Source organism: Toxorhynchites rutilus, chromosome 2, assembly GCF_029784135.1.
Source record: "Toxorhynchites rutilus septentrionalis strain SRP chromosome 2, ASM2978413v1, whole genome shotgun sequence".
NCBI classification, from domain to species: Eukaryota; Metazoa; Arthropoda; class Insecta; order Diptera; family Culicidae; genus Toxorhynchites; species Toxorhynchites rutilus.
Genome location: NC_073745.1, coordinates 142,675,399 through 142,747,487, shown reverse-complemented (window position 1 = coordinate 142,747,487; position 72,089 = coordinate 142,675,399). Strand labels below are relative to the sequence as shown.

Below are 72,089 nucleotides of genomic sequence, written 5' to 3'. Positions count from 1 at the left end.
GTTCAATATGAATTTTTAGAATAATATTAATAATGACACATTGAAAATCACTAACTTTGAAGTTTTTCATCTCCAAAACGTTATTTAAATCCACTGATTCAGATGTTTCACAACTATATCCTGTACTAAATTTTCTCATCTATCTACAAAGCAACAAAATCGTCTTCTGAGGCGTACTTTTTAATGTAGCGCCAGTTTGAGGCAACAGAGTCCGAAGCAAACAAAAAGTGCTAAACTCCGTCATTGTTGAAATTCGAACATATGCAAAAAAGGATTTTTTTCATCAAATATGATCATCTATCACCTCCCGAATGAATTCCTTTTTTTTATATGAGAAAGAAATTTTATGGCTTTAGAGGGATAAACCAAAAATTAAATTTTTCTTTGATATTCGAAAAAAAATATGCATAAAAAACGATAAAAAATTGTTTTTTGACACGATTATATACAAGATTCGATTATATACAGTGAAAATAAATTCGAAAATGTATATAATCGAGTCCGCATACTACAACCAATATTCGGTCAAATTCAGGATTTGCGTAGTAACATGCAGGATTGACTTTACCTCCAAATTGCATTTTCCATTTAATAGTTCGTCGCCCAACGCGACGTTTCTGTGTTTCTTGCGGGGCCCAACCTGCGCATAAATTATCAAATGAAGGTCAATTGATTTGATTTGTAGACAATTTTTACATGATCTAGCAATTTTTTTTTTTTAATTTGAAGACGAATTGACAACAATAACATATGCCATATTTCATATTATATATATATCGCAAAAAACTTCAGTACTAACCATCAGTACTATAAATTAATAGAAAGTATAGTATAAATATTATTATAATATGGTTATGGTTTCACATATCCTATAGTTACATTTAGGTGCCTTTTCTGTCGGTTTTAATCCCTATTCAATTTGAACGAGGAAATTTTCACCCATATCTGGGTGACGGAGCGACAAAAGTGTTAAATTGATTTTTTCGAACCAAACTATTGTATTATTGTAAAATGTGAAGCATTATCTAATGGCATCAAATTCCACGTTATTACACGTTCTACACCAAAATTGTACATCCCAAGTTGTGCCGTCTGAAGAAGCAACTATTTACTGTTTGAATTGACATAGACATTTCTCCATCGCCGACAATAAAAATGTCAGCAATTTATCGTTTTCGTTAATTAAGAAAGTTAAAATTAAATAAAATGATGAAGGTCACATCTCCCCATAGGTGGACGAATTCAGATTTTTCTTAGAGACTTTCATTCTCTTGTGCCTCGAAATGTAAAATGAATTATGAATGCCATTTTTTCATATAAATGATTGATTAAATGATTTATTTTTCGTAGTATATTTGTAAAAAAAAGTGCAGGTTTTGGCCAATATTGGACACGCCTTGCAGCAATGCAGTGTTTTGAAAAAAAGAGGAAAGGCTGAAAATATTTTATCCAAAATAGGATTTTGCATTCGATAAACTTGTTCAATACAATTTTGAACACAATACCATGTCACCATTACCACAATATATGAACTAATCAGGATTACGATGAGAGGGGAAGTGGCGACCTGAAATTGCACAAAAGACAATGCCAATGCAAAAATCCTGTTCCGAATCCATAATCGACAATCAATACTTGCAACTCGAACTGATGCAACCCGTTTTTTTGCACCCGATGCCAACCGATGCGAGAAAGTGGTCTGACTGGAAGTTGGCCGGTCAACGTGCGATTGAAAGTGACAGTGCTCTTACCTTGCGAATCCACACATGTACCAGCGAACTCCGGTATCGTTTGATAATATCGATATTCCAGTTCATGGCTCGAACACACCTTTTTCAGGATCGTCTCATCGTATTATGAAATTTTTATGTCATAGCGATACTGTTGCACAGAATCACGTTTTTTCGCGTTCATGTTGACGAGTGATTAGTTTGTATCTTGCCGACAGCAGCAGCATCCGATATGCGTTCACATACGGAACCATCTTCAATATTGGTACCATTAACCAGGTGTTAAATGTAGCCAAGTGTAGATCAAGGATGCGCCGTTCTGCGCCGGATGATCGGATGTGGATTTCATTTTTGAGAATATTTTATTCGGCTGTGCAGAAAAATTGTTAGGTGCGGCTGAAGTGATGTAATTACAGCCGAGTGTTCTAATTTTCAACGAATGGTAGAACGGATGCTCGGTTATTGTGTTCCACCTGCAATTACATAGCAATATCACTTACAAGACGGGTGATTGATGTTTCGCAATCAAAAAAAATATTAACAAGAGAGGAAGTCGTAATTACGGTCTTGCGGCGGTATGGCTATCATTTTACTAGATTTCCGCGTGAATCCTCAATTACATACCCAGTTCTGAGATATGACCCTTGTTTAAATTCACAGTTTGTCCGAATAAGTTTATGATAGCTCATGTTCTTGAGCTGATAAAATATGAGGAGCCAAAACGAAATTAAATTTTTAGTATGTGGGACAAATTCAAAATGTTTGCCCGCAATTTTTAAAAATCAACACATTAAAACCTGTTGAAAATTGGGAGAAAATAATCTTTGTAAGAAATTATGTGGCGTAAATGTCAAAAACTGTTTCATGTTAGAAGTTCTATCTATCCATAATAATACTTAAACTTAACACTATAAACTTTTGACATATTTTTTTTCTTAAAACACATTGGACTTTATCAATTTCACCATAGACATTCATTTTTTAAATTTATATTTCATAACTATTTTTAATGATGTTAATGGAGATCTTCACTTTTTTATGATTTATGCGACCGAAGTCCTTCCAACAGTGATAAGTCTAGATTTGGTGGAGTTCTCATCGCTGCAGCTAGTCGCTTCACTGCTGTAGCAGTATATACGAGTAACGGATGTTTATGTCGCTACTACAATACGTGGAAAAAGGTTGTTACTTTGCGTAGTATACATTCCACCGAAGTCGCGACGTGGTGGTTCATGATTTTCATCTGGCTTCCGTGCGAGAGCTGCGTGACCGAGCGCCCTCTGATGACACAGTTTTAGTATGTGGTGATTTTAATCAGCCCCATATTGCGTGGGAACCGCAATCCGATTCAGTTGTTAATCTGAACCCCTCTTTGACTTCTACAGCGAGTGCTGTTCTAGTTCTCGGTCTGCAGCAGCATAACTTCATTCGCAATTCTCGGGGCCGTACACTTGATCTGGTTTTTTGCGCAGCCGACATCAACATAACTATCTCCGAATCCGTTTCGCCGCTGCTAGCAGTGGATCTGCACCATCCTCCGTTAGTGCTGTCTTTATCGGCTAAAGGTGGATCTCTGTCGACTGCTGAAGATCTAAGCAAAAGCGAACGACCGCTAGATTACGCTAAAATTGATTTGGATACGTTTAATGAGTTTTTGAGTAGCTACAGTTGGAGTGACCTTGGCCAGGACGTTAATGGCATGGCGACACGTTTTTGCGAAATCGTTTGCAGCTGGCTCGTAACGAATACACCAAGGAAAAAACATAAGATGTCACCAGCATGGGGCACTCCACTTCTTCGCGTCTTACGGCGCAATAAAAATTCTTGTCAACGCAAACTGCGACGTCGACGAACTGTTGAAACTAAGCATAACTTTTAACTTGCGAGCAATGTATACCGCAGCCTTAACGCTTCTCTTTATAAATCATACGTGCTTCGTGTGCAGACAAACTTACGTAGGAATCCAAGGAGTTTCTGGAATTTTGTCAATTCGAAGCGTAAAACCAAGATGGCGGAGTTAACAGGTGGCTCGTAGTTCACACTATTTAGAAAAGACGTATGAGTAATGACTTACGTTGGTATGGTTACATTTGATTTCGTCGAAGGTATTTGAAGCAGTATAATACATATACAGTTGTCGTTGAAAATAGTAACCTAGTAACCTTTGTGCATATGCTTCCGCCAGCTGGCTCGGCTAATGTGATTCAGGGAATGCTTTGATCGTGGTACCGCCACTGGCGCATAATTTGCAGATTTGTTTTTTGTGCTGGTTCATAACGGCAATCAACCGTGCCGGCGAAACTGTAGTCAATGTCCAGTGTTGTTTGGATACCATCTATGTAAATAAGTTCAAACTAACGGGATACGTCCGAACGGCAATTCTGACATTACGTTTTACCTTCCTTCACTTTCCTTGCGTAAAACTACAGACATCCCATCTAAGATGTTTTTGGGTGATTCGGAGTCGTCGTCTGTCCCGGAAACGTGTGATTTGTTTTCTAAACATTTTGCTTCAGTGTTCGTCGCTGATGCAGCCACCTCATCTGAAGCCGAGAGGGCTGCTGCTAACGTTCCAGAATATCCAATAGACTTGCGGTCATTCGTTGTTACTCCACAGATGGTAGAGAAGTCCGTAGAAAAGTTGAAACGTTCAACGGTTCCTGGCCCAGATGGAATACCAGCAATAGTTTTCTGCCGCTGTACTTCAGCTTTGGCGTCACCACTCTTCCGCATATACACAGCTTCGCTGGATCACGGAATATTTCCGGATGTGTGGAAGCACTCATTTGTGTTTCCTGTGTTCAGAAAAGGAGACAAGTGTAACGTGAGCAACTATCGCGGGATAACCAGCTTATCTGCCCCCTCTAAGCTATTTGAGATGATTGTGAACGATGTTGTCTTTTTCGAAGTTAAGAGCTATATCTCATTGGTGCACCCGTGGTGCACCCGTGGCCGAGTGGTTAGCGTCATAACTAACATGCCGGGTGTTCGGGTTCGATTCCCGTTCTGGTCGGGGGAATTTTTCGTCAAAGAAATTTCCTCCGACTTGCACTGTGATCACGCGTATTCTAGAGCTTGCCACTCAGAATGCATTCAAGGCGTGTTATTTGGCATAGAAATCTTAACTAAGTACTAATAAAAATGACGCAAGTAATACTACGTTGAGACGGCGAAGTTCCTCTAGGAACGTTAGTGCCATTGAAGAAGAAGAAGAAGCTATATCTCACCAGTACAACATGGTTTTATGCCAGGACGCTCGGTAAGCACCAATCTTCTCGAGTTCTCATCGTTCTGTGTCAACCGCCTAGAAGAACGTGCTCAGGTTGATGCTATTTACACCGACATAAAAGCCGCTTCCGACCGAATTGACCACCGCATACTGCTGAGGAAGCTATCCCGTCTTGGTGCTTCTGATGAATTCATCAACTGGATGAGGTCATACCTTTCTGGAAGATCGCTTCGTGTTAAGCTCCAATATCACACTTCGTCTCCATTTGCTTTTCGTTTGGGAGTTCCACAAGGCAGTAATCTAGGGCTACTGTTGTTCGCAATATTCTACAATGATGTGTCCCTCATTCTACCCTCATTCTGGCTGTGTGTCGATCTACGCAGACGACTTGAAGACTTATTTGACTATCAGAACCCTTGAGGGTTGTCGTCGACTACAGAGCATGCTTGACCAGTTCGTCAGTTGGTGCCATTTGAATAAACTAACTATAAGCATCGCCAAGTGTGTGATCATGAGCTTTCACCGAAAAAACAGCCAATTATATTCAACTACACAATCGACGATTTGATTTTAGAGAGAGTCAGTGAGGTTAACGACTTGTGCGTTGTTCTCGATCATAAGCTCACTTTCGATTACTTTCGATGCACACCAATCTGCATTGTTCACTAAGGCTAATCGTCAGCTCGGATTCATATCGAGAATCTCTAGGGACTTCACTGATCCTGAAATCGCTGTACTGTTCTCTTGTTCGGCCGATTCTCAAGACACCGTGTTATGTCACACTGCAGGATGCGTGTCGGTCCATATCTGCGCGGTATATAACTCATATATTCTCTTGTATGCGAACATCCGGTGAAACAAACAATGCCTGCATATTGATCGCATTTTCGTCTATGCTACAGCTGTAACCTGCGCGTTACAGGTTTGTCACAAGAGCGGTCGATCATTTACGAAGATATGCGGAGGGACTGACAGGCGGCGTGTGCATCGCATATTGACACGGGAACTGAATTTTCAATTTGTATCCAACATAAAATTGTAAATAAAAAGGTTTTTGCTATTCGTAATCGTATGTTTAGCACGAAAATCGAAACAAAAGATCTTCAAGGGCGCTCGAAATCAACAGACCTCGAACTTCGTTTGCTGGGATCGAGGTACCTGACTGACATTTGAGCAGAAAACTCGATCATCTATCAATCTGCATATGCGACCATTAATCAAGCGATGCGTGTTCGTCCGAGTTACATCGTAGTTGGCTCAGACTATGCAACTCATTCATCACGTAATTCCGATAGGCTGTGAACCGCGACGATAAGCAACCGTGGAAATCGATATGACCGACAACCATTTGGCAGAATAAGTTAGCAGTAAAAGTGTATTTTTTTTTCTTCATCGTCTGCACCTTTGCATTCATCCAAACCCGTAAGATATGCAAGGAAATGCAGCATAGCGAAACTTGCGCGATCGTCAACGACGCTGACAGAATACTTAAATACGTCTTTGAAGATGTTCATTGAATTCGTCTTCCCATTTGATCCGTGGATAATTTTGCTTTGGAGACGACGACATGTGGATAATTTGTTATTTGTAAAACATGTAGCATTGAGTCAAATGAGCTATTATAAGTCTAGTCGCTGTCAACAGGATAAACAAGAGAATTGACAATGCAATTGTTAACTGTTTCCCCATTTCGATTGATTTTTTTTGGACACGGTTGAAAATAATGTTTTCGTCGTTGAAGACCTCTGGTTTACATAAACCGAAACAGAAGATTGGGTCACACCGTCCAAGAATCGAAATTTCCAACGGTGCTTCCAATGAAGCGACAAATTTTCTCGAAGACCCCTCATATCCTCATTTATGTCACATTGCACATTGCGACTTGAAGCGACATAATAATGCGCAGTATTTTACCGGCGAAATGCTTTCAACTGTTTATGCCCAGGGCCTAGCTACATATATCTTCTGCCGTCGCGCAAATCTATTAACGGCAAACGAGCGCTGATCGGACCATTAAACGGACCTCTTGACCACGTTCCATGGAGTGAATTTGCAATAGGAAGAGTGACGAACAAATCAAATCAATAAAAGTGTACATTCGTTTGCAATGATGGCACTCGAAATATTATGTCACATATGCTCATGTGCGAGACTTGAATGGGGAATTTGTCATTTCTGTGAATTGCGTGAGATAATTGGCGTTTATTCAATTCGAAAAAAACGTTTAGCGAATTGGTTTGAATTAAGTATTCGAGGGGAATAATACATCTGATGGTTTTTTTTGCTCCAACTTCCTCCTATTCAATCGGAGATCTCGGCCGAAAGAAATTCAACCGAATGATACAAGCGAAACAATATAATTTACGTCTGTGTATGCAAATTTGTTCCGCGCTAAACCGTCGATTGGGGGAAAATAAAATCTCGCTACTGTTACCATTCCGATGCCATAATGTCTCACTTCATTATGCCAGTGCCAGTGTGAGACCAACAAAAACAAGTAGCTTTATTTTGATTAAATAATTTCCATAGTGTCGATCCACGGAATGTAGGTGAAATGGAGGCTTCGAGGGCATGTTTGTAAATCGCGAAAACTAACGCTTTGTTTCGCAGGAGGAAATGAAATAGTTAATCTATATAAAACAAAGTCTCAATCTCAGCGAAACAAATTGAAAGTGACGAGGGCCTCAAGACTAAAAGACCTGGAAGGAATGATATGTAGAAAAAATATGAAATACGCGAAGAGACTAGAAAAAATACACAATCCAAACAATGACCTTTATGATTGGACAGATTTTTGTGGAAATTATTACTTCATTTGAAATGATTGTAGAAAATGTGTCACTAGAAGTATCAAGTTTTGGAATATTTTTCGAACACTTTTCTATCTGGGTGTGTATAGACGTTGTAAACAAAGATATTGGAAAGAAATTTCTGTTTATCCAAACTTTTTGTAGACTAACAATTTTTGTTTGCTAACCAACTCAATAGCAAACCCAATTAACCATATCAAACGGCTTTCATTTAATTGCTAAAACTTTTCTGTAGAATGTTCCCATATATATAGGGTTTCTAATACTCCAATAAATTCTGTATCAAGCTAATTCGTTCTTCTTCTTCTTCTTCAATGGCACTAACGTTCCTAGAGGAACTTCGCCGTCTCAACGTAGTATTACTTGCGTCATTTTTATTAGTACTAAGTTGAGATTTCTATGCCAAATAACACGCCTTGAATGCATTCTGAGTGGCAAGCTCTAGAATACGCGTGATCACAGTGCAAGTCGGAGGAAATTTCTTTGACGAAAAATTCCCCCGACCAGAACGGGAATCGAACCCGAACACCCGGCATGTTAGTTATGACGCTAACCACTCGGCCAAGGGAGCACCGATTCGTTGCTTCGACCAAAAAAAAAAAATAATGAGATTTTCGATTCAATTTTAAAAAAATTACAAAAACACGTTTTTATAGTGTTTAAGAAAATCATCTGTAATTTCAGAAATATTACTGTACCAGTAACAGTAAATTATACAAAGAATTATTAGAGAAACAGTTCCATTGAAGGCCCGACGTTCTACGAACCTTTTCAAATGACAATGAACTCCTTAGCATCGAAATCTTCATCATCAGCTGTGGTAAGAAAAAAAAAATATGTTCACAACAAAAACTCCTCGCAACTGCATGAGACTAAAGAAAAATATAGAAACTTGTAGTTTGAAAGATTCCGTGAGAATACGAATACTCTTCAAAGCACGTGCAAGAGAAGTCTGTCCTTCCTCTGTAGTTTCATAAGGAACTGAAAGAAATTGATACGGATACCGGATAAAATCATTTATATCCAACTGGCCATTTTCTTATGTTAATCTCACCAGACCACAGTGCACAATGGCTCAGGAGATTCATTTAAGTGGAAATTAACATTTAGAGCTCGACAGTTATGCTCTAGACAAACACTGTCTTCGACAATGTTGTTACATATGATAGAGCGCACATTTTTATGTTGCCAAAAATAGAGTGACCAACATTTTCGATGAAGTAAAAAATCTAACTTTCTTTTCTCTACAGATAGAGGTAAACATAGTTCGACAATGTTGTATTTCCAGTTATATAAAACATCTTTGTAGAACAAAGTTTTTTTTATCTCTTGAAATAACCGCTATATCGCATTTTTCCTAATTTGCTTTGGGGTCACCATTAAAAAACAGTTTCTTTGCTCTAACTGTTATATTTGAAATTTTACATACAAACTGTCTTCAAAAGACTTTTAGAACATACTGAACATTTTGCGATGCAGAACTTGTCAAAATCTCAACTTCACTCAAAGTTATTGTAATTTCATCCCAAAAAATACATTCTCTGCGATTGTGTGTCTTTCTTTCTGGGGCAAACATAAACAAAGTTTATTGGCGGCATTGGAAAGAACATAGTTTACTCTACATAATGTGTGATTTTCGAAATTATGTTATTTTTGGTATTTGAGTGATTTAAAATTGAAATCATGAGTTTTTTTTTGGTGAAAAACCATCAATAACTTTGAGTAGGATTAAGATATTGATAAGTTCTGCATCGCAAAATGTTGATCTTGATAAGCTCTAAAAGTCGTACGAAGACAGCTTCGATGTAGAATTCGAAATTCGAAAAGTTAGAGCAAGAAAAAACGTCTTTTCATGATCAACCTAATGCCACTTAGGAAAAAAGCGCTAAATCGATTATATTAAAAGATAGAAACGAGCTTATCAATACCAACATTTTGCGATGCAGAATTTGTCAATATCTTAATCCTGCTCAAAGTTATTGATGGGTTTTCACTCAAAAACTCATGATTTCAATTTTAATTTACTCAAATACAAAAAAATAACATATTTTTGAAAATCACATATTATATAGAGTGAAATTTGTTCTTTCAAATTCCGTCAACAAATATTGTTTATGTTTGTCCCAGAAAAAAGGGCAAGTTATTGAAGAGAGTGTATTTTTTGGGAAGAAATATCAATAACTTTGAGTGAAATTGAAATATTGATAAGTTCTGCATCGCAAAATGTTTATATCAGTTTGTGTTAAAATTCTATCTAAGACAGTTTGTATGTTGAATTTGAAATATAAAAGTGAGAGCAAAAAAACAGTTTTTTTTTAATGGTGACCCCAACGTAAATTAGGAAAAAGGTGCTATATCGGTTATTTCAAGAGATAGGAAAAAACTTTGCTCTACAAAGATGTTTTAAATAACTGGAACTACAACATTGTCGAGCTATGTTTACCTCTATCTATAGAGATAAGAAAGCTAGATTTTTTATTTCATCGAAAATATTGGTCACCCTATTTTTGGTAACATGAAAATGAGCGCTCTATCATATGTAAAAACTTTTTCGAAGACAGTTTTTGTCTAGAGAATAACTGTCGAGCTCTGAATGCTAATTTCCACTTAAATTCATCTCCTGGACCATTGTGCAGTGTTCCGGAAGCCCCCAAATCGGGGGGAAAATAATAGCTCCTATGAGATGCTTTCTAGAAGCATGGTGTCTTCAGCGAAGTTGATCTTAGGATTCCTGGCCATCGTGGGGAGACAATGGTTTAGTTCACAATATCGCTGCTAGGGCGCGCAGTGATAAGAAAAAATCATAACGGGGAAATATTTATAACTCCTCGGGAATGCTTTCTAGAGACATTTTGTCTTCATCAAAGTTGATCCTATGATTTCTGACTATAACGGAATGACAATATTAAGTTCATAATATCACCGCTAGGGCGCACAGTGGTCAAGGAAAATCAAAATGGAAAAAAAAACTTCTCATAAATACTTTTTGAGACATCGTTTCTTATCCATAGTTGATCCTATGTCTTAATGGGGTGACAATAGTTTAATTCACAATTTTACCGCTAGGGTACACACCGGTAAAAAATCAAATCGAGTTAAAATTGATAATTCCTCAGAAATACTTTTTCGAAACATGGTGTCTTCTGAAAAGTTGGTCTTATGATCCCTGGCCAAAGCATATTATTTATCTCATTTGGTCATCCAATAAATACTTCCGGTTTACAAATTTCAAACACCACGACCTGCACTAAACGTAAACAAAGCAAATAATACAGCTGTTTGACTTGAGTCTGGCGCCTCGGTGCGCGTGGTGCTTTGACTTGAACGGTGCAGCAGGATGTGAAAAAAGGACGGTGCGGTTGAGTCATTTTTTCTACTTTTTGATCATATAATCGTTTAGGCGGAAATAGGCCAGAATTTTTTCCAGATCCGCTCAATATAAATACTAAAGAATATCTTGAACGTTAAAATGTCGGTCAATTTAACGTTATGCATTTTACCTCTCCCTATCTCAATGTATTTCACCCTAAATGCGTAATCATACTATAATATTGGTAAAGTACATTCATTCGAATAATTTGACACGTTGTTTGTCTGTTTTAATCGCATTTGAGTGCGTATCATAACACTTGGAAAAACGGTGTTAATGATGCAACTCTTTTGAATATTTCAAGGTAACTTTTTGAATAACGAATTTAGTATGAAAATATTCGTAAAGTTAATTTCCCGATGGGTTTTTATGATGATAAAGTACTATAAAAGTAGTTCCTAGTGAGAGCATTTGTGATACATTTGAAAAGGGACTTTTTTTCCGACTTTTCTGAGTTTCGTACCCAGTCTTCAGAATGCAACTCGGTGCTCGGTGCGCAACAAGATTTTTGTACCCAGTTGAGCTCCCACTCCTTGTGAACACATGCGTTCTAGCGAGTGAGCACGTTCCGAAACACAGATGAAATGTTTGGTTGTCAACGCTGTTCTATCGCAAAGATTTGCGCCCAGTGTTATGCTGAGTTTTACGCTGAAATTTGCGCCCTGCTTGCGTCGTATTTCTATACTGCGCGCTTGAATCTGGATTGCTCTCTCTGTTGAGATATTTTTCTTCACACAAGCGTATACGGTTCAAATGGGGGCGCGCTGTTGTTTTTATGCTTTGCTTAGAACGAACGAAGACAAAGCGAGCGCTAGAATTTGATGTGTATGTATGTGTGTGTATAGAATGAGACGCGCATCACACAAATGAGAAGAAATGTTTAGTATCTGAGTTCTGCGCCGGGTACATTTTGCGCTGTCGTGCTTTAAATTTTGTGCTCTTCGCACCAAGATAGAATACGAGTTTTCTTCGAGCGCGCGCTGATGAAAATTAAACTCAAGCGCAGCGCTTCGTTTGTTTTCTGAAGACTGTTCGTACCACTGAGCAGACTTGGATTCTTTACCAAATGGCAGGGTAATCGCATGAAAAATCTCTAAAATCAGTCCATTTTTTATGCATACGTTTCGTCATTAGGTTCGAAGTTGTCGCACCGTTTTGAAATTTCAAAATCATAGGCTGTACAATCGGATACAGTGCACTATGAATTAAACTTTAGCTGGGCAGCTGCGAATACATCCATTCCATGCCAAACCGATATAGTGGTTCTCAGATTTCCATGATAATTGGTAGTTTTGTTCCTTTTCGCAAAATATTAGACCAGTATTTTTTATTTTTTCGATAGGGTCCGGTAGGAACAAGAAGGAGAGGAGCCCAGCGAGCGAGGTGGTTGGACCAGGTGGAGCAGGACTTGGCAACAATCGGTGCAGCCGGAAGTTGGAGAACGGCAGCCAGCGATCGGGTTTATTGGAGAAAAGTAGATCTAATATCAATGGGATGTAGAGTCATAGTAAATAAATAAATGAACGTGACACGTGACTACTCAGTGAATTACGATCGCAGCGATACATCATGTAGTTACTTGATGATTCAGCACTTGAATCTTCAGATGAAACCACGTTTCTGTAAGGACCATTACATATCTCTCACTTGCGAGGAGTGTGAGAAGTAGATCGTTTGTTTTAGTACCTAATCCGTAAACATTTTATTATTACAAGTCAGCTGTGTATTATTCACGCTAGATGAAAGTGGAATTTAACTCTAATTTACTTGGGGTGTCCATATTTGGCATCTAAGTAAAAAATGTCATGAAAGAATAAACTTTCTCTGTACAATTACTGGAACCTGGGCTCCCCCAACCAGAAGATCTTATAATGTTGTATCGAACAACTGTTATCTCAATTATGAATTATGGCAGTTTCCGTTTTCAATCAGCTGTCAAAACACACCTCATTAAACTCGAGCGAATTCAGTATCTTTGTCTCCGTATTACGGTGGGATATATGCCCTCAACGCATACCATGAGTCTCGGTTATTCGTCCGGTGTAAGGTCATGAACCCATTGGTGATCGGAAATTTTGAATTCATCTCCATGCAGGTAGGGGAAGTGGGGGCATAGTGGTCACCCTAAGGAATACGCCCATTTCCATCGCCCACATACCGATTCAATTCCCGTTTCCCGCAGAATGTTATAGTTCAACTCATTGTTCTTCAAGATAGCAAACGGCTTTCACTATAAAAATTCAAAATAGTACATTTTTCATCATTAGAAAAAAAAAAAGGAGAAAAATCGAACTTTTTTTTACTTGGAGGTAAAGTGGTCACCTAGTGGGGGTAAAGTGGTCACTCGTACATAACAAACTAAATGGGATAGATTTATGCGTTTTTTTTCGTCCAAATTTGTTCACATCATGTTTGAGATACTAGGTAGATGTATGAAACAAGCTTGGCGTATTCACCTATAGTCTCAATTTGAAATTTCTCATGCATACAAAACGTAGTAAGAAACACATAACGTTCCGCATAATGAGGCTTGGTTTCGTTGGAATGGCATATTCATCCAGGGTCAAAGCCACAAAAGGATCTTCTTCAAGAGCAGAATGTGATAAGGTATAGCAGCTTTAGTAAACAGAACATTGTAAGTTGTTATTCAGCTATGACCACTTTGCTCCCAAACATCAAAATAGTTTCTATGCTAATTAATCGCTGAGATTGAACAAAATATCTGTTCACCTCTCCTAGAATATGTGAACAGTTGTCCAAACTGATGATTTGTCCAATATATCAGATTGAATAAACTCTGAGATGAACCAGCCCAGGAGGCTGAAAGTCTCAAAAAAAAAGAAAAAAAAAGATTGAATAAACTAAATTTCACGAGAAATTCCTTAGGTACCATGCGCACAAAACTACGGCCGAATGACTATCGAGAGAGTAATTTCTGTTTTTATTTGTATTTTGACATGCGACAGCTCTACCGAAGTACAGAGTGACTCGAAAGTCATTAAATTCTTCAAACATAAGGTGACTATCAATACGGCATCTATAGTCAACTGTTTTACTACCAAACAAGCAGGTGACCACTTTGCCCCCACTACCCCTAGATCCTTCTTCGTATATTCCCAACCGTGTTTGTTTGTTTTCCTGTTTACATCAATTCCTCTGTGCATTTGATCTATCCATGAAGCAGGAATATCAGATTATCTCCATTCGAGGATCGTTCCAACGATTTTCAATGCAAAGTATAGGGATACCAATTGTGATGATATGTACTTTACCGATGGGTTCGCTATGAATGAGTCCACAGGATTTGGAGGGCTCAACGAATTTTTAGCACCTCACACAGTCTTCAGTATCCTTGCTCAGTGTATATTGCTGAATTGGCAGCGATTCACTGGGCGCTGGACAGCGTCGTCTCACGACCTGTTGAACACTATTACATTGTAACGGATAGTCTTAGCTCTTTCGGAGCTATCCGTTCAGTTAGGCTGGAAAAGCACTCGCCGTACTTCCTTGAGAGAATACGAGAAATTTTGAGTGCTTTATCCAGACGCTGTTATGTCATCTCCTTTGTCTGGGTCCCTTCACATTGCTCAATTCCGGGTAATGAGAGGGCTGACTTAATAGCAAAAAGTACCATCGATAACTGGCAACGCAAATGGAATGAAGTTGAATTGGACCGGTGGCTTCACTCAATTTACCCTGAGGTTCCGTGGTTTAAAAGTCTGGACTTGAGTCGGTCCTTTATTCGCTTCTTCTTCCGACTCATGCATAATCACTGTTCGTTAGATGCGCTACTCTTTCGTTTCAATCTCGTCAGCAGCAATCTCTGTGTTTGTGGCCAAGGTTACCACGACATCGAGCACGTTGTTTGGTCGTGTTAGATGTGTCTTGTTGCCAGATCGAATTTAGAAAACTCCCTTCGGGCCCGAGGAAGTCAACCCAATGTGCCGATGAGAGATGTGTTGGCTCGGTTAGACCCTGATTATATGTCCCAAATATATTTTTTCCTTAAGGCAGTATTCTAGTCTAGAAATTTGGAAAAAAATTAAAAAATGTTTCCTTCATATTTCTGTACTTTAGGCACTCAAGAATATACTCTAGACTTATCGAAAATCCTATCACTTACCGAGTTAGAGCCATTTTAGGGACGCGATATCTAACCTAGTACGGCCATAACAATGAACTTCAAACGCGTTTTTCTCGAAACTTGTTTTTTCAAACTGGCGTACACGATATTTCAAGTTCTACTGAACCGATTCATGTCGAAATGATATTTGTTTTTTGTTTTTCAAACGGCCGCCATTTCGTCAAAAAACATGTTTTTGACATGTCCGAGGTTCATGCGATAGCGGCATCTTTACTGATTCACAATCTGTTCGATTTTTTTGTTTCAGATAACTAGGGCTGGAATCGTGTACGCCATGGAACAACTTTTTTTTGAACCCCCTCACTTCATTAGCTCTTAACTATTCTAGTTATGTACATTTTTTCTCCGTTCAATTTTTGTTTTATTGTTATAAGATAGTTGAACAAATAATGATATAATGGATAGTAAAAATATTATTCGTTTTATTTTTGCGGAGCTCGAAAAATCGCCCGAAATACGTGTCTCTACACTAGAATACCCCCTTAAAGCAATCGATCTTCGTGTGTGATTGTCCTTATATCCTTATCCCCTCCTTTTCTTCCTTCTCGAGCAATCGGTTCTCTTCTTACTAACGAGAGGATAGGTTGAAATTTTTATTATATTATAATATTTATTGAATTAAGGAAAATTGTTTATATATGTATAGATATAGTTAATATGTATAGTTAAGAATTCGGCTCCTTTAAACTTATGTAACTAAGCCTGTAAATATAAACGAATTAATAAAAAAAAATCACGAATGACTTTTATACTCTCGCCCAGTACAATTATTGTGAGCCTTAGTTAAAAATGATACTCTCCTGCTTTGTTTTTTAGCTTATGCTCGATTTGGTGCGACCGAATGATACGGTAGAAAAATCCGATTCGATTGATTCAAAATTCATTTGTAGAAAAAAAAAAAGAGTTATTAATGACAAAACTATTTTACAAAAACGCAGTATAACTTTCGTCTTTTTTATCAATACAGTAGAACCCCGATTATCCGCGAAATAGTCGGGCCAGGTCATCGCGTATAACGAAAATCGCGGATAACGCAATATATTACTAAAAAAGAGATACAAACACGAAAAAAAAAGATATTTTAGCATGATAACTATATTTCTACAATACAGAAATTCTTGAACTATCATTCTGTTAGGTCGTGTACATCAGTGATCAGATAATGTGAAAGCCTTGACCAAAAGAAAAAGCAATACTCTACCACTCACTGACAATTTCGGGAAGGTTTATAGAATTACTAGGGAACTCACATTCGCGGATAATCCGCACCGCGGATCAACCGCTCGCGGATAAAATGTATTCTCGGGAATATGCGTGAGCAATTCGCTCCATTTCAAAAAATATCTTTTTTCCAAATTCGTTTCTACCATTGCCGAAATTGCTTCATTAATGATAAATAACTTGCTAGTCGGTTTTTTGCTGATAGGTACGGATATAATATTCGGGCTCAGTTGCTTCGAGCTGGACTGGCACTCAGATGATGAACTCACTGACTCAGATTTACGGGGTCGTTTGATAGTACATATCGACTCACTAGCGGCCATCTTTTGTGCTTTGGTAGCTGTATACTACATTCAAGATAAGAAGAACACTAACAGCGTACTCGACAAAGAATAATAAATTGTAAGGCCTGATGAAATTGCGATATAGCGTTAGACAATTTTTGAAATAACTCTTTTGTAGAAAGTTTTGGTGGGCATGTAAAGGGTGGTTTGGCGTGATTTTGTAGAGGCAGCCAACTATGGTTGATGTATGATTCATTCTTTTTCTCGCTAGAACATCATTCGAGCTGACTATATGTCGCAGGTGATTCTATTAGGTTGGGGATAAAGTAATCCATTGTTTTTGGGTGAAATTCGAAATATTTTTTAATATGTTTCGGATTGTTCGATTTGGGTCAAATATACTCCATTTTGTTGAAAAATTTGTTGACAATCTGAAAGTAGCTTTATAATGCCTCTCTAATCGAAGTCTTGGTTCTTATCGTCGATAAACTGTAGCAATAGATTTTTACAATCTTCTCTTGATCCCAATTTCTTATCACCCTGAAAATTTAGCAATGCGAGAAAAAGGTGGTAGTCATTTGGTTCGTACTATATGGTGGATGCATTGAAACATCCCAATTAATCTCCTGGAGTTGTGTGGCCTTGCGTTATCCTGATGGAACAAAACACCTCCTTTGTTTTTCGATTCTGGACGTTTCTGGTCAATCGCTAGCTTCAAACAGTCAATTTTTTGACTGCAGAGATCTGAATTTAATGTATTGAACTAAAAAAAATTATTTTTTTAAATTAATAAAAAACATTAAAAATTAACAAATAATAAAAATGCATGTATTTTACTGTTACATTATCGATACCATTAACACCATTCACAATTTCAGCAGTCTACCTTGTATTTCCGCCTTTATAAAAGAAAAACTGTAAAATGTACTGAATTTTCTCTTTGTTGACCTTCAATGTTAACCCCCCTGTAACTCACAACTAAATGGAACATACCAAAAACAGCAGAAGAATGTTTTTTAGTATGAAATTTTTATAACAAGCCTAAACTTGAAATTGTATGATCGATATTACGCGAGATATTGATTACTAATGCCAACTATTGAGAAAAACATGGATTACTTTTTCCTCAACCTAATATATTCTATTTTTGGTGGAGTTGTACCATTATTTACCTTTGACAACGCATTAAAATCAAAAATGCTTAAGAGTGATTCAATCATACACAACCTCTCTCCAACCAACGATACCGACACGGTTCGTACTTTCATCGGGCTTATTTGCTTCAGCGCGTCAGTGCATGCGCTGCACTATTTTTGCTATTGAAAATTTGGGTTTTCTGAAAACCAAAAAATCACATAAAACATGGAATGGGGGTTTTCAAAAAAAATGTTTTTGATGCCAAATGTCTTCAAATTGCACGAAACGTCGAAATTTACTCTTTACACAAAATTTTGTGGAATTTTGTGATTCATAACTTTCATGAATGCCTTCTTATTCTATAAGAACGGTAATTTTTCATGCAATGATATGTCATGATTTTTTAGTACTTGAAGCTTCTGGATTTCGATGCATTACGATGTATTGTAAATAAACTCACTTCTCGCTTGAATGATATATCAGTATGGGTGGATAACATATTTTATGAAACTTTTAACCTGATTTAATGTAATATACGAGGATGTCAAAGAATGTGTTAAATATTTAGTTTTGGGTGTTCAGAAGATACATGGTCACGTAATTCGCAAATACTGATGAATGGCTGATTAGCTTAAGGATTTGTGCGGCTTAAGTTAGGTCCCAATAATTGTTCCAGACGTTCTCACTGCGACTGGAACAGATTCTATTCCGATTTTATTCCGTCATGTATCATCAAGTGTATATCGTGCCTTCAGGAACCGATCGAAAGAAACGATGCGAATATTAATTTCTAGATTGATTAAGACTAGTTCAGAAATGTTGAAATGAGAAGAGTGTAATCATCGATAAACATAGAAGACATCGTAAAATAACTACAGTTATACATCGATATAAGGCATCTTTATTTTTTTTCTCGTTACGTTATATCGAAGCAAACAACTTTTTGTTTTTTATTGATGCAAAACTGTTCATGATTACTCAAAAATGCGCAAAAACAAGTAGAGAAAAGGTCTGAAGAAATCGAAGTGAAATTTGCATCAATTTGTGATGAAACGGATAGCAGTTTGGCCGGATACCGGATACCGGATACCGTATACCGGATACCGAATACCCGGCAGCCGGATATTTGGCTTTTTATTCGCGAATACGAAACTGAAAGACACTGTATGTGTGCATGAAGCGAATGAAGGATTACATTTTAGAAGAAATAAACACATTTTTACATAAAATTAATGAACTATGAATAAATTTTCCGTTTCAAATGGATATCTTTTAACACTCCTATACTCGCGCATTGGTCTGTCAGACCGAGAAATCAATAATTCGTTCATTTCTCAGAAAATATCAACACTACGACTTTGCGATTCTCTCTAGCTTCGTTATTCGTCGTTCGTCATCGTTTAGCGTATCGCATGTGTTGGTACAAAGGGGACGTGTGCCACTCTTTTCACACTTTCGGTCTGACACACCGACGCGAGTATAGGAGTAACTTTTTTGGACAAGAGCCTTTTTTCATACTCTACCGGACTATTCTTATTTGATTTCAATCCCTTCTGTAACTGGATTGAACGGATCCATTTATTAACTATTCGTCGATATATTCGTCGTTGGATTCACACGTTCAAAAGCAAAATATAAATGTTTGACTTTCACTTATTCATTAAATATAATGGTCATACATATACACACTTGTGAAAAAAAAATTCACTTGTGGAAGAATTGTAAACAGTAAACTATTAACTAATCGGTTACTTAAGGTAAATTTAACAGTTACCGTCTCGGGGATGTTTTTTATAATGGACAATATCGACAAGAAAACAAGAAAAAGGAAAAGAAGTTTCTAGAAATCCTTTTATATCATCTTTTTATACCCCATCTAAAAAAAGGCATTATATCTTAGTTTCCCAAGAATACGGAGACAAGGAATATTAGGAATATGCAAACTTTACATTCCAGAACCTTTATCATCTGGTAATTATCTAGAAGGTCGTTATACATTCTTCTCTTCGATAAAAGACCCGAAAAACACGCAACAACTGCATTAAATGTAAAAAATATGTTTGTTTCGAGTATGCAGTTATGTTATGTTCTGATTCTTACTCCAATGAAACCGCAATCGATGAATACGTTTCCATGTTGTTTTATAGCTCTTTATACTTCCATGAATTATATACAGTTGCTTACTTTCAATTGATAACAGAGAAAAATTCGAATTTCGTTATTTGTGTTGGAGTATCAAAAATTACTCTGTTTTGAGGAGGCTGAATTAGATGACTATTAAAACATAAAAAAGAAGGAGAAAAAATGTTTTTTATAGATTTTTCATTCAATCATACCCTCTTCTTCAAATAAATGCCAATAAAGCCTGAAAAATACACAATGGCAACATTACAGAGAAGTTCAATTTCGGTCTGTGACACCGTGCGCGAGTATAAGTGAGTATAAGAGTATTAAGTATTAAGAAATGGACAGTCACATCCATAATCACATCCAATGCATGATGGAAAGTGAAGGGATGAATATTGAACTCTTTTTTATATTGCTTTCTCATTTCGTTCTATTTCAGTTACTGGACGCACAAACACTAGGAGAGAGTGAAATTATTCCTCTCGCGAGCGATAAACCTCTACGATTCGTTATTATGAACCTGTCTATATCCACCCCCCCCTCCCCCCACAACATGTCCATTATACCCGCCCCGATTAAAATTATGTACTTTTCGGCTTGTTTTAATTTCAGTAAAAAACATGGAAAAACACATTTTTATAAAACATTTGGCCAGTTATTTCAAAAACCAGTATATTGAACTGTAAGAAACTACTTTTAAATTTTTGAAAACATGAGTTTCCAAAGATACAATTGAAGTTTTCCTTAACATGTCCGTCTTACCCCCATCTCCCCTAATAGTTAACGTCGCGTTCAGGAAAAAAAATACGTTGCTAACGAAAGAGACGAAATGTGAAAACATTTAGAATCGATCACAATCGCGATCCTAAGCAGTCAATCGAGGGCAAGGATTGCTAGAGTTTATCTTTCAGCAGTAGTTGCAGTATTATTGCAACTAAGAGTGTTTTCTGAAGTTGGCCTGGTATACGGAGCAAAGCGTCATCGGTTGTCATCATTAACTTCTGGAAATTTATTATTTATTCATCATAATTAACCACTGAGGAATTTTGAGTACAGTTCATAAATGGATGTTATGAGTAAGTATGAATTTGATTTAAAAAAAAAATCTGGCATTTCAGTAATAAAACCTTATTTTTAATTATGGATAAATGATTTTGCTATGCTTTGTTAGCTAGCTAATGAGCTATTTTGTTATGGTTTATGTTGTTTTTTTTTATTAAATCGTTTATTTTTACAGGCTCAGTTACATAAGTTTAAAGGAGCCAAACTCCTATTTGCATAGTTACAAGTATATATAAACATTTTTTATTAATTCTAATGTTAATGAAGTAGAGAACCGATTACTCGCGGCTTGCTCGAGTTTAGAAGGGTGACATTTTGTTTCAGGAAAAGGATGGGATATAAGGATATGTTGACAATGTTCACACTCACATTCGCACTCACATTCATCATACTCAATTCTTAAGCCTATCTTAAATCTAACATGTATTTACAATTCACCTTATTCTACTGTTAGTAAGAAGGGATTTGATTTCTCGCGAAGGAAAAGGAAAAGGAGAATATAAGGATATAAGGACAATCACACACGAAGATCGATAGCTTTTAGGAAGACATATATTTGGAACATGTAATCAAGGTCTAACCGAGCCAACACATCTCTCACCGGCACAATGGGCTGCCTTCCTCTAGCCCGAAGAGAGTTTTCTAAATTCGATCTGGCAACAAGATACTCCTCGCACGACCAAACAACGTGTTCGATGTCGTGGTAACCTTGGCCACAAGCACAGATATTGCCATCGGCAGAAAGAATAAAATTCATTGAAAGCGATTTGACGCTGATAAATATCGCCTTCAATTGCACCTACCTTTGCCAATGAGTCAGCCCTCTCGTTACCCGGAATTGAGCAATGTGAAGGGACCCAGACAAAGGTAATGACATAACAGCGTTTGGTTAAAGCACTCAAATTTTCTCGTATTCTCTCAAGGAAGTACGGCGAGTGCTTTTCCGGCCTCACTGAACGGATAGCTTCGACAGAGCTAAGACTATCCGTTACAATGTAATAGTGTTCAACAGGTCGTGAGGCGACGCTGTCCAGCGCCCAATGTATTGCTGCCAATTCAGCAATACACACAGAACAAGGATTCTGAAGACTGTGGGAGGTGCTAAAAATTTCGTTGAACACTCCAAATCCTGTGGACTCATTCATAGAGGACCCATCAGTAAAGTACATATTATCACAATTGACACGCCCATACTTTGCATTGAAGATCGTAGGAATGATCCCCGAACGATAATAATTTGGAATTCCATGGATTTTCTCCTTCATGAACAGATCAAAATGTACAGAGGAATTGATGTAGTCAGGAAAACAAACACGGTTGGGAGTATACGAAGAAGGATCAACCTGCATGGAGATGAATTCATGATATGAGCTCATGAATCCTGAATGAAAATTTAGCTCGATAAGCTGCTCAAAATTTCCGATCACCAATGGGTTCATAACCTTACACCGGATAAGGAACCGAAGAGATAATAAATTGAAGCGATCTTTTAGTGGGAGTACGCCTGCCAAAACCTCGAGACTCATGGTATGCGTTGAGGGCATACATCCCAACGCAATACGGAGACAAAGATACTGAATTCGCTCGAGTTTAATGAGATGTATTTTGGCAGCTGATTGAAAACAGAAACTGCCATACTCCATCACTGAGAGAATAGTTGTTCGATACAACATTATAAGATCTTCGGGATGGGCTCCCCACCATGTGCCGGTAATTGTACGGAGAAAGTTTATTCTTTGTTGGCATTTTTTACTCAGATACCTAATATGGGCCCCCCAAGTACATTTGGAGTCGAACCAGACCCCAAGATACTTGAATGACATAGCATGAGTGATCGGTTTACCAAAAAGTTGAAGCTTTGGTTTTGCTGGTCTATGCTTCCTAGAAAAAACCACCATCTCTGTTTTCTCCGTGGAGAATTCGATCCCTAGCCCAATGGCCCAGGATGAAAAATTGTTCAAAGTATCTTGTAAGGGTCCTTGCAGGTCGGATTCGTTTGACCCTACGACAGACACCACTCCATCATCTGCAAGTTGTCTTAGGCTGCAATTTTGTGTAAGACAATTGTCGATGTCGCTTACATAGAAGTTGTACAAAAAGGGGGCTTAAACATGAGCCCTGGGGGAGGCCCATGTAGGAGACCCGATTTACTGTCGAATCCCCGTGAGAACTGAAAACTATTGAAACAGAATCAAAGGCCCCCTTTATGTCCAAGAATACTGAAGCCATTTGTTTTTTTTCGGCGTAAGCCATTTGAATTTCTGAAGAAAGCAACGCAAGACAATCATTCGTCCCTTTGCCCCTGCGGAACCCATATTGTGTATCTGAGAGTAAGCCATTCGTTTCAACCCAACGATCAAGGCGAAACAAGATCATTTTCTCCAACAATTTCCGTATACAAGACAGCATTGCTATTGGGCGGTACGAATTGAAGTCGGACGCGGGTTTTCCGGGTTTTTGAATAGCTATAATTCGCACTTGTCTCCAATCATCGGGAACAATATTATGCTCCAGAAACCGATTGAATAAATTCAACAAGCGATGTTTCGCCACATCAGGGAGGTTTTTTAACAAGTTGAACTTAATTCTATCCGTTCCTGGAGCAGAATTGTTACAAGAAAGGAGAGCAAGAGAGAATTCTACCATCGAAAACTCGGAATCAAGATCGCACCTATCTTGTGGTATATCTCGAGCAATTTTTTGCACAGGAGCGGAATCGGGACAAACCTTCCGTGCAAAATTAAAAATCCATCGATGTGAATATTCTTCGCTTTCATTCGTTGAAGAGCGATTTCTCATGTTTCGAGCCACTTTCCATAATTTTTTCATTGACGTTTCTCGTGACAAACCTCCCACGAAATTTCGCCAATAAGCACGTTTTTTCCCTTTGATCAAGTTTTTAAATTGATTTTCAAGGTCCAAATACGTTTGAAAATTCTCAATGGTTCCACGTTTCCGAAAAGCTTTAAATGCGTTCGATTTATCCTGATAAAGCTTGGAACATTGGCTATCCCACCATTGATTGGGAGGCCTTTGACGAAAAGTGGAGCCTGGGATGGGTTTCGTTTGAGCGCGAACCGCGCTGTCATATATCAAACGAGAAAGGAAGTTATACTCCTCCAATGGAGGCAAACCATCTCTGGAATTGATGGCTAGAGCAATTGCGTCCGCATATTTTTTCCAGTCAATGTGTCTTGTGAGGTCATATGTCATGTTTATAGATTCAGAAGAATTCGAACCAATGGTGATGGAAATTTTGATTGGCAAGTGATCACTACCGTTGGGGTCCTGGATTACATTCCACTTGCAATTTAACGATAGTGAATTCGAGTAAAGCGAGAGGTCAAGAGCACTTGGGTTAGCAGGAGGTTTAGGTACACGTGTTGTTTCCCCAGTGTTCAAAAGTGTCATATTGAAGCTGTTACAAAGATCATATATCAACAGTGAACGATTATCGTCGTACGGTTCCCCCCAGGCAGTTCCGTGAGAGTTGAAGTCTCCCAAGATCAATCGTGGCTCAGGAAGGAGTGAGCACATGTCAACAAGTTGATTGCGGCTAACCGCAGCTCTCGGAGGCCAATACAAGCTGACAATACAGAGGTCTTTGCCTCTGATGTTTGCATGTCAAGCAACAGCTTCGATCCCTCCAATAGGTGGAAGGTCAATTCGAAAAAATGAGTGGCACTTATTGATACCCAATAGCACCCCTCCGTATCTATCATCACGGTCCAAGCGTATGATATTAAAATCGTGGAAAGAGAGATCATCTCGCGAAGAAAGCCAAGTTTCGGACAGAGCAAAAACATCACAATTGAACTTATGAATAAAAAATTTGAATGTATCCAATTTAGGGATAAGACTACGACAATTCCACTGTAAAACAGTGATATCTCCGACCTCTCTATTTAAATTAGACATCAAGAGAGATAATCATTGCAAGGAGGGGCCATGTTTGCATCAATTGTTGCAAAATTGTCTTTAATACTGGAAGCATTGAGATGACAATGGTTCTGATGGAGTCGGAAACATTAAAATACTTGAAGATTTGATCCAAAAGGTCAGACAACTTTATAAATCCCGATTGGGAAGTTGAACTGGACGGAAAAATAGGGACAGTTGGGGTTTTTGATGTCCCCTCGAGTGCTGGGCCATTCGAAGGTGAACTATTCCCACGGAAGCCAGGAGGAACCTGATTTTGCTTGTCCGCTGCACTCGATTTTTTAGGCATGCTAACAGGGGGTATCACCGGAGGGGCTTGTCCTTGAACTTTGGGAGTGGTCACATTTTTGCGCCGGGGATTCCCTTGGAAAATGAACGGTGTGCCCCCGTTAGCTGTGTCCGCTTCTATTTCGTCAACGGGCAACGTGGCGAAGACATTTTGTGTGTTGATTGGTTGTTGTTGTTGGGCCAGTGGAGAAGCGCCCTTTAAAATATCCGCAAAAGTGCGTTTCGAGCGTTCCTTCAAAGAGCGCTTCTGTTTCTCCCAGCGACTCTTGTAAGTTTCACAAGCTGAGAGCTCATGTGGGGATCCCCCGCAATATGGACATTTATGCTCAGTCGCACTGCAGGATTTCCCCTCATGTTGCTCTCCGCAAGTGGCACAGCGCTCCTTGTTGGCACAATAATCTGAAGTGTGACCAACTGACTTGCATTTTTGGCAAGTCATGGGCTTTGGCACGAAGAGTCGCACAGGCAATCTCAATTTGCCCACCATGACGTAGTCAGGTAGAGCGGAACCAGCAAAAGTTACTCGAAACGAGTCTGACGGCGTGAATTTAGTTTTTCCCTCTTCCTGGGATACTTTTCCTAGTTGGCGGCTGTCCAAAATTTTAACACCCACCAACGGGAGTCTTTTAAATTTACCAACTCCTTCTTTTATCATTTCGCACGTCAGACCAGTTTCAGTTACCACCCCCGAGATTTCTACGTCATGGGAGGGCACGTAGACGCGATACTCTAGGGAGAATCTCTCGTCGATCACAATTGCATTCGCGTGTTTCCGATCACTCACGACAACACGCAGTTTGTTCGGTCTAACCTTAGAGATTTCGACCACGGAGGAATATAATCTTGCCAGATCTTTCGAAACCTGAATGACATTAATTGACTTTCCTTTTGGTTTAGGCCGGAAAAAAACAACCCATGGACCAGCTCCAAGTGCATCGTCTGGATAGACCTTGACACGAGGAGAGGAAACAACTGAGGGGGAGGACGAGGTCGATTGTTGAACGGGAGCGGGATCAGTAGGGCTGGGAGGCAAGTTCGGTAGTAGAGCGGAAGCTGGAGCGGGAGATTGAGGGGGCGAAGAGGAAAAGTTTGCCAATTTTCTTGAGGGGGGCTTGTTAAGGTAGATTACCTCTTTCTCTGAAGAGACATCTTCTGAGGGGGGAACGCGTTTAAGCGACTTCCCAGCCCCCGTTGTAGCTAGTGAGGAGGAAACAGTAGTTTCAATCTCCATGTCAACATGACCTTCTGCCATTACGGCAGATATAAAATAATATAATTTTTATTTTTTTTGTATTTCTAAACCTAATATATATTATACCTAAATCGCACACCAATGCGAATGAAATGAAACGGTGTCCCAATCGAACCGCGTGGCAATCGCTCGGCACAGATGCAACGGTATATCGCACCACAACACGATGATGGAATCGATGACGATGCTAAAGCACACACAGCGATGATACGGCACACGCACCGCGTCCGCCGTGGAGGACTTCTTCCTCACGCTGGTAGTGATTACTGCTCTCCTCACTCGCGCAATAAAGAGAACCCCGTTAGGGCGAAATAACTTCACCAGCCACGAACTGATAACGGTATAATCTCCACTCTATAATAGACGCGCGACTTCGGACTGCGCGAGCTGGATCATTCAAATGTGGTTTATGTTGTGTTAATGATAAATTGTAGATTTTCTCCATATTTCTCTATATTTCAGATTTTCTCCAATATATGGCCGGAAATGCCGCATATCAGTTTCATCACTAGTATCCATGTTTATTTTACAGTTTCTATGTTTGACTTACTTTATCTCCAAATGGAAATTCCTCTGATTTATTTCTATCTTTTATTTCTATACTATACTGGGGTGTAAGATCAAAGTTTCGAAAACGAAAGCGTTACGCCGGAGAACGAGATTTTGAGCGTTAATAGCTACTAAATAACTGAACGAAATGGTATGATAAACACTTCATTCGAAAGATAAAATGTCTACGTGTTCTATGCTTGTTACTTTTTGATCCACAAACTTGTTTCAATAGCCTTGAAATTGCTTTCAAAACAGGCTATTGAAATCACACCAATCGGTGTATAAGCGAGTACCGCTCGGAAATCCACTTATAAATGCGCAACGATTGAGGTACGATCGCTGGAATGGATGGATGTTTCCCTAACACAGACTTCTAAACCATGGAGCCAGGGGAAATCGGCATTGCAAAATAGATACAAGCAGCGAGTACTTTTGTACTCGTTTGCGTTTCTGCGAATTGAAATGTTTCCCCAACACAGACTTCAAAACCAAGGAGCCAGGGAAACCTGACATTGCAAATTAGATACAATCAGCGGATACTTTTGTACTCGTTTGCGCTTTCGCAAATCGGAATGTTTCCCTTACACAGACTTCAAAATCATGGAGCCTGAGGAAATCGGCCTTGCAAAATAGATACAAGCAGCGGGTACTTTTGTACTCTCTTGCGTTTCTGCAAATCGGAATGTTTCCCTAACACAGACAGAGGAAACTTGTATTGCAAATTAGATGCAAGAAGCGGGTACTTTTGTACTCGCTTGCGTTTCTGCAAATCGGAATGTATCCTTAACACGGATTTCAAAACCATGGAGCGTGGGGAAATTGGCATTGAAAATGAAATGCAAGCTGGGGGTACTTTTGTACTCGTTTTGAACCGGGATGTGTTTTCCCAACACAGATTCCGAAACCAATAAGTTGGGAAAATCGGCATTTGCAAGACTGCATATCAATTCATGTCTCCAGCTCACTGAACCTCTACGCATCCCGTTTGATGATTGGGAAAAATATTGTCAACTATTTGCTGCGATAACCACTACCATTATTGGAATTGGAATTTGTTTGCAAGTGAATTCGTAAATTGTTTCATTCATTCACTGGTTTAATCAATACATACAAAAGATAGCTCTGCGCAGCGGCGATATCGTACCCAATGAGGAACATCCGAGGTGCGATTATTGCTAATTGAAAAAACACAAATGACTACTAAGCCAACGACAGTCCTACGTCAACCTTGCGGTTATATCATAGGTATAACCCATCCATAATTTTTTATTTTGAAACATGTTCAAAGTTATGCTAAAAGTTCAAAAAATGCCATAATAATACCAAGTGGAAAGACCGCCTAAAATATCAGGCATGCGTATTTCATAAGGGAAATTATTGTGAACTGTAATACAAACCGTACATTGTTTTTCCGCAAATTTATTTTTATTAAAAAATAATGAAATAAATTCAGGTAAATCGTAATTCAGGTAAATCGATAAACAAATTTCCTGAAATGTTTCAATCAGCTAAATGTACCGATCGGCGTCATTGTTTAGGTTTGGGAAATGTCCATTCAGTACAAATTCAACTATGTATCGATATGCGTCGGAAGTCTCCAGAAATAAATAAAACCAACTTTATTGAATAATTCCGTTATCCAGATTGAGTTAAAAAAGAAACATGAACGTGAAAAATTTGTTTTGAAACATAATATTATTGGGTTTAGATAGGACATATTCACAAAACATTGAGAAAAGGACCAATGCTACCCCATTTTACGGTATTTATTGTTTGAAAACTTACTAGAAACATTTATTCGATATAATTTATGCTCCAAAAACTATTTCTGCATTGTTTATTTTCAATTCATCTTAAAAAGTTACGTTATATCGAGGTTGCCTTATATCGAGGTATGACTGTATCTACACAACGGCTCTGTTCCGATTATGGTGTGACTTCCGTAGTATTTGGGTTCAATCTCCAACGTTTGTAAATAAGTAGCCGGTCCGGTTTATTGCAGAGGAGTCTACTCAAGTTCCCATTGATATATTCCTATTCAAGCTGACCCCTCTGCCCGCGAATACCATGCTAATATTCCACTCTTTCCCTTGGTAACTGTAAGGACTTGGTCATCATCATTTTTGACCTAATTAAAATTCGAATCATCGAATCTAGCTCGATAAGAATGGTTTGCTACTCCCATGCGCTATTCTTTGTTCAATTTCACAGGTTCAGGTAAATCAGTGACTACGAAGTGGACAATCCTGCCACGCTTAAGCTTATTTGAAATCAATTGCCAACGATCAAAAGAAAAACTTCCCATCATGACAATCCACTTGGTACAGCGTTGAAATTCATGGTGAGTAGTGCTGATAGCATCCTATTCAAACTCCGATAATCAAAACAATTTGAATTCCGGCAATTGATTCCATCATATGACATAATCTTATTTCCATGCAAATTAAAAAAGCGAGAAACGTCTATCCGAAGCTCCTCGCTTCGATTTATGTCCTCCTATTTAGGCCATCTCTTCAGCAATGCAAACGATTTGAGACAATACTGTTGTCCCCCAGAGTGATATGCTTTCACTTTGTTACTAAGTCCGCGACAATTACCTTTTCATTAGTATGCCACCCGCCACCAATCGATTCCGACAGATCGATGTGATGATTGTTTCCACCGTTGGCAAGTCAGAGAAGAACAAACTGTAGCAAAAAATATCAACAAATCGACTATTGAAACATAACATCCGATTGCGCCAACCCGGGGGAGAGATGAGGAGAGTTGTCTGCTGTATGGTTAACATTTCTGTTGAAAGAAAGGTTACCTGTCCCTGGCCGTATCGATTGGTCTGCGATACATCCTGAGAATAATGGTCGTGGAAATGATTGAAAGAGCTGGGAATGTTCAAAACAGTTCGCTTTGGCTATCGTTGTGGTGATGGGAACCATCTCCGAGCATCTCTATAGCGTAAAACAAAATATAAACATCACACACAAAATATGCATTTCCCGCGCCCAAGTCTCTTACCTCCATTCTTTCTCTCTCTTTCGCACAATCATCCTTGCTCTGTTCCACGCACATTTTCCATTACCTTCCGCAAAAGTACGTCACAGCGGCGACGCACATATGCACCACCCCTTTCGCGATTTGCCACATTTGGTTTGGCGCGAAAACCTCACCCCCTTCGAGCGGAGCACATGCTGCAGTGGTCTTCAGCAAGAAGAAGCACCTTGGAAGCTTTTTCCCGCGATGGATTTTATAGTAAACATTTCTTTCTTTTAAATTCAGTATCGGTTGGATCGTAACCGTGTACAGTCGCGTTTTGGTGTTTTCGGTTAAATTATCGGGGCGCGTGATAGTGAGCCAAAGAGATCGTTATTAAATCCTCCTCAACAGAAGCGGAAATTGTGCGGTTAAGGTTGGGCTCCTGCTTGCAAGTGCTGTTCTCTTGTGGGGTGGGGCAGTTCATCCGGACAAAGGACCTATACTATCCGGTGCGGAGAGTGTGAAGTTCTAGTGTTGGCTTGGACACAGATCCAAACGGTTCTTGTTGACGATTGAAGCAAGTGTGAAGTAACAACAAGTGATTTTTTCCGGCATCGATAAGGATAAACCAACAGGATACACACGGAGGTGTTCACAACCTGCTAGCTGTGATTGAAACCAACCAGTTTGGGAGATAATCTCCTCGAGTGTTACATCGCAGCAAGATGAGGAAGTGCTATGTAAGTGAAGTGGGATTAAACTCGTCCGGATTCAGGGAGAAGCAAACGAAATAATCAACTTGTTCAGTGGAAGCCACAAGAGACGATGAATGGAGAAAATAAATAAGTAAACTGTGGCAGGAAGGGAACCAAATGGGTTTGATAATGATTTGTAGATAGTGGAGCTTTGTGAGATGAAATGGTACAAAAGATCCATCTAATCGCTAAGTGGTCTGAGCATTGTTTCGACTGTTATGAGTGTTCGTCATGCTAACGTGCAGGGTTGCCAGACCGGGTAATTTATTGAAACTCATGTTCGTGGTATCAGAAAATTTCCTAATTTCGTGATTGCACTTCGTGTTTAAAATATCGTGTCGAATCGTGTGTTGTAAATTTATTTAAATTATTATATGCAAAATCGGTCAAAAAATGGTCGATCCTGTCCCAATTCTTTCCGATTTTTAAAGTTCAATTTTATTTTTTGTTATAAATCCACACAGAATCCATTTTCCCGACTTTTGGGACTATGTAGAAATGGAATTTCTAGTTTCCATGTAACCTATTTTAGCTGAGATTGTTTATTTCATTTATTCCATATATGCCATGCTCCATAGAAAAGGACTCATGGCTTCGAAAAATCTGGTCCAATCGGAAAAAAGATATTCGACTGATTGCAATTTCAATGCACTGGAAGGAAACAACTAAAATATTCAGTTAGAAAAAAAAATGTTTCAAATCATAATCAAGATTCAGGAACATTTTTAAAAATACTGACTTTATTTTCAAAATTATATCGTTTAGTGGTACCGTGCTGGTTTCATACAATAGAAAATTTCATTACATAAACTTAAAAGTTCCCTGTATTGAAAATATAGCGTAACATTGCTAGAAATTCATGATCATTCAATTTCAACATTTCTCATCATCAATCTGCGTTTGATAATAAACTGGCGCTGATTCTATCTTGCTTAAGGGGTAGTGCACATGAACATCATAGAAAGTACGTGATTTTTGCGATTTTTTTTAACCAGAAAATAAATTGCTATGATTAATCTGATATCACAGTTTTATTAGATATATATTACTTAACAACAAACATTGGTGGCAATTGAACTGTCCCCCGAAAAGCCGCAACCGGTTTGTTGAACCCTTGCAGCCAAAACCTTGTAAACTGGTGAGAGCTCTACAAGTTTTTGTAGTGGACTGATTTCAACCGATGATTTTTTTAAGTAATCTTGGATATATTTCCTGTCATCGTACGTAGGATTTTTTTTTCAAAATATTGATTTTTGACGAAATGGCAACATTTTTTGTAAAAAAAAAATCGTTTTTAACTCAAAAATCAAGATAAAAAACAATCACCAAAATTTTATTTTTCAAAATAGCAAAAAAAAACCCTACGTACGATGACAGGAAATTTAGTGGAGAACCTCGGAAAAACTATTCCATCAAAATCGGATGGACCGTTCCGGAGATAGAACTCCCACCAGTTTGCAAAATTTAGTTTCGAAAAAAACGTGTTGAACCGCTCTCTCTCTCTACCCAAATACTTACAGTCAATCGCAAAATTAAGTATGCATCACGTGTTGGTTTGTTATTTTTGAGTTTTTCGGGGTTAAAAAGTAAATAATTAAAAGAGACTCATATCCATCGTAAAATTGAACCTTTTCACTCTCATGTAGTGATGACAAAAAATTTAAATGATCACATTTCTACTTCATGTTTAAAAAACAAACAAAAAATCTTCAATTCAGACGTTGCAAAATTGAGTGTACAGTTCAAGTTTTTTCTCGAGAAGAAAATTGAAATGAGTTCAGAAATGTTAACAGATAACAAAAATAAATCTCCTAGTATTTGGTAAGGCCCTCTTTGGCGTCCAGCACTGTCTGCAAGCATCGAGGCGAGATTTTTGGTCACTGTAAACGGAATGCTCTCCCAGATCTCATTAATCGTCGTTTCGAGTTCTGCTTCTTTGCTTGGATTTTTATTCTTCAGACATTTCTTGATTCCCCACCATAGATGCTCAATGGTGTTCAAATCCGGTGATTGCGGAGGTGTTTTGAGTTGATTGGGGCATTATAGAGTAGGCATTCCCGCACGATGAGATCAGTTTGCTTCGGATCATTATCCTGTTGAAAGTAGAAATCTCGAAAGAGACCCAATTTCTGTACGGGACACTGAAGGTTACGTTTCAGGATGTTCAATGAAGCCATCTTGTCCAACGTCGAATCGATAAACTGCATGGTACCAGTTCCAGAAGCCGCCATCGTACCATACATCACTGACTGCCGTCGCCGTGTTTTACTGTGGGAACCATATGCTGAATCTGGAGCACCGATCCTGGTTTCCTACACACCATCACACCGCCATCCGATTCAAAGAGATTGGTTTTCATCTCATCCGTATGAAGGACCTTGTTCCAGAACTCCTTAGGTCTGTTAACATATGCCTTAGTAAACTGTAGTCGTTTTTTTTCATATTCACCTTTGAGATGAAATACTTTTCACGGCCAACACAACCTCTCAGATTGTTCCTGTATGCTACTCTACGGACAGTGTCTGTGCTGACAGGTCAACTTCACTTTCAGATCATTTAACATATTCGTAATTTCATGACCTTTCTCCAAAAATTTCAGGAGTTTTTACCTTAATTCGTTCTTAGTACATCTATCATTCAGAACATTTGTTTGAATTCCCCGACCCAAAAACGAATACCCTCATATGATCGAAATTTCCTTAATGGGTAAATCATGTTAAAATGAGATCCCTAATTTTGGATATGCCCTTGTCAAAAAATAGTTTCAACTAAAATTAGCCGTATGAAAATGAAAATGGAAAATGACATTTTGGGTAGCCACATTGTACACATCGTACAGAGTCGGAGTTTGTTGGACCTTAGGAATTTGTGGAGCCCGTAGTAGACAAGAATTCGGTTGATTATACGTCTTCGAATTTCACGGCTGTTATTTTTGTCAGTTATTATCAACCAGTCGAGAAGATGAACTCGTTGCCGTCGTTTATAACACTTTTACCAAGAGGGATGTTGCAATCAACCCCTTCTGTTAGGATGCATTTAGTCTTAGATACATTGAATCGAAGCCTAATCAGCCCTACTCCCTTGGAGAGTACCGCTTTGAGGCCATCCTTATTAACTGCTTTGTGGTTCTTTAGCTGAATAATTGCCTCCTTACCTTCACTCTCCGTAGGAGGTGGTACATCGTCATTTTTCATTGCACCGGTGATGTAGTTCTCTTCAACAACGTCTTGGTCTCCTATCTGTTCGCTGTTTAGGTGTCCATCGTAGATTCCTCTTTTCTTTTTCATGCACATTTCGGCCCACGGCTCAAAACCTTTATGCGAGGCATTTGTTTTATGGAGAATTTGTGCGACTCTCGAAAACGATAAAACAGCTGCACTTATTCACAATCTTCCTCTTTCAGGCGAGGCGATCTTCCCCAAAAGAGAGGTGTTTGATGCTTTCACTTCAGTCGATATCATTCCACGTTCTGTCGAATCACTCGTTGCAACATGGCTGCGCGTGCTGCATCCTTCTTGCTCATAAGCGCTATGAACTAGTCGTCAAACCATTCGTTTTTTCCACGTTGTTCATACTCGATGACGATGACGATCTGTGTGTATATGTTGCCATAACTTTGAGTTCCTCTAGCCCAATGGTTTCTCAAAGTGGTCGATTTCGGTTTTCCAGGGGTCCAGCGAAAGAAACGAAAATTGATATTGAGGGTTGACGGGGTCCGAATATCGACCCCCCTATAAAATAACACAAGTTCTTATTTGAAATATTTAAGATGCTCCATAAGTTGTGCTACGTGAACCGCACTGTTATAAGAATGACCAGGGTTGCAACATTTGATCCCGTAATTTTTTTCTGAACAAATCTGTATATACATCTGTATTTTTAGCAAAATAAATCTGTATCAAAAAACTAACGGAAAAAATGGAAAGAAAGGTTTATTTCATTTTGAATTCAATGTTTTTATTTACGGTTTGCTTAAGTCGTCTCAATACAACAAAACAAATCATAAAAAAAGTTTTCCCATAGTAAATCGTATGATGTTATACATAGTTTTGTTGAACTTTGCTTTTCTTAAATTTTCCGTCTATTTCATCCTTAACGCTCCTCCTTGAGCTGATACATAGTACTTTGTTTTCAAAATAAAGTCCATCATTGTGGAAGCCAGCCGATCTCAGAACTTTGCTTTGTTGGCATTGTGAAGCGAGAATGTACACGTTGATGAATGTGGAATTAAAAAAAAGTGTCCCAAAAACATCCTTAGCAGGAATGGAGAAGTGAGGTGACATTTCAACTGGTACAACATTTTTATAAATCTAGGTACATATATTCATGACTCAACGATAAGAAAGCAATGTTTATTAGTAAGTTTACTAGTAAGAAAATGAACTGTAATTAATTTAACATTTGAATTTGAAATTGAAAAAATATCTCTAAATTCAATAACTTTGCAGAAATTTTTAATTCTGTATATACACATTCTGTATCGGAAATTTGACAAAAAATCTGTAAAATACACAATATTTTGTATATGTGGCAACCCTGAGAATGACTAATATCTAAGTAGAAAATATTATTGCTGTACATTTTAAAAGCTCAACAAGGCGATTAGTGTGCACAAGATGAAAATAAAAAAGTACAAAAATTACAAGATGAAAGATACGGTAAAAAAAAACAAAAAAAGGTTCTTGTAAGATAATATGTAGGAGTTCTTCAGGCATGTTTAACATTTCTCTGTATTTTAAACATATACGCAATTTAACACGAAAGAAGTCATCATCAAATTCATGTCCAAACACGCTCCTGATATTTTACTGTATAACACGATGGCCCTTAGGTTGCAAGTTCTTATGCGTTCTGGAATACGTTGGAGCTTGAATGATAATGTACTCAACTTCTAATTCCATTCAAGAGATTACAAGGTCGCCAAGAGGGAAAAATGTTATTCAATTTATCATAGACCAACAGATTTTCTATCTAGTTGGACGAGTCTACATTACCTAGCAACGAAGCTCTGTTGTTATGGTATGTTCGATATATTTAAGATGAAAATATCTGTCAAGAAATTATTTTTGCTACATATATATAAAGACTGATACTAGAGGAGAATTGGTCAGTTTTTTTACCGGAAAAGCTATTCCATGGAACATTCAGACTGATGGTGCACCATCAAAGGGTGGTCGTCTTCGTGGTTTTACAGCTCACTCAAAATTACAACTTACTTAAGGTACTGGCCATTCACTGCGTGATTCACAGACAGCATTAAGTAGCAAAAAATCTGAGCCCTAGATCGCATCAGTCTTTACTATATGCTATGGGTGCTATCAAAAACCTCCGAAGCAATTCTTTGAATTCTCGAAGCAATTCTTTGATTACTCAGCTTTTCAGCTTTTTTGAATATGTGTTTCAGCTGCCGGGTGACGATTTCAACTTGATTGAAACAATATCAATAGTATCGGCCCTTCTGACAAAACTTTCCAAACAAAATTTAGGCAAAAGAGAATATTCACAGTTTCCGCATTTGTCAAAATTATTACAAAAATTTCAAGACCATGTTATATTATCATATGACGCATTACACAAGGATTTTACTAAAATGTTTTAGATCTTCAAAATTTTCTAATTCCTAACTCCGTCTATTTTTGGAAAAATGTCGGGAGTGTGAATTGAACTTGTGACCTTTTGCGTGAGAAGTGCGGATGTTACCACTACGCCAGATTGCCTTCGTGAGAAAATAATGTCAAGTTCATTAATTTAACCAACTGTAATGTTTTCAAATTGATAATTATTCAGTAAGAAAAAAACTAAAGATAGGATTTTCATAGAAATTTGGCTATGGGGATCTAAGGTATGACTTAATTCTGGAAAAGGGGTCTTTTGCCCAAAACAGTTCGAGAACCCCTGCTCTAGCCATTGTATATGGCACTGGGATGAGCGCTGATGTCTTCTGTCATTGATGACTGACAGTTTAGAGTGCAGTTTACCCACCATCAGGCAGTGGTCTGAATCAATGTTAGCACCACGGTAGTTCTGACTTCGATGATATCTGGGAACTGCCGTCCATCGATCAAAACGTGGTTAATTCGTATTTCCGATTGCTGCGGTTATCTCCAGGTGTGACGGTATTGGAGGTTGTGCTGGAAGAAGGTGGTACGTACTCCCATGTTCTAGAAGGCAGCGAAGGCGATAAGTACATAGCCGTTTTCGTTGGTTCGTTGATGAACGCAGAACCTACCAATTACCGATCTGAACTCCTTCTCTCAGCCGACCTGAGCGTTTAAATCACCAACGAGGATGTTGATGTCGTGTTTTGGGCAGCGATCGTATTCACGCTCTAACTGCGCGTTGAATTCTTCTTTTTCGTGCTACCTAGATGGGACCGTGGACGTTGATGATGCTGATGTCCCAAAGTAATGGGCAATGATTGAAGAAATTATAATTTATGAGATAAAAATGCGTAACAAAGAATTCGTGCCAGTTGCAAATAGGAAGGATGTTTACAGAGGTGGAAAACGATTTTTTAGAGTGGAGGAATTCGTGGAGCTAACGGATTATAGAGCAAATCCACGCCAAAAAAAGTTTGTACGTATGATGGCAGGTACCAAAATCATTATTTTCATTATCAGGTGACCAATTTCATTTACGACTGATTTTTTATAAAGACTATCTTTGATCATTGACCTTTCTTTGGTAAAATAATAACTCGGAATCCAGACGTCTGCTTAAAATATGAATTACGGCAAAGTTGTTGGGAAATCAATTAACTATCTAGGAAAAATAACATGGGGACATTTTTTTGAGTCATGAAAAACTTTTAATATTGAACTCAATCCTTGAGTAATATTTTTCAACGCTGTATTCAAAATGTTATTTTTTCAAATCATTACTCGAAATTGTAGGAAAATCATAGTACACTGATTTCCCAAAATTCCGAGTAATTATTTTTTCGAAAAAAAGTTCAAATGTATTGGATACGCCCTTATTAAAATCGGTCCTAATTGGAATCATTGATAAATTAAAAAAAATTAAAGCCTTTTTAAAATGGAAATTGTGATTTTGAACAGTTGCAACAAGATTTAACATACTCAGAAGTGTGGTGTTCAAGACTCGACCGCATTGTTAACGTAGAACTACCAAATCACTGCAGGCGAGGACTAGTGTTACGGAACAAACTTTCATTTTCAGTTTTCGACGAACACAGCTCTCACGCTAAACTTTGAAGCCACCTTTAATTCGAAAACAATGTACAGCATTCTCTGCGTTTTTCATTTTTCATGTCGCAATAACTTGTTCTTTCTGAAGCTTCGAAAATTTCTTCTAGCTTCCAGCGTAGCGCCTACCGTAGTTTGCGCCTCCTCTTCTGCATCCCTTTAGTTTAGCACGAAATGCGTTTATAGTGCAAATCACCATCGAAGGAACCCTCTTGACGAAATTCCCAATAAAGCACCGGTTGCCAAAATCAACACTACATTTTGACGCCACTTGTAACTCTGAAAAATGCTCGAACTCACGGAAATTGAATGATTGATCGGAAAAAGTTACCAATAAGTCCCTGAATTCACAAAAACTTTTTTTTTGACAAAAAAAACATATAAAAATCAATTCGCTTTAAATTATGTCGCATATTACTTTAGAACACACCGAAAATTTTCAAATAACTCAAATCAAATTTTTGGGGCTTTAAAAAGTCCGATGGGTAGTTTTGTAGATCATAAAAAACAGTATAAAAAATGGTACAGGTCGCGTGAAAACCGCTTGTTTTGGCGTGGAATTGCACTAATTTTTTGTCTACCTGACAACTACCTGGGCAACGGAAAAGTCACTAATGTTGAAACCATGAAAATTATGATAATTGTCAAACAGAACTTAGATCTGGAATATGATAAATTTAATGATAAAACTTTCGAACATCATAATTTCCTTCACAACGTCATTTCATCATCTAAACATTCCTTCGTTGAATTCCTAAGAATATTTGATTATTTTGTTTTATACTCGGCTATATTCACTCAATAAAAATGTTTCGAAAAATATCAAAAGTATTTTTTTTGGCTTACGTGTCTCGTTTTTATTCCTGAAACTATTTGGTCAGCCTACCCCTCACCGATATCGAGATGATCGGATGCAAAGTCGCCACTGCTCTTGTTACATACATCAAGAAAACTCCTTCTCCACTTTCGATTATGTGAGATCTAAGAGATCTAAGAGATTTGTAGCCAAGTGCTTTCATGTGCTGATTGATGGGGAAAGAGCAATCCACCAATGACCATGTCGCAGAACTCTACTAGAAGTTTTCGCTTATCTCCTCTAGACAATGCTTACGATCAAGTTCCTCGTTGTTAGAGTCAATCTTTGCGTTGAAACCACCTAGATAAATTTGAAGGTTCTTCTTCTGTAGGAGTATTGTACCACTGCGACCATTAGTTTGATCTATTGTAGTGCACTCCAGTTTGCTTTGTATGCAGTGTCAGTTCGTTCCATCACTCAGGGAATAAGTGATGGTCGCATCAGGACTTTGCATATCCCCTCACGAAGGTATGACTTCCTTTATGAAGTTCCTTACCTGTTTTGGTTCAGCAGACCAAATCTCGTTAGGCATAAGAATGCCCTTTCCAAGAATTCGCAGTCTTCGCTGAATTAATGTACTGCATAGACACAGTAAATGTTCCGTAGTTTCAGCTTCGAAATTGCAGAAACGACAATTATCATCTGCCAGTTTTCCGATTTTTTTAAGGTGATACCTGCTCGGAGAGTTTCCGGTCAATAGACCGGTTAATGTACTCAAATCTGCATTATTCAAGCTGAGTAGGTTGCGTGTTACTCTGTCACAAGGTGTAATGAATAATTTGGATTGTCTTGGTGTTGATAGAGCCCTCCAGTTGGCTTCAATCATTGATATTTCCCAGGTTTTGAGCTAAAATTTAATGCATGATGTTGATAGTGCACAAAAAGGCTCAGGCCCGACGAACTTAGTTGAAGATCCTAATCTTGCTAAGAGATCGGCTTTTTCATTACCATCTATACCGCAGTGACCAGACACCCAGTATAGGTTAACTTCGTTAGTAGCAGCTAGTTGTTTTAAGGATAGAATACATTCCCAAACTAGCTTTGACTAACATGTGTATGCTTTTACTGCATTTAGAGCTGCTTGGCTATCTGAAAAGATACAGATATTGGCATACCTGTATTTTCTAGTCAAACAAATATTTGTACATGTTAGAATAGCTTGTATTTCTGCTTGGAAAACTGTTGGCCACTGTCCCATTGGAATTGACATGCCGATTTCTGGTCCAATAATCCCAGCTCCCGTAGATTTACCTATTTTAGATCCATCGGTATAAAACACGAGTGATCCTGGACGAGTTTTGGGACCACCTTCTTCCCATTCGTTGCGATTGAATTCAATCACTTTGAAGGGAACACTGAAGTTAGTCTTTGTTTCCATCCAGTCTTCATTCGTGCTTACTATAGTGTTCAGTTGAAAATCTTTCAGGATTTGTAAATGCCCTGTGAGATCTCCTTCTAGAAAATGTTTTATACGTTTCAGCCTAAGAGCACCTTTTTCCGCTTCAAATTGCACGTATTGGTGCAAGGGTAGAAGGTATTAAAGAGCATCTAGGGCTTTGTAGGGTGCGCTGGGCATTGATCCAGTTATTGATACGCACAAGCCAGACGTTGTAGTTTATCGAGCCTTTTCTGAGCTGATATTTGTGTAGTTTTAGGCCACCACACTAGCGAAGCATATGTTAGTCTGGGTCTCGAAATTGCCGAGTAAATCCAGTGAATCATTCTCGGTTTTAGCCCCCACTTTATCCCGAATATAGTACTACAACTCCAGAGCACAGTCTGGGCTTTACATATTGCATACTCCAGTTGGTCGTTCCAATTCAGTTTTTGGTCAAGCATGACACTTAAATATTTGGTTCGTTTTGAAAGCTCCAATTGTAACCTCCCAATCTAAGAGGTGGGATCGCATACTTTCTTTTTCTGGTGAATGGAATTATCTCTGTTTTTGAAGGATTGACGCTGAGTCCTTCCAGTTTGCACCATTTAAGTGTGTAGTTAAGTGCTGTTTGTATTCTATTGGAAGTAGTATACTCACGTTTACCCCTCACTAAGATGATTATGTTATCAGCAAAACCTATGACTTCGTATCCTAAATTAGCTAGGTTATTAAGAAGGTCATCGACAACTAGGGACCACAACAGAGGAGACAGAAGTGCTCCTTGAGGGCAACCTCTAGTTGGTTTCGTTGTTAGAGTAGATCCTCCTAATTTAGCTGTTATTAGTCGGTTGGTTAGCATGGCATGTATCCATTGGGGAAACACATGTCAAAACTACATTTTTTCATAGCTTTATTTGTAGAGTTGTAGGATGCATTGACAAAACAAAATTGTGTAAAGTTTACTTCAGCGCTTTCTCATTCATGTATGTAGATTATACACGATGGAATGCAAAAAGCACACAACAAAAACCCCCCAAATTTGAAGGTTACACGTCGGAATTTTTTCTGCCACGCAGAGTTTTCCTACAAATCGGCAGCATCGGTTGACGCGTAACACTGTACTATCGTGAGTTTTCTAACTCGTGTTCTAAGTCCAGCAACGATTACCCTTTCATTTATCTGTTCTCACCTTATGAGGAAATGGGTGTGTGGGTCTAACAATGACCCAACTTCTTGATCCCGAAGTACGTTTTCCCCTCGAATGCAAAAGTATACCAAGACTTACCCGGATATTATCTTCTGTTCACCAGCGTTCGACCAACGGACTTCGCTCAATTGCGGGATGTCGAGCATTGGGCGACTGGCTCTTCTAGTTAATTGAGCCAGCTTACGTTGCTGGGCAAGAGTACGATTCATTTTCATTTTTTTTATAATTCGTTTATTTGTACAGGCTCAGTTACATAGGTTTAAAGAAGCCAACCTCTCAACTATACTTTTACTATTAACATGTTTTCTTAATTCTACGGTTAATGAAATAGGAAACCGATTACTCGCGGTCGACTCGAGTTTAGAAGGGTGACACATTTTCCTAAGGAAAAGGATGGGATGAAAGGAGATTGTAACCATGTTCACACTCACACTCACACTCACTTTCACATTCATACTCACACATCACACTGAATTCTTAAACTATCCTCACATCTAATATGTATTAACAATTTAACTTATTCTAATGTTAGGGAACCGATAGCTCACGAAGGACGAAAAGGAGGGGAAAATGGGGGGGGGGGGAAAGGATGTAAGCACAATCACACTCGAAGATCGATATCTTTAAGGAAAACATATATTTGGGACATGTAATCAAGGTCTAACCGAGCCAACACATCTCTCACCGGTACATTGAGCTGCCTTCCTCGGGCCCGAAGGGAGTTTTCTAAATTCGATCTGGCGACAAGATATAGCTCGCACGACCAAACAACGTGTTCGATGTCGTGGTAACCATTATTTCATTTTCATTGTTTTCATTTGAAATATTGTTGTCAAATAATTCAGCTCTCGATCATTTTCCGTTTTGAATGAAAACTTTATTTCAGGTATAGAAGGATGTTGACCTAAGTTTGGCAGCTTCAGCTTCAACATCCCTTAAAAGTAAGGTTGAGGCGGCATTCCATGAGGATTTTTTGTAGAACCTACTACGAATCTCATCGCACCCACTTACATCGCGTTTGCTCGGACGTAATTATACCTAAAATCAATATCTAGAGGCCGCTCCGCAATACACATCCGGTGCCGTGCAGCAGGCAGAACCTAAAATAGTTCTTGTCCGGAATTTATTTCCAAAATATAATTATTCTGTCAGTGTATAGAAAAATCGCATTAGTTTGCATGCTGTCAAGTTACTGCAATTATCATTTCAAATAATTGGAGGAACTCAGTAGTATTGTAATTGCTAATAAAGTGGAATAATCAAATGATGGTAAAAGCTCCCATTGAACTTAATGTTGGAATAAATACTTGGAATTGATCTACTATTTAAAAAAATGAAACACGAACATCAGCAAACATCTAGTTTGCATCAGTCGTGCTCATAATTACTTACCAAGATGTTTTTTTCCAAAACAGTTCAAATTAGCAAAATTTCGAAAATGCGAGTGCAAAATTAAAATCAATTGACCTGGTAACCCTTCTCCCCGGCAAAGTGAATCAACCCGGCGATTCATGCTACGCGCAAACGACGGCTGCTCAGCCCACAGACTTAATTAAAGCAAACAATCGATGCCAAACACTGTGCAGATTTAAACACAATCAATTCAAGCAGCAGTTCGCGTCAGTTGTTGATTCGGGCGAGGAAAAGGTGAAAATACGGAGCGCGCGCGCTGGAAGACCGTAACACAAAAGTTAACTAGCGGAGAGCATTACCAGGTACTAACTCAGTGAGGATGTTATAATGGTTTAGGCGAAAACGCAAACCACAAAAATCACCGGAGATGCCTCTGAAGGTACACACCGGCATAATACGAATCACATGTAGAGTTAGGTATGTGAGCATAAAGCGAGGCTTACAAATGCTTGGCTGATTCCAGAAGAGCGGGGCATTCCACGAAGTGCGTAAAAAGTGGCACGCGGTCCAATAATTGGCGTGGCGCTATTCTCAGATTATGTTGATTATTACTGCCGGTTTGCGCACATTTATTCTCTCACCTATGCTGCTCTCGGTACAATAGGAAGAGAGGTTCGACCGGTGAAGAAAAAACGAAACAACAATAAAACCGGTGTTTGTGTGGGTAAACATGCGGTATGCCGCGGGGTGAATACGATTCAATTTGATGAGTGGTCTTTTTTATAATAACTAGTATTGGCTAGACTGATCGGGTTGACTGATTATCAAGCAAGCTTATTTTCGATTTCTATCGTTTTCTTTGGATGCAAAATTTGGCAGACATGCTTTCGTTGACCTTTATGCTTTCACTTTTAATGTACAAGTGAAATTTAACGTTTATGTTCTATTATTTATGAAGAATGCTCCCGGTGAAATCAATAATTGTGGTGGAAAAAAACGTGTTATCTAGTCTTCATTATTTTCTATACAAATAATTTGAGAAACTTACTTAACTATCGTTAAAGGTGTTTGGTTTCAAGAGATTGTGGCAAAACTAAAAGTTAATGTTTTGCGTCAAACATATTGAACCTTGATTGTTCCAATAGAAGGTTTTAATTTATCAGCAGGTGAAAAATTAAGATCAAAACTACGATTGGAGTAGGACAACAACTAATTTTTTTTCGAGAACCAGTCTCAGTCTAACGACAAATTTTAATGTCTTCTATATTTATATCTTTAAATCTTTTACTGTCAATAATGATGATAATGTCTTCATACTATTTTAGAAGAGTAACAATTTTTGTCGGTAACACGTTAGTGAAGAGAAGGGTTTAATTCGATGTAATTCAATTGTCAACAGGTTAAATCTAGCTGATCATCTTCTTCGGGTTCATCTTTTTCATCACTTGGAGGGTTGTTTTCATACCGAAAGATATCAACCAACTTATCACGGATTGTCGGATTTTTGTTCAATTTCTCCCTTTTTTATTTTAATCATCACAGTCGTTTTCATAATCTTCCAATGAATGTGTACACCTCCGGTTTGATCATCGGAGTAGAATTCAATGATCCTAATGATCCGATCAGCTAACTCCGATTAATACAACAAACCGTTGTTTCAATGTAAAATGTGAAACGTTAAGATCAAACACTTAAGGAAAATGTGTCACCCTTCTAAACTCGAGTCGACCGCGAGTAATCGGTTTCCTATTTTATTAACCGTAGAATTAAGAAAATATGTTAATAGTAAAAATATAGTTTGGCTTCTTTAAACATATGTAACTGAGCCTGTAAAAATAAACGAATTAACAAAAAAAAATCGAACACCGTAGAAACTGCATTGAATGCATGCTGGAGGCTGGTTATTGTGTTATACATTCTGTCAAATAAATACCGGGAATATGTAATTTCAAATTTTCCCGCTGAACATTTTTCGTTTTTTAACGTTGATAAAACTTTCAGCGGTCTTAATATCAATTTTGAGTGCGATCATTATGAACTCGATTTTTCATGTGAATAATTCTATTGGACAAAGATATCGTGTGAACTTTTTTGTTGCAAACAAAATTTCTTGTGCTGAAACGTTGGAAATGTTGCAGAATATAAATGGTGTAACTATGTTGATACACTCGGCGAAAAGATTAGAGGAACAGTATGCGAAGTCGGATATTTTAAGTGTATTTTGACATGCTGTAACTTCGTGAAAAATCAACGCATATCGATGAGATGTGCATCATTTTAAAGCTTTCAGGTATTAGAATATTTTATGAACATATTTCTATTTTGTTGCATCAATTTCAAAAAATGCCAAAAACAGGATTTTTATAATGCTTTACAAAATCCACTGTAATTCTGCAGATATCACAGTAAGTTCTAATGTTTGCAGGCAAATTTTTAGCCTAGTGTATTCGCTAAACATCCGTGAACGTTCCATATTAAAACGTTCTGCCGTTTTTTTCTAGCCGTTTTTTTCAAAGTTGGGAGTAAATTAGAGGAGCATTTAATCGCAAATCGTACCAGTAGTATAAAACCATACGCGACTCTCAGAATGAACGATTCGTAACTTTCGTCTTTTTGAGTTTGTGGGTTAAGAGTGCGTGCATGTGTGGAAATGCGTATGAATATGTGTGAGTATCATCACTCCTTACAATATTTGTACCTAAAAACGCATGAAAACGAAAGTTACGAATCGTTCTGAGAGACAAATTAAAAAGACGTGCATTCAATCGATATGCGTTGATTTTTCACGAAGTTACAGCATGTCATAAATCGCTTAAAATTTCCGACTTCGCACACTGTTCCTTTAATTTCTTTGTCTTGTGTATATTTGGTATAACTATGTCGGAAACAAGGGTGCAGGAATAGTATAAGGCATTCAAAGACAGCCGATAAGATACCATCCACCACTTCAACTGATGAAAACATCGACAAAATAAACGAAATGGAGCTCGGAAATGGTCATTTCCGTTCAAGTTCAGCCCGTGGATTATGGTGAGGCAATTGAACGGGTTACAGAAATTAAATATCTCGGAGTAGTTATATTGTCTAGAGTCACATATTGAAAATGTCATCAAAAAGATTGCTAGAAAATATGGCGTCATATGCCGTTTGAAGAATGAGTTAACCGTACGAAGTGAAATCAAATTGTATAAATCACTCGTCTCACCTCACATAGACTTCTGCTCATCCATCTTGTTCCTTGCAAATAGTACACAATTATTGAGATTGCAGCGCTTACAGAATATGATCATGCGATTAATATTAAAATGTCATAGATACACTTCCTCTAACATAATGTTGGACGCGCTACAGAGGATCTGTTAAGCAAAGGATTTATTACTTGACAATGGTGTTCATCTTTAAAATTTTGAATGGAATGCTGCCTCGATATTTGTGTGATCGAATTGAACGTGATTTCCATAGTTATAATACTCGAAACGCGAATGATGCAAGAACACCTAATTTTCTCTTTAGTAGGTCGCAAAACTCACTTTTGTAAAAAGGAATAAATTTCTTCAATTCGATGCCCAGACATATTAAAAGAGCGGCAACAATGGCTAAGTTAAAAAAAACTGTGAAATCTGTGTTATAAATTGTGTTGTCTGTAATAATTTACAGGTGCATAAGCTACTATGTTCGTACTGATGATGATGGTTTTTTTAATTGCATTATTGTATTTATAGTTTTTAGATTGTAAAGATATATACAAGAGAAGTCTACGAATGTTTGAGCCACGCGCGCGTTTCGGTAGACATAGGATCTAGAGTTTGAACTCTGGCGATAACAAATATACAATGTAAATTTTTTAGGATCTGCAGTGGAAACCGGATTCAATCTCGGGATAGCCCCATCGGAATACTCGTAAGCTATCGTATTAGCAGATGGTTATATCGAGGTTTTTCAGTACTGTGGCAGATCTCAGAGTAAGTCTCTAGTGGAAACTTCAAGATGGCCATACAAGTATGGCCATACAAATGAAACACAAATTTCTGCATTACTCGAGAATTAATCAAACAAATGAAACCAAATTAGGCATGTGAAGGTTTTAGGGTGCAATAAATGTTTTTATGGTGGTTGGACTATCCACCTCTCTCTCTAAGGAGGGGGGAGGCGTTCTGTCATACAAATGAAACACAAATTTCTACATTACACGGGAATTAATCAAACAAATGAAACCAAAATAGGCATATTGAGGTTTTAGGGTGCAAAAAATGTTTCTATGATGGTTAGACTCTTCCCCCCTCTCTCTAAGGGGGGAGCTACAATACAAATGAAACACAAATTTCAGCGTTACTCGAGAATTAATCATGCAAATGAAACCAAATTAGGCATATGGAAGTTTTAGGGTGCAATAAAAGTTTCTATGGTGGTTAGACTCTCCACCACCCTCTCTAAGAGGGGGAGGGCTGTCATACAAATGAAACACAAATTTCTACATTACTCGGGAATCAATCAAACAAATGAAACGAAATTTGGCATATGGAGGCTTTAGAGTGGATCTTTGTTCGAAACTGGAAATAGATTTTAATGTGATGAAACGCACTCCTATATCTTCTTCTATCTATACCAATAAAAAAAGTATTGCCGAATGTGTTGATAAGAGCAGAACTCGAGGAAGTAATTGTCCGATTTAGGGCTGTCTTTATTCTATCATATTTTCTGTATAAAACATTTATTCCATCTAATGGAGAAACATGTTATTTGCAAGTAATTGAAAAATCTTGAACGAAAAGTGTGTCTGAAAATAATCTGATATTATAATGATGAGTTTTGTTTGAAATACTAGGAATTTTATAGTAAAAGGTAAATTCAACAAAACTTCATGTGGAAGAAACCTCAAGGGAAGCCGAAACTGACCGCCACCCATAAGCAGAACCATCTTATTTTCGCCCGGCAATACATGGAATGGAAACTAGCTTCCCATTTGTTTTATTTTCACCCGAATGAGAGTATCTTCAATTACTGGAGGACGTTTTGATTGGCCATAGAGAATAACGCTACCGAGGATGTCGTTTTTTCAGCAGGATTATGCATAGATCAACGTTTCCAAGCAATCGAAGGCATGGTTTGCCGAGAAGGACATTCCGCTTCTTGAATGACCTGCTTGCAGTCGATTGCAATCCCTACGCAATCCCTATGCAACGGATGACAATTTGACATCATTTCCAGTCTCAAGGTAGTAATTCATGAGTGTTAGGCTATAATCAATATGGCAACACTTTAAAAGCTGTCTGACTCGATGCCAAATCGAGTTTTCAAAGTGATCCGAAATGGAGGTAGACATACTAAATATTAGCTACCGATTGGACTCGAAATTTGCCGCACAAATTTTCTGTTATTGAAATTTTAGGATGCGGCTAAACGAATGTTCACCCTGATTCCACATATTTGAATTACTTATAAAACAAAAAAGTGAATTTATACTTTTTTTAGAATGAATTCGATGAAAATAAACAATAATAGTCTTTTATGAACAAAACTGTACAAAGAATTGACTTATTTTTAAAAATATTGAGGAAAAATAGGGTGCGGCTAAACGAATGTGTAGAATTATCAGTTGATCATAATTGTCGAAATGGAATCCATAACATCGTAAACAAATGCATAGAAGGTTCTCGGTGATAAAATCTGTACAACGATTAAGGTGAATAAAGATGTAAAATAAGATCGTCTCTAAAAGTCTACAATCTATATATATATTCTACAATTACATTGTGACAAGTGCTGTTAGTCCATTTGATGTTTGCGCTAGCGAAATTGATCTTTGTTCGAAACTGGAAATGGATTTTAATGTGATGAAACGCACTTCTATATCTTCTTCTATCTATACAAAAAAAAGGATCGCCATATGTGTTGATAAGAGCAGAACTTGAGGAAGAAATTTAACGATTTAAGGCTGTCTTTATTCTATCATATTTTCTGTATAAAACATTTATTCCATGTAACGGAGAAACATGTTATTTGCAAGTTGTTGAAAAATCTTGAACGAGAATTGTGTCTGAAAATAATCTGACACTATAATGATGAGTTTTGTTAGAAATACTAGGAATTTTATAGTAAAAGGTAAATTCAACGGGGTCGATTAGAAGATCAATCAATGAACAGTTCGGCTATTGGACCCATGAACTTGCTCATAGTAAGAAAACGTGGATGTTTGAGGGTATTGATAACAAAACACAAATTTTGGGCGGGACGAAGTTTGCCGGGTCAGCTAGTACTCAATATCGAAGAACAACTTAGCTGTGAATTATTACAATCTTTATGCAAAAGCATTCAATAACACCAGTCATAGTCACAGAGTTCAACCTTCAGGGTAGACGGATGTATTGTGTGTCATTACTGCGTTAACCCAGTTTTCATCGATTCAGTTCACAAAACTATGTGACATAATTCACTAAAGCAAAACAAACGTACGCCATGCTCATTAGCAATCCATTTATTTGCCAATGCTCTCTCCATTTCCTAGTTGTCTTGTTTCGTGCGATTATTATCGATGTGTGATCTTCATTAGCAACCATTTGTGAAGATTTAAAATAAAAACACAAACTGTCACATAAATCACACCGTGTTATTCAAGTCAGACAAAACAAAACACAAATAATTTGCATGGCCTTAGAGACTGAAAAGAGGAAAAACTAGACCCCCGAGTCTTGACGTTTTGAATACATAATATGACTGCGACACTTTTCCGCCTCGATCAGCGAAACTGATTAAAAGGAACTCGCATTAAATTAACACATGCTGTCGCTGTAGGTTAACGATCGCTCTCCCTCTAGGCGGTTATGAAATCGATGACTGTATGTCTGCCATTGGCATTGGGCTATCTGCAGAAACACAGCGGTCCGGCAGCCGGACCAAATCAGGAAGCATGGCCAATCCCAATTAAGTCATCTTTCTCTCCTCAACCCCCCCCCCCACCGCCTTTTCTCTTACACATGCCCTTCCGTACATCGACACTCTACCAGCGCTGTCGATTAGTTCCCCTTGGGTTGCTTTCCCGCGCCGATAAGCAAACATCCAGCGAAACGGTCTTCGCGGGACATTAGGCCGAATCCAACCGATCCGATTCGCCATCATGACAAAACATAATCGTCACCACTGCAACACCGTCGCGCACTGTCTGCTCTCTTGGGGAAACCACACCGGTTCCAACTGGGAGCCACCTTTCACTTCCACCCATGGCGACGAAGATCTACACGTTCACGAGGATGGATGGGATGTCATCTACCTTTTAATTAGTAGCTGTTGGCGAAATTACCACCTGTGCTAGGTACAGTGGGGAATGTACGAGACATTCCGAGTCTGTAGCAGGGGGTGTGTTTGTTTTATAAGGTGCGAGAGGGCGTTATCCTTAGTATACAACTCAATCGCAATAAAATCACACACATTTTTCTACCAAATTGAATTTCAAAGTAGAGGATCCACGGAGAATCGCTTATACGCTGCCTAGTGGCTACCCAATATGTTTTTTTGTTCATTGTTATGTAACCAATTTCAGTTGCGAGTATTTTTTTCATAAGGGAGCTTTTAAAGTTATTGACCACTGCCCAAAACAATCATAACTTGAAAACAAGTTGTCTGATAGAACTATTGGAAAGTTCGTGTCGCCTGTTGATGGTGATGATGATCATTATGATCAAATCATGATGTTGGTCAAGAACAATCCTTGGTACTCGACACGTGAATTATCAGATTCACTGCAAATATCTACAACATGAGCATCTAGTGAAGTTTGATCACATAAATCGCTATGATGTACGGGTTTACGTACACATTTTTTATTGGACTACATCTCCATCTGCGACACACTTTATGAAATTAGAATGAATCACTTACAAAAACAATCAATTTGGCTGAATTGTGCTATCCCATTCGCTATAGGACTAGTGGGGGCAAATTGGTCATTGGTCATTCCTCAGTAGAGCTGTCAAAATGTCAAAATATGAATAAAAACAGAAATTGCTCTCTCGATAGCCATTGGGTCGTAGATCTGTACGCATGGTATCTAAGGAAGTTCACGTGAAATTTAGTATATTCAATCTGATATGTTGGACAAATCATTAGTTTGGACAACTGTTCACCTATTTCACCTATTCTAGTAGAGGTGAACAGATATTTCGTTCAATCTCAGCGATTAATTAGCATAGAGATTTCTATGATGTTTGGGGGCAAAGTGGTCATAGGTGAATAACGACTTACAATGTTTTGTTTACTAAAGCTGATATACCTCGCCACATTCTGCTCTTGAAGAGGTTTCTTTTCTGGCATTGACCCTGGAAAAATATACCACTCCAACTAAACGAAGCCTTATTATGTGGAACATTATGTGTTTCTTACTACGTTTTTGAATGCATGAGAAAACTTAAATTGAGACTCTAGGTGAATAGGCCAAGCTTTTTCCATACGTGTACCTACTAAAGGGTGTGTCACATCAAATTGCATCACGGAAAAAACGCTGTAGAAATTTAATTTTCAGGAATTATATCTTCAGCTTTCGCTTATAATCAGATAAGAGTGTATAGATCACGTTGGCCATGCTTCACTGTCAATTTTTCGTAAATTTGGAAAAATGTCGTCGAACGAAAAAGAGCGTCGCGTCGGTAAGATGCTGGGAATCGTCCAATCTACGGTCAGCAGAGTACTAAAACGATACTTCGAGAACCTAACCATCGACCGGAAGGTGAAGAACGGCAAAAATGGATGCTCCGTCAGTGAAAAAGATCACAAGCGCGTAGTTAAGCAGTTTAGACGTGATCCGAGAAGTTCGGTCCGGGATGTCGCCAATAAGCTGAATTTGTCAAGTTCATTCGTCCAGCGAACCAAGCAGCGGGAGGGCCTGCGTACATACAAGGTTCAGAAGGCTCCTAACCGCGACGAAAGGCAAAACATGGTGGGGAAGACGCGAGCCCGGAAGCTGTACACCGAAATGCTGACGAAGCCGCATTGCCTGGTAATGGACGACGAAACCTACGTCAAAGCGGACTTTCGTCAGCTGCCGGGCCTGTTGTTCTTCTCCGCAGAGGACAAATTCAGCGTTCCGGAGGAGATTCGCAAGCAGAAACTATCCAAGTTTGCCAAAAAGTACATGGTGTGGCAAGCGATCTGCTCTTGCGGAAAGCGGAGCGCCCCCTTCGTGATGACCGGCACGGTAAACGGGCAGATTTACCTTAAGGAGTGCCTACAGAAGCGCTTACTACCACTATTGAAGCAGCACGAGGGCCCGACCATCTTCTGGCTGGATCTCGCTTCGTGCCACTATTCAAAGGACGTGTTGGAGTGGTACGAAGCCAACGGGGTCACCTTCGTGCCAAAGGAAATGAACCCGCCCAACGCGCCGGAGCTTCGCCCAATAGAGAAATATTGGGCGATTATGAAGCAGGCCCTTCGGAAGAACCCAAAAGTTGTCAAATCGGAGGCGAACTTCAAGAGAAAATGGATTTCTGTTCAAAAAAGTTACAGGAGGGTTGTGTTCAAGACACGACCGCAGAGTTGACGTAGGATTCCGTTAGGCTATCTGCTGCATGCTGATTTTGGATATGTTTGAAGAATTACATTGTTAAACTCTTCGATAATAATTTGGGTCTGTTTTGTCTGGTTGTTAGGTATTGTTTGTTCACTCCACCAGTGTCCATAACCGAGTGATAGTGATAGGAGGATGGTGAATAGTCATTAGATGGTGCGTATCACGTACCAAAGCCGCCCTCTGTTGTTCTGGACGAGATGGCTCCTGTGTTATGTATGGATGAAATAAAGGAAAAAAGGCTCATCAATGTAATATAAGATAATTATCATTATCGAACACAAATTTTCTCACCAGAAAAAAAGGTTACTTTAGTATAGAGAAAATATATTTGAAATGGAAAAGGTAATTTCATTTATAATTTTTTATTTTCTGGATGTTTATTGAATCCATTTCCTTTTCGCTTTAAACCCAACGGAACACGATGCTACATGCCTCATATGCCATATGTAGAGCATATGTGAAATCACTTTTTCGAATACTCCTTCATTTTTCCAATTTTGCTCATTGCATGAACTATCCTTGGGGAAAAAATAGCGTTTCAAATTGCAAGTCATGTAAAAACAATAGCTACCATATACAATTTTACACTTACAGTTGTGCTAAAGGTTCACAATAAATGATCGGTCATTAATATGAAATTTCACAAAGCTACCAACATAAAAGTTCCAAATTTAAATTTTATTTATATTCTATCAAGCATAAGTTCTATTCAGTTCGTTGAAACATCATTCTTCAAACAACCCATAGAAAGATTCTTATTGGAACGAAAATAACAAAAAAAAAAACACTCGTTCATCGCTCCAAACTTATTCGCCAGCACGTATGCAATCAGCAATGTCCACGCTAGTTACAATGAGCACTATTCATTTGTGCGCGTCGTTAGTTAAACTATCGACCACGAGGGTATTAACATGCGGATTTCCCCCCGACACCTTGGATTTGAAATCTCTGTTAGGGAATACATGTCGGTGGGGAAAAAAGCTCCCCCTTCTTTCATGTATCTGCAATGCCGATTTCCCTCAGACAGCTTGGTTTTGATGTCTCTGTTAGGGACCCGCCGCATATGTCGACAATTTGACCAATCAGAAGCGGGTATTTCCATTAGGATAGGGGTTGAGATTTTTCAATTGTTCGATAGTTAGTTTCATGACATATATTATTTTATTCAATGTGAAAAATTGTTATGAAGTGTCGAAATTGATTGACGCAAAAATCTCACCAATCCATCATGAAATGACTTAGCAATAAGCATTTGAAATTGGACAATTTTCTCGGTGCGTTCGATTTTCGATTTTCAATTTGTACCTCAATATGTTCCCTAAAGACGTAATCCTACGTCAAAAAACTACAACCTGACGTTGTACAGGACCTTATGGACGGGGTAAAGAGGAAGGTGCGAGCATACGGGCTTGGGCTCGAAGTATGAATAAAAAGAAAATGCCAAAAGTTGTTTAATAGTTTTTATTTTACTGTCTAAAATTTTCAAAAGGATCGGTCTACTGGGCGAATTTCTACAGCGTTTTTTCCGTGATGCAATTTGATGTGACACACCCTTTATATTAAATATGATTAGAACAAATTTGGACTAAAAAAACGCCTAAATTTATCCCATTTAGCTTGATATGTGCGAGTGATCACTTTGCCCCCACTGGGTGATCACTTTACCTCCAAGCAAAAAAAATGTTCGATTTTTCACCTTTTTTTCTAATGATGAAAAATGTACTATTTTGAATTTTTATAGTAAAAGCCAAATGCTATTTTGAACAACAATGAGTTGAACTATAACATTCTTCGAAAAATGGGAATTGTAGTGGCATGTGGACGCTGGAAATGGGCATATTCCTTAGGGTGACCACTATGCTTCCACTTCCCCTACTGACCAGCGTAAGATTATTGAATTTCGACGAGAAACCAAAGTTTTGAGTGGATCGAGCTAAGCAAATGATGACGGAAGATCGTGAAACCAAATAGTCCATATATAATTGAATAGCTGTAATTTTTCTCTAAGAACACAAACTCTCTGGATGACCCAAGAATTCATAGATTTTTGAATTAAATGTTAGATTTTTATGAAGAAATGATGAAGTTTGATGCTCAACGTATCATTACAGTATTCGTTCGGTAACTGGGCGCGAAAAGAATCCCAGTTACAGATATTCCATCGATAATTCCCTTGATGATTTTTTTGAGAATGATTTTTTTCGTCTTTATCGTATAGGTCTTCTTACTGACAATTTTTGTAATTGTCATCATATCATACTAACAAGTTCATTCTACAACTAAAGTATACATAAACAACTAATACTAGTATACAACTAATTCCTTCCATTAAGCCAACCAAGGCACTAAAGATGGAACCTTCTTCGGGACGGAATACTTTGGATAGCAACGGGAAGTTGGTTCCATGAAATAGTTGCTCGTACAATGAAGGCATTGCGATAATGAAAAGTGCTGAAATGTGGCAGACTAAAACTTCTGGTTCTTGTGTTTCTGAAAGGCTCGAATTTTTCAAATAGATACAGAGGGCCTTTGAGCAAGATATTATAGGTGGCCAAACAATAACGGAGTTTAATAAAATCATAAAATGGGCAGCCAAGAAGTTTGCCCTGAAATGAGGAGATTCTTGAGAACCTCGATAAATTAAAAACCCATCGGACAAAGCAGTTTACAGCTACTCTCAGTCTATTTAATGTTGATATGGATACATTAGAGGTCAACTCCATGCCGTATGTAAGATGGGGGAGGAGTAGCGATTTGAAGAGCATGATTTTTACTGGGATTTTCAACATCCCAGCCGTGAGTCTTAAGTGACGTAAACTGGCGTATGTTTTCGAATACTGGTAATTGATTTGTTTATCCTATTCTAAATTATTTTGGAAAATTACTCCAAGATTTGTATCATTATCCACGTAGTCTAGAATATCATTTCCCAGAGTAATATTTGGCAAAGTTATAAACATTACTTTAGATTTAGATGTGTTAATGGGGAGTAGGTTACACTTTGACCAAAAGGAAACTTGTTTCAGATCAGCATTTACAAGTTGAGCTATCTCTACTACAGATAAATTGGGAGCACAGATATATAACTGCACGTAGTCAGCAAACATGTGTATCACACACACACACACTCTGAGAACGGCCTGTAAATCATTGATAAATAATGAAAATAATAAAGACCCAAGGACCGATCCTTGGGGAACACCTGACATAATGTTGGTTCGACTTGAATACTTACCGCCGCTTTCTACGACTTGAGTCCTTTGTGATAGATATGATCCAATGAGAGTCACAGCAGCACTAGAAAAACCAAATTGACTGGACTATCTTGCAACATGCCCTGCCCATCGCACTCGTGGGTTCAAGAATTAGGGATTTGTACATGGTACACTTCGTACGGGGTCGGAGCTTGTTGGACCTCAAGGATTTGCGGAACCCATAGTAGGCACGACTTCCATTGACAATGCGTCTTCGAATTTCACGACTGTTGTTGTTGTCAGTTGTTATCAACGAGCCAAGGTAGACAAATTCCTCTACCACCTCGAGCTCGTCGCCGTCGATCACAACACTACTACCAAGAAGAACTCTGTTACGATCAATCCCTCCAGCTAGCATGTAGTTAGTCTTAGACGCATTGATCCTAAGCCCAATCAACACTGCTTCGTGTTTCAGTCGGGTATACAAGTCGCATGTGTTCTTCCGATTATGTACACGTCGTCGGCGAAGCAGATAAACTGACTAGATTTGTTGAAGGTCTCAAATGAGTCTCAAATGAATCCGACAGCTCACCTGAGATCCGCACACTGCACCGCACACCGTTCATCGTTGACTGAATCAGTCTTGTCAGCTTTCGGGGAAAGCCGTGCTCGTCCATGATCCTTCACAGCTGTCGTCGGTCGATTGTATCATATGCGGCCTTGAAGTTGACAAAGATGGGGTGTGTAGGGACCTGATACTCGCGGCACTTTTGGAGGATCTGCCGCAGTGTAAAAATCTGGTCCGTCGTCGAGCAACCGGGCATGAATCCGGTCTGATAACTTCCCACAAATCTACTTACTATTGGCGATAGACGGCGGAAGAGGAACTGAGACAAAATTTTGTAGGCACCATTCAGGATTGTGATGGCACGATAGTTCCCACAATCCAACTTTTCGCCTTTTTTATATATGGGGCAGATTACCCCGTCCTTCCACTCCTCCGGTAGCGGTTCTGTGACCCAGATTCTGACTATCAACCGGTGCATACACCCTACAAGTTTTCTTTTCGAGTTTCCAATCTCTAGTCCGTGTTCTTTGCGTGGGTCTAGTCCGATTGTCCTGTCTCGAATCTCATTGTGAATTTTCCTGTGCGTTTTATTTTTACGGATGGCTTACAGGACCTGCACCAACCCACTGTCTCGCCGGAGGACCGTCGTGCACAAATCTCTTTAGAGTCCCCGAAGCCAGTGATCAGCCGCCCCTAACATGGGGATCAGACGCTGTTTTGAGCCGCACCTCCATGGTGAACAGACGCTCGGATAGGCCCCCTTTCCTGTCAGCATACGACCAAGATCCCACCGGGGTTGGTTACCCGATCTTTACTATGGTTACTCGTACCGCAGCCGTCACCACGGGGAGGTAGGGATAGGAGTTACTGGACAGGAAGCTAAGGACCACGAATGGGGTATATTTTATGCCTGCAGGTACGCGAAGTACCGACGGTACGCTTAGTCCAGTCATTTACCAACCGGGAGAAATTATATATAGCAAGATTAGCTTAACAAACTTCAAGGGTAACCCATCTAGCCCAACAGCGTTAGAAGATATGGAACCCTTTGCCTGTTTGTTGAACCCTTGCAGCCAAAACTTTGGAATTTGGTGGGAGTTCTACAAGTTTTTCTAGTGGACCGATTTCAACCAATGATTTTTTCACGTAATCTTGGATATATTTCCCGTCATCGTACGTAGCATGTTTTCAGGATATTGATTTTTGACAAAATGGCGACATTTTTTGTAAAAAAAGTTTGCGTTTTTGCCTCAAAAGTCGTGACAATAAGATTCACCAAAATTCTATTTTTTGAACAATAAAAAAAAACCCAATGTACGATGACAGGAAATTTAGTGGAGAATCTGGGAAAAACTATTTCATCAAAATTGGATGGACCGTTCTGGAGGTAGAACTCCCATCAGTTTGCAAATCTTAGTTTCGAGAAAAGAATTTTTTAATTTTCAAAAAACCAAAATAAAGCTTATTTTAGGACATTTTCGATGTGACCACCCCTTTTTTCGATAACGCGTTTTAAACGGTGAACAAAATTCTCCATGTACAACTCTAACATTACGACTTCGATGCTGTTGAAAATCCGAGTTATTTCTTCTTTAAGTTCCTTCAAATTTTGTGGCTTATTAACATAGCAACGGTCCTTCACGTACCCCCAGAGGAAGTAATCGACAACGAGAAATGTTGAAATTCTTGCCATGAGAGGACAAAGTTTCATTGAGTCTTCAGTTGCTCGAGCAATAAGATTTCACTAAAAACACACGTTCTTGTAAATTGTACATCTTGACACTAAAAACCATTCGATCAGACTGAACGAGTAGCCGAAGCAGTCGATTTTTTTTGCGTGAGCTTTTAATCTGAAAGACCCTGTATAACACAAAAAGTATTTTAAAATACCCTTTATCTCCCTCCATAATGTATTTCTGTAATGTATTGTGAACTGCAACAACTTACCCTTTCCTCCTTTAGTGCAAAACATAACTTATGAACTCTTGTGCTCCCGTGGCCGAGTGGTTAGCGTCACACTTCACATGCCGGGAGTTCGAGTTCGATTTCCCGTTCTGGTCGGGGGATTTTTCGTCAAAAAAAAAATCTTCCGACTTGCACTGTGGCCACGCGTATTCTAGAGCTTGTCACTCAGATTACATTTCATAGTGTGTTATTTGGCATAAAAATCTCAACTAAGTACTAAATTACTCACAGAAAATTCGCGTCCAATCGAGGATTGATAGCTTTTTCGGACATTGTGGACTTTATATTAAACACCCTCAATATTCAAGACCCCCTTAGAAGCCTTATTTCTGCCTTGCTTCCATCGCTGAAGTCTTATCTTAAGCAATTGACTGTTTCATGGCCCCTCCTTGCATCAATCATATCTTTCGATGGATAATTCACCTAACGTAGTAAAGGGTGTGTCACATCAAATTGCATCACGGAAAAAACGCTGTAGAAATTTAATTTTTAGGAATTATATCTTCAGCTTTCGCTTATAATCAGATAAGAGTGTATAGATCACGTTGGACATGCTTCACTGTAAATTTTTCGTAAATTCGGAAAAATGTCGTCGAACGAAAAAGAGCGTCGTGAATTAATCCTGTGCACTCATTTCGAGAATCCGGAGTTGTCACATCGGGACATCGGTAAGATGCTGGGAAACGTCCAATCCACGGTCAGCAGAGTACTAAAACGATACTTCGAGAACCTAACCATCGACCGGAAGGTGAAGAAGGGCAAAAATGGATGCTCCGTCAGTTAAAAAGATCACAAGCGCGTAGTTAAGCAGTTTAGACGTGATCCGAGAAGTTCGGTCCGGGATGTCGCCAATAAGCTGAATTTGTCAAGTTCATTCGTCCAACGGACCAAGCAGCGGGAGGGCCTGCGTACATACAAGGTTCAGAAGGCTCCTAACCGCGACGAAAGGCAAAACATGGTGGGGAAGACGCGAGCCCGGAAGCTGTACACCGAAATGCTGACGAAGCCGCATTGCCTGGTAATGGACGACGAAACCTACGTCAAAGCGGACTTTCGTCAGCTGCCGGGCCTGTTGTTCTTCTCCGCAGAGGACAAATTCAGCGTTCCGGAGGAGATTCGCAAGCAGAAACTATCCAAGTTTGCCAAAAAGTACATGGTGTGGCAAGCGATCTGCTCTTGCGGAAAGCGGAGCGCCCCCTTCGTGATGACCGGCACGGTAAACGGGCAGATTTACCTTAAGGAGTGCCTACAGAAGCGCTTACTACCACTATTGAAGCAGCACGAGGGCCCGACCATCTTCTGGCTGGATCTCGCTTCGTGCCACTATTCAAAGGACGTGTTGGAGTGGTACGAAGCCAACGGGGTCACCTTCGTGCCAAAGGAAATGAACCCGCTTAACGCGCCGGAGCTTCGCCCAATAGAGAAATATTGGGCGATTATGAAGCAGGCCCTCCGGAAGAACCCAGAAGTTGTCAAATCGGAGGCGGACTTCAAGAGAAAATGGATTTCTGTTCAAAAAAAAAACTACAACCTGACGTTGTACAGAACTTTATGAACGGGGTAAAGAGGAAGGTGCGAGCATACGGGCTTGGGCTCGAAGTATGAATAAAAAGAAAATGCCAATAGTTGTTTAATAGTTTTTCTTTTACTGTCTAAAATTTTCAAAGGATCGGTCTACTGGGCGAATTTCTACAGCGTTTTTTCCGTGATGCAATTTGATATGACACACCCTTTAGAAGATATGATCAATGTGCTACAATGGAACTGCCGTAGTCTAGTGCCCAAACTAGACTCGTTCAAATTTTTACTTCAAAATGATGGCTGTGATATATTCGCCCTTTCTGACACATGGCTTTCGTCTGATACAGAACTCAACTTCCACGATTTCAACATTATTCGCCTGGATAGAAATGGTTCTTATGGAGGAGTACTTCTGGGGATCAAAATGCTACTCTTTCTATAAAGTTCCTCTCCCAGCTCTATCAGACGTCGAAATTGTCGCGTGTCAAATAACGGCAAATAATAAAGAACTTTGCATAGCTTCAGTATACGTTCCTCCAAATACTAACATTAGCCGTAGTCAACTTTGTAATCTAGTCTCGATTCTCTCATCCCCAGTTCTAATACTGGGTGACATGAACTCCCATGGTACTGGGTTGGGTGATCCTTATGATGACGCTAGAGCGGCTATTTTTTACGATTTATGTGACGATTTCAATTTAACTATCTTAAACACTGGTGAAGCGACACGAATTCCAAAACCCTTCGGCTCGAGAAAGTCGACTCGACCTATCTTTTTGCTCAAGCTCGCTATCATTAAATTGTCACTGGAAGGTCATCAATGATCCCCATGGTAGCGACCACTTGCCAATCAATATATCAATCAAGTGTAACCCGCAATCTACTGAACCATCTCGAGTTCCATTTGATCTAACAAGGAACATCGACTGGCAAAAATTTGCAACGGCGGTAACAATTGGTGTCGAATCAATAGATATGCTTCCACCATTGGAAGAATATCGATTTTTCGTAGATTTGATGTATAAAAGCTCATTGGAAGCACAAAAAAGAAAAGTTCCAAGTGCTCCGTTTAAAAGAAAACCAGCCACTCCTGGCTGGGATGAAAATTGTATTTGAAATAATCTGATGCTTTCAAAGCATTTCGCAGACATGGAACATCCACACACTTCGAGGAATATTCGAAGCTTGAAATACAGCTGAAACAATTAATTAAAGCAAAAAAAACGCGGTTACTGGCGCAATTTCATTGAAGGTCTTTCTCGTGAAACCTCAATACGTAGCTTGTGGAGGGTAGCTCGCAACATGCGTAACCGCTCATCTACCAAAGAGAGTGAGGAATACTCCAACCTATGGATATTCGATTTCACTAAAAAGGTCTGTCCAGACTCAGTTCCAGCCCAACATATTCTTCGAGAAACGTCTCCAAGCGGTGGATCTCTGGACGGACCATTCTCAATGCTGGAATTTTCTATGGCTCTTCTTTCATCGAACAACTATTCACCCGGAAGCGATATGATTAAATTCGTTCTTCCAAAAAATCTTCCCGATATCGCGAAAAGACGCTTGCTAGACTTATTCAATACCCTACTAGAGAACAATATTGTGCCACCCGAATGGAGACAGGTCAAAGTAATGCTATGCTCTCGTGCATTAGAAAATTGTTGGAAAAAATGATCCTTCGAAGACTCGATCAATGGATCGAGACAAATAATTTGCTATCAAGTACACAATTTGGGTTTCGCAAGAGCAAAGGAACAAACGATTGTCTAGCGTTGCTCTCTACAGATATTCAACTGGCCTTTGCGCACAAGGAGCAACTGGCTTCAGTATTCTTGGGTATTAAGGGAGCTTTTGATTCGGTTTCCATAGAAATTCTGTCAGAATACCCACATAACGTATTACCCACAATACGTTATGTGGGTATGGACTACCCACATAACGTATTTCAATACCCACATACCCACATAACGTAATACCCACATAACGTAAACCCACATAACGGGTTTGGAATACCCACATAACGTATTTCAAGCAAAAATGTCAAAAAAGAGTCAACTTTCTCCGCTCGATTTGCGGCACGTGGTGGGGAGCTCATCCGGGAGATCTCATAACGCTTTATAAAACAACTATTCTATCTATTCTGGAGTATGGCTCTTACTGCTTTCTCTCAGCAGCTAAAAGTCACCTTCTAAAATTGGAACGAATTCAATATCATTGTCTGCGTATAGCTCTCGGCTGTATGCACTGAACGCATAACATGAGTCTCGAGGTTCTGGCAGGAGTAACTCCTCTACAGAACCGATTCTGGGAACTTTCTCTCAGAATACTGGTGAAATGCGGAGTCACGAACACAATTGTGATTGAAAACTTTGAAAAAATTCTTCATCTAAATATACAATCTCGGTTTATGAGAATTTATCATCACTATATTTCGTCGGATATTTGTCTTCCATCGTTTACTCCAGATCGTGCTCACTTCACCATCAGCAGTTCCTCAATTGAATACGATCTGTCGATGAAACAAGCAATACTTGGGATTTCAGATCAGCTTCGACCAACTTTCATTCCCCGTATTTTTAACCAAAAGTACCAACAAGTCAATTGCATGAAAAGATACTTCACTGATGGGTCTCGCCTCAATGGATCCACTGGCTTCGGTGTTTTCAATGAAAATTCGAGCGCCTTCCGCAAACTGCAAGAACCTTGTTTCTTTTATGTTGCTGAGCTGGCAGCAATCGACTTCGCATTGGGGATGATCTCCAACAAGCCTGCAGACCATTACTTCATTTTCTCGGATAGTCTCAGTTCGCTTGAGGCTCTCTAGTCGATGAAAACTAGTAGGCACCCATCTTATTTCCTCATAAAAGTGAGGCAGCAGATGAGTGCACTGATCGAAAGATCTCATAAGATAACCTTTGTATGGGTCCCCTCTCATTGCTCAATTCCTGGCAATGAGAAAGCGGACACTCTCGCAAAGGTGGGTGCCCAGGAAGGCGAATTGTTTGATAGACAGATTTCATACGATGAATTTTTCCAATTACTGCGTCAGAGTTCCCTCTTGAGTTGGCAATCCGATTGGGACACTGGAAGTCTTGGGCGGTGGTTATATTTATTCCAAATGTTTCTTCGAGAGCGTGGTTCAAAGGTTTGGACGTAAGTCGTGACTTCATACGTGTAATGAGTAGACTTATGTCCAACCACTACTCGCTAGATGTGCATCTCCACAGAATAAATCTTGTTCAAAGCAATGTCTGTCGGTGTGGAAACGGTTACGATGACATCGATCACGCAGTTTAGCAATGTACGGATAATTACGCAGCCAGAGACTACCTTTTGAATGCCCTTGAGGCACAAGGAAGACACCCCTATGTTCCTGTTAAAGACGTGATGGGAACTCGCGACATCTGCTATATGCAGTTGATCTATATGTTTGTGAAACGGTCTAGTATAAGAATTTAATGCTTTTGTGTTTTTCTTTTTCGTTATTAGTTTGTTTGTCTTGTCCCCTCATCTCACCGTCGTCCACCCTCGACAGCTAGTCGAACGCCAAATGATATCCCTGGTCATTATGCACAATGTTACAATGCGTGCGGAAACCCTCGGTTGAGACAATGGTACACCTTATCCTAATCCCTAACCTGTCCTGTCCCACAAAAATTGTTGCCTTTTTAACCTCGAGTAAACCGCGAGTATTCGGTCGAATCCTACTAAACATAGCAATTAGTTGAAACTTTGTATAAACAAACCTTGAATTAGCGGCTCCGCAAAGCTTATGCGATTGAGCCTTACAAATAAATGAATTGGAAAAAAACGATTTCGAGGCTTTTCAAAACAGCACTAGAAAACCAGATCCTTGTGAAATAACACTAGAAAACACGTGTAAGAAAAGCAGTTGTCAAAAGTTCACTGAACATTCAAAATAGCCGTACTTGTCAACATAAGTAAGAGACATGAGTACCGACATAATGCCACAAAAAAATCTAGAATCGAATATACGTAACCCGCGTAAATTCGAAAGTTGCGATACTTTATGAGTTTTTTAGTTTCTGAGATTATCCCAAATTTTACTTCGAAAGGTTGAACAAATTTTTATCCGGAATTAAATTTGATTCTTCGTTTGATATACCTTCCCGTAACGGAGCAATGAATATAGGGGTAATTCTGCAAGAAGGAATATATTTTACAACAATTCACAACATTCTTATTAACGATGTGACATGAAGTCGATTAACATTCGATTAAGGTTTACAAATGTAGGTTTAATTCACATACACACACAATTCACATAATATCATCTTGTACAACATCAAAACATACATCATCCAGACGTTACATCATTTACCATCATGAATTCAATAAATTACTAGTCCACCGGTACAACAATATATTTGTCGATTGCTTCGCATTTGCAAACGTGTAGTCCAATAAAACATTGACATTGACCGAATCGCCCAACCCACCATTTATAGACGATGTGATATTGACTATTACAATCGATTCACTTCGAAACGCTAATTCGGCCAATCTTCCACCCAAATGACCGAACTCGGATTGACAAGGAGATCGCAAATCGATTGAACAGAGAAACAAACAGAAACGAAAAAACCACAGGTTCACTTCCGAAAAATCGGGTATCAAGTGCTTCATTGGAACAGGTTTCACGCGTAATTACACACGAAGTATTGCATTCTTTCCATGTTTAATGCATTTTTGAAGGCGCCGCTAATGTAAATTGTTTCGGGTGCAATTTCAGCATTTATCTGTACCTACCACGGACAATGGTTTGAAACAAGTATCTTGAATAATTGTTTTTCATTTCCACCGAAAAAAAAAGGAATTCCTGATTTAACGACATTATCACTTCTAATAAGCGATGAACCCGCGAAAGAGCGACAAATTATTGTAACGTTTCTTCATTTATTGTCTTTGCAGCTTCTACTGCTACTACCGGTAGTATTCACTGCCCAATCACCTGCCGCTGTATTTGAGGATGTTTTTGAGCTGGGGCGGCCGAGCGTCACCTTCCGGAGCACTCTGGAGAATAAGAATGTAAGTAATGCGACGATCGAAATAATTGTTCATTATATTATATAATTCAACTAACTATCTCATTTCTGATTCTGTTTCAAGGGAATGCAGGCCTACCTGAGAAAGCGGAACCGCCAGCGGGCTCTTGTACCATCGGCAATTTCACCTCCCCGAATCGATTCTTACTCGGCTGCCAGCGAGCGCTATCAGGACTTCCAGGAAACTCTGAACGATCGTATCCGGTTGGAGAATCTCAAAAAGATTGCCACCATTAGTACAAAGCGCTTTGATACTCTGCCGATGGTCCAGCGCGAGTCCAAGAAAACCCACATCATACCGAAAGAAGTCTTCCACTTCACGCTGTCCGATGTAATGATCCGCCATCCATTACCGCAGGGATACGAAAAGCAGCATATGAGCCGAGTCAAGCGAAGTGAAAATCCGGAACGACGCGAACCAATGGCACGGGAAATTCTCTGGTTCGAACATAAGGATGCGATTAGGCGCGAACAACCAAATAATGAGGAACGAAAAGTTGATCACCACAGAAGCAGACGATCGGCAGAACCCACCGATCAAAAGGCTCAGGAAAAAGTTTCATTCGAACTGAAGGATGGAAAAGTGCCAGAAACGACTGTGTCTTCGAATTTGAGAATGCCGTTCACAACATCGGACACCTTCAAGCGGGGATCCGAACGTCGTGCACTGAGAAGACGGGATGTCAGAAAGGAGCGCCAAGACATTCAGAAGAATGAGTCGGATCTGAACGTGGAAGAAACAAGACGAGTCAAGATCAATCGGGGCAATAAGAAGAAGGTGACCAATTACGAAGACCTGCCACTAGGTGTACAGAAAGCTATCGACATTGCCATCCATGAGAACGAGAGAGTGAATGCGAAATCACCGGAAGAGCCACCGAAAGCTACGAAATATTACTTCGGAGACAAAAAACCAAAAGTGAAGAAACCATTCAGTGCGGCAGTCAACACCAAATTGACCCATCCAAGTGCGAAAGATAACATGTTTGTTCCAAGTCCCCAAATTGAGTCTGGATTCGTTCCGAGCAAACAGATGCAGGGCGATTCAAATGACAATTTGATGCCGGAGAAGACGACACCAGCGAACTGGTGGACACCGTCCAATTTAATTCGACCCAAAAGACTTTATCAAAAATCTTTGTACATTCCACCGCTGGTGGTTAGTCCTCAATATGTAAACACCTACAAACCCACGATGGAATCTAACAAAATGAAGGAACTGTCACCGGGATATCAACACGGACATGAAACCTACGATTCGGAGGCTACGAAGGAGGTGATCATTGGCGATAAACCCAAGATTCAGTATGTCATCAAAGAAAACTCTCATCCTGTGAGAATCGAACCGACTAGAACGAAAATTACCCTTCAGCCGACTATTTCGATTTCCTACGATCAGGAACCGACCGCTCCAACTGCCTACGCAGAAGGTGGACACTCTGATTACAACATTCCATATGGACCACTAGAAGTCCGGTATCAAGCACCCAAAGAATCTACGAAGACCTTTCAAAAAATGAACATAGTAGTTCCTGACCAAGAGGAGAATAATCCCACCCAATATTATAGCAACAATAACAACCAGGTCGAGCAATCCCAATCCCAATCCCAATCCAAAACCCAAGCTTCCGAGTTGAGCCACTCCTCTGGAGATGGTTATGGCTCAAAGACGAGAAATAGTATAGCGGCTCTGTCAGCGCTAATCGGAAAGCGCCCTACCGTTCAACTCAAGGGTCTCAACGATCTATTGCATATGCCGGTTCCGATTGGTAACGCACAGCCACTGCAAAAAATGAAAACCAAAGTTAGACCACAGGAGAACACCGCCCCGATTGTTTTCCCGATGGAATCGTCCACGTCACGACCTCAACCAAAGAAAAATAACGGATATCGAAGTGTGAAGATCGAAAGCGTACCCAAGGCGAATATATATGATAATACCAGCCCAGATGTAGTGTATAATACGATTCAGATGAAACCTCAACTTCGGGTACCCATGACGAAGGACTACACACCCATTCAGGAGTCCGTTGCGGACATCTCCGAGTCCGATTTTGTTGCATCGACCATCGCAACTCCCACCCACGCGACATATATTGTTTCTTCCACCCCAGTGGTTCCACTCCTGGAGGTCAATAGCTACGAAAACGATGCCACCGGACACGGATACGGGAGCTATCAATCCACCGGAGCCCCACTGGAAATTTACAGTACTCCCGAGACAATCGCGGAACCAATCAGTGTTCAGTATCAGAGCCGAGAGGTATCCCGTCACAATGTCCGCCAGAAGTATGAACACAGCGATCATCAACTCGACGGTAATAGTGAACACCACGATGTAAGTAGAGTCAAATTTCCTTGATCCTCGCAATCGTTCTCATACGCGCAATATTTCAGGAATCGGAAGGGTACGCCTTCGGTTACCGAGTGCGTGATTTCCACAGTGGCAACGACTTCGGTCATGTCCAGAACCGAGACAACGGAGTGACCCGAGGCGAATATCACATCCTGTTGCCGGACGGACGGGTGCAGAATGTCCGCTACACTGCCGACGATAAGGGTTTCCACGCTGACGTTAGCTACGAGAGCATTCATGCACCCCACGAAGCGGAGCACAAATGATTTCCATTTCCAACCTGAACAGATGAAAAGAAGACTGTGTACATAAAATCGAACATTCGATCAAACCGCGCGCGATCGATGCGTAAAAAAGAAAAGCTTTGCAAAATACACACGGGAAGCTTTCGATAGTTTCCAACAGAGGCGCGTTCAACTGATCTAGACGAAAGCTTTCGCACTTTTCAAAGCTTAGCGAATGAATTCTGCGCCGGAGAGCGTAATTTTTTTTTAGTTACTGATAATTAACCTTGTTTTCTGTAGGCTTCCGGACCTCAACAACTATTTAAAACTAACTGTTATTTAATTTTACTATTTAATAGCCTGTAAGATATTTGTTTTATACCATTGACGAACACCATTCTGTCACTATCTTCCGCCCCACTCTAGTGTTGATACGATTTACCGTGATCGAGGGACTTGTGCAATTATGTTTACTTAACTTAACTTTAGCCTTTATCATCGATATTTAATCATCCATCACTTCGGATCATTGAACTAGGCGTAGTGTAATACAAGGCGGGAAGTGAGAATTCGGAAGGAAGTATGTGATTGCATTAGTGTTAGGCCCTTCTGTTCACTATAGTGGCAATTGATTTAATGTTGACTGGTACCAAACTGTCGCTGTACCTTGTTTCATGTGGAACAAATAAGTTGCAATATTGGTAATAAAGTGATTCAGTTCTCTAGTTTTATTCGATGTTATTTGTACTATCACGAAAGAAAATCAAAAATATATCCAGGTCCAAGTAAGGATCGTGTAGAAATTGAAAACCAAAATTTTTCATTAGTTTAAAGTCGTTTAAAGGCCCCGAAAATCGGTTAATAACCCAGGATACGAGCTATTCTACTCAGCACCAAAACTCAAACTCTTTTGACAAGAGACCTCTTTTCCAGAATTATGTCATACCTTAGACCCCCATAGCCAAATCTGTTTGAGAATCCTATCATTAGTTTTTTTTTCTTACTGAATAATTATCAATTTGAAAACATCACAGTTGGTTAATGAATGAACTTGACATAATTTTTTAACAGAGGCAATCTGGCGTAGTGGTAATATGCGCACCTTTCACGCAAAAGGTCACGAGTTCAATTCACATTCCCGACATTCTTCCAAAAAATGGAAGTAATGTGACAAACCAGCCAAGAATTTTGAAAGTTACTATAACACAGAAAAAATCATATCATCATATTCAACAAAATAAATAGAGATAAAATTCAGTAAATATCAAGTGTAATAAATAATTATTAATACAAATTACTCACAAACTATAAAAACATTCAGATCGCAAACCAATCTATCCATAACTACCAAAATATCAAAATACGGTTCAATATTGGTTGGTTAGGATTTTCAAATGGATCCTTCGGTTTCGCGTTGTTTGTAACCATAATGAAGCCTTTTTCGACAAAGTACCGTTCTGAATCATATTTCGGACAACATCATATTTCGGACACTTTGTTCAAATATCTTGAAATGCTTAATGTACTAATGATATAACTATAGAATTAATATCACAATTGCTTCTTTAGAGTAATCCCTTGGATTCACTATCATTTCACATGAGAAATACATTTGAATTTACGTTATAATCGGCAAAAATATAACAACACTACTCATTATAGTTTGTGTTTGACATTTGCTTAGCGTGAGCACGCAGAATTTAGCCGTTCATAAACATTTAAATATCTCCCGTGTTTCACCAGTTCTCATCATCGTTAACAGTTTACTGTGATTGTTTGGTAAGTGTTTCGCAGTTGACTATAAAATATAATCAAGTGTAATGTAATTTTCGTCCAAAAAATTACAAAATAAAGTGTCCGTAATTTGGATTCAATCTGTCCGAAATTTGATTTAGTGTCCGAAGTTTGATTCTTATTCGCTTCATTTGAAAAGCATTGTATTCGATGATTCTTCTATGTTTTCAATCAAATAGGTACCAAAGTAGAAACCTCAAAAGCATATTGAACTAATTTATCGAAAATATCAACCAAATAATACCTGTGCATAAAGCTTAGATGTTTTTTGCGTCATATGCCTTAAGCGTCCGAAATATGATCCAGAACGGTATGATGATGGAAAAACGAGAAGATATTTTTAGCAATGTCTCACATCGCAGGATACTGTTTTTCAATGTTTCGTTATAACTAGAACATATGACAACCTAAGCTGTGCTCCTGCCTCATCTGTGCTGATGATAATAAACTTTTCTTGCATTATCACCTTGGCTCTTTACATGGATGTGGTATAGTACTGATTTGTAATCCATTGAAGAATTTGAAAATTTTAAAGATCTAAATTTTTTTTTTGTAAAATCTATGTATAATGTATCCAAGTGAGTGACTTATGATAATATAACACGGTCTTGAAGCTTTTGTGATAATTTTGACAAATGCGGAAACTGTAAATATTCTCCTCTGCTCATATTTTGTTTTGAAAATTTTGTCAGAAGGGCCGATATTGTTGATATTGTTTCAATCAAGTTGAAATCGTCGCCCTGCAGCTGAAACACAATATTAAAAAAGCTGAAAATCTTGTTATGCAAGACGCTCCAGCGTGTAGAAGTAACCGAGTAAAGATTTTGTTTTCGTTTTTCTTATATAGCTGAGCAAACAATCGAGTGTTCAAAGAATTGCACACGTACAGATTTATCTGGAAAGGTACAGATTTTTTGGTTGCTTTTGTTACAAATTCTGTAAATCATCTCTTTTATTGGTCATTACTATGTGACATGTCCCACTGTGCGTTCGGGTGGTTCAAAACTCTGTCCCCTTCTACGGTGCTTAACATCTATATATTAACGGTACATAGAGGGAGAACACACGGATATTTCTATGAATAAAGCTAGCTAGAATATTTGAAAACAAACATATACTGAAAGAAAATAAAATTTAAAATGATTATAAAGACATTTAAAATGAATAAAAGAAGGAAGATAGATTTAAATGACGGCACAGGGCTAACACCACACAAACCAGAATGTATATACAGCCAAGACAACACTACACAACACAATTCACATCACAACAGTTGGCAAGATTGTATCAGAGGCGGTGTAACCCGACCCGAATGTGACCTGGCGGGTTTGAGAGAGTTTCGCCATACTCGAGGCGGACACTTTATCGAAACCATCGGACAAAGACGCACCAACTTGAAAACGTTATACGATACAGTCGATACAGTTCGCGGAAAAGGGTAACATTAAATCCCAGAATATTGAAGTGAAGATTCCCTTCCGTTCCTTCAGAACAATCCATACCGTTTCCGGAGGAAGTTCGCGTAGCGAAAGTTTTACTGCTTCGTCGTCAATAACCATTGATGTGTCAACGAATAGTGAGGCTGACTCGTAATTTACACGTGTCGTATCCAAACTTCCGTTTCCTGTGCATCGGTCAAGGAGCGGAAATAGGACGAACCAACACCAGCAGACTGAACCAGTTTACCTGAAACAGAGCCAACTACAGTGAAGCAGTGGACTGCAACCATACCACGACAGCACGAAAATCCAACGGCGGGCCCAGACACTTCAACACACCAACACCGTGAGTAATGTAAAAAGGAATAGGGAACTAGGGAATCAGGAAATTCAGGAATCACATTATAAATCGCCGTCGTAAACCAGAAGAAACACGTGTGTTTTCCCTATTGTACCTCTTTCGGGTTAACCTAGTATAGGCTGTGATTGAGCCGACCCTGGGAAGGATCAGAGAGTCCATTGGGGCTGCTAGGGCGTAACAGAGCCAAGTTACAATTATTACTTGAAACCATTACATTCAGCTGAGAATAAATTTCATTATTGGAAAATAAATTTATAGTAAAAATTGCTCCCCGGTGGCGTTAATACGTAAGTATTTGTAGTAAGTAAATGTAGACATTAAGTTAGTAAGCAAATATGATATTTCATGATTTTTCTCTATAATTAATATTTTCGTTGGTACAGATTTTTGGTATAGATTTTTTTAAGAAAAAGTACAGATACAAAATGTTGTCTGTGAATCAAGCTGTGAATGGCCGGTACCTTACGCAGTTGTAACTTTGAGTTATTTTTAAAACCACGATGACGAGCAACCATTAATGGTGCACCATCAGTCTCAATATTCTTCCATGGAATAGCTTTTTCGGTAAAAAACCGATCGATTCTTCTCTGGTATCGGTCTTCATATATGTAGCAAAAATCGCGCATATTTTCATTTTTAATATATCGAACAACAGAGTTTCATTGCTGGGTAATGTAGACATGTCCAGCTGGAGAGAAAATCTGTTGGTTCATAATAAATTGAATAACGTTTTTCCCTATTCGCGACCTATCTCAAGTTTCTTGAAATAATAAAAAACATTTTTTTGTTACGCCATGCACATAGATGACCGAGCATTTTGTAAATTCTATCTATGTAAATACCTCGTAATTTTTTGAAACAAATTAGAATTGGTGTACATTATCATTCAAGTTCCAACGTAATTCAGAATGCATATGAAATTGCAAACAGGGCAAGCTTGTTATACAGTAAAAGGAGAATGTTTGGACAAGAATTTGATGATGACTTCCTTCGTGTCAAATCGCGTATATATTTGAAATTCAGAGAAATGTTAAACATGCCTGAAGGACTCGTACGCTCAAACACATTATCTTGCACGAACCTGTTCAGGTTTTTCTACGTGCCGAATTTTTCATCTTGTACTTTTTGTGCTTTTTTTATTTTCATCGCGTGCACACTTATCGTCTCGTT

At 39.0% G+C, this 72,089-nt stretch overlaps 1 protein-coding gene and 1 pseudogene across 1 annotated transcript; both read left to right on the top strand.

Moving 5' to 3' along the window:
• Nucleotides 1-28,263: 28,263 nt before the first annotated feature.
• On the top strand, nt 28,264-28,430 carry LOC129772193 (U4 spliceosomal RNA; annotated as a pseudogene).
• Nucleotides 28,431-30,436: 2,006 nt separating this feature from the next.
• Nucleotides 30,437-67,969, top strand: LOC129769189 (uncharacterized). The gene is made up of 4 exons (XM_055771284.1): nt 30,437-30,855; nt 64,612-64,728; nt 64,810-67,083; nt 67,143-67,969. The coding sequence occupies exons 1-4, from the start codon at nt 30,841-30,843 to the stop codon at nt 67,365-67,367; spliced, it is 2,631 nt and encodes an 876-aa protein (XP_055627259.1). The 5' UTR covers nt 30,437-30,840; the 3' UTR covers nt 67,368-67,969.
• The last annotated feature ends 4,120 nt before the right edge of the window (nt 67,970-72,089 follow it).

Excerpts from the sequence above, each read along its gene's own strand:
- LOC129769189 (XM_055771284.1), top strand. Across the intron at positions 64,729-64,809 it reads GCACTCTGGAGAATAAGAAT|GGAATGCAGGCCTACCTGAG; the intron begins GTAAGTAATGCG and ends TTCTGTTTCAAG. Across the intron at positions 67,084-67,142 it reads GTAATAGTGAACACCACGAT|GAATCGGAAGGGTACGCCTT; the intron begins GTAAGTAGAGTC and ends GCAATATTTCAG.